Raw genomic sequence first — 72,089 nt, forward strand, 5'->3', positions numbered from 1 at the left:
GAGAAGTTGTTTATTGACAACCAGCGGTCCCTTCGTCGTGAAGTTGAACTTACGTTGTCTGGAGTCCAATATCCTTCGTTGTGAAGTTGAAATTGGCTCTGAAATTGCGAAGTTGTTTGTTGACAACCAGCGGTCCCTTCGTCGTGAAGTTGAACTTACGTTGTCTGGAGTCCAATATCTTTCGCTGTGAAGTTGAAATTGGCTCCGAAATTGGGAAATTGTTTGTTGACAACCAGCGGTCCCTTCGTCGTGAAGTTGAACTTGCGTTGTCTGGAGTCCAATATCCTTCGTTGTGAAGTTGAAATTGGCTCCGAAATTGGGAAATTGTTTGTTGACAACCAGCGATCCCTTCGTCGTGAAGTTGAACTTGCGTTGTCTGGAGTCCAATATCTTTCGATGTGAAGTTGAAATTGGCTCCGAAATTGGGAAATTGTTTGTTGACAACCAGCGGTCCCTTCGTCGTGAAGTTGAACTTGCGTTGTCTGGAGTCCAATATCCTTCGTTGTGAAGTTGAAATTGGCTCCGAAATTGGGAAATTGTTTGTTGACAGACAACTTTTCTTGACTTAAGCTGTGCTGTAAATTTCCTTTAAATGAATGATGGCCCTTTTCGCCAAATTTTGAGTCGGATATCTTCCGTCGTGGAATTGAAATCTGGCTTGAAAGTTTTAACTAGAAACATGATGCTCATGGATGAGTTTGAGTCGAACTGGATTTGTTTTGAACTGGTTCTCGAACCTATCTGAAATTGGTTCTGAGATATCAAGTCGGTTGAGGTGTAGCTTCCTACTGCCGAGTTAAGCAACCACCATCCTTCTTTGAAGGCGCTTGAGAATCGAGTATCCTTCATCCTGAAGTCAAAACTTGACTCTAAAAGCTGCAAAAACGTGTATGTTAAAATGATGAATGTGACGCACCTAAGTATGTCTAAGATGCATGCAACATGAATGAATTATGTGTTATCTCTTCGTGCTTTGTCTGCCAATCTGGTCCATGGAATCGATCGTGCCCCATTTGCTTCTCGAGCTTGGGCTTTACAGACATTTCATAGCTAAGACTGTTCTGCTTGAGAATGTTTTCTCTTTTTTCTTGTTTTAGGAGAGAGAAATGATAAAAATGTTGTAAAATATTGTTCGCAGTTCAAAAAAAATATCAAAGGAATCAAGAGCTCTTTTAATGCTTTCAGAGTTACAAATCTTTGACAAATGTTCAAATGGATGAGTTGGCTTTAGGTTGGCCTCTTTTATAAGGTTTTGGTAACCCAAAATGTCATTTTTTTTAAAATATCGAAATATGCTTTGGCATTTCATTTGGGTGCAGACAAAATGACGCGACTAGCATGATCAATTACTAGACCTTTTATTTCGGTCCTCTGGAATCTTCCATTTGTTCAAGTTTTGTAAGCACCTCTAACAAAGGTAGTGCAGAAATATCGGTCTAAAAATGAAATTCTTGAGTGCTCGTGTGAATTTGACTATAACAGGTGTTCCTTAACTCCCTTAGTCCATCATTACCGAAAGTTTCTTGCTCAGATAAATTTGATTTAATTTGTCGTTATCTGGCAAGCTGGATCCATAAAGCCGGTGCACTTAACATTATAATCAGTTTTATCAAGTTCACTGAAGGGTTCATTTCATCACAGAGTCTTCAGCCTGACAAGAGCAGTGGAGCAAACACCGAATTGCCAAGTGTCCGAGCAATGTCATGGTTTGAACGTAATCTACTCATAAGACCAGGGCTTTCAAGTTTCCTCTATAACTAATTGCCTTAGTGGAATAGCTCAGCTTTACGGTTTTAATTTCTTAAGATTGTCAAGAAGAACCTGTTATAGCCTAAGTGTTTGTTGAAAGTCAAAAATTTCATTTTTAGAGTTCAATTTTCAAGCAACTGACCTAAACTAGATTCACATACTCGACTCTTTCATTTGTAAAGATCATCATCGTCATTGAACATCTTAAATAAAAAACATAGTAATTGTCATATGCAAATGATGCCCCATGTTGTCCGTACCTTATGAAAGGAAAATGTTGTATTAGTTAATTGTAAGAGCAGGGTACGGTGTTTGAGGGTATATTTTGGGTAAGGTCAAGGTCCTTGTTTTAAAACATGTTACTTTGTCAAAGATCCGTAACTTTGAACCATTCACAGAGTTTCTTAATTCAAATGATATTCAAAGAATTGCAAGTTTGCAAATGTGATCCATTGCTTAACATCTTTAAAGTAACATAAATTTATTTAAAAGTCCTTATAAAAACTTGAGAGAAAAAAAAATTGAAAAAACAAATTCAAACAAAATGTCTCAAATGATGAAATGGTCTTCCTCACTTGGATGCCCCCAAGTTGTTGAAGTCGATCCGATTCTTGTTACGTATTTTCTGTATGATACTCTTGATTGTGGAGTAATTCTCGATAGTGTGCCCTGTGACTCCACTATGATTTTCGCAGTGAGCGTTCTCATCATACTACCTGGGGTACGGAGCTTCATGGATTTCTCTGGATATGGTGACACCACGTGTGCGTCAAACAACTGTTGGTAAAGCTCCTTATATGTCATAGGATCGAAGTGTTCTCATTTTTTTGATGAATCATGTGAAGATAGTTAATGTGAATGTAAAGAAATGAACAAAATGCAAAATGTTTAAATGCATGAAGCATGAAATGTCCGAGGCATTGATCCGAAAAATGTGCCTATTATTCTAAATAACCCTTATTGGGGACAAAAATGTTACGTCTGAAGAGACAAAAAACTTTTTGATGGTATAGATCCCGCACAGCCTCTGGCAAGTTGATTCGTCTTCCGCTTCTTCACCGGTTGAATATCCTGTCGAACCGTTCCAGCTCCTTTGGCTAAACTTGTGCGGGTGACGAGTTGCTTGCCCCAAAAAGATCTCGAACGACTGCATCTCCGGCCTCCACTCTATGCCGAGCTCGTTCCAAACGAAAGTGTTTTTGGAGCCTTCCATCCGAAGTTTGTCGACTTGTTTTTGGAATTCATCAATTAATGGTCTGCAGCTTAGCTGGGGTTCCGCCACTTGTTATCGTAGTTTTCAAAAGGAGTTTCTGAGTCAGCAACATTTTCCTCGTCTTGCCCCTGCAACCTTTGCCTCTGAGTATTTTTTGACCACGGCTGGACTTCTGAGCTTTTTATCTCTTTGTATTATAACCCCTTTGTCCATTAATACAAATTATTCATGTTTAACAAACACATTTTTTGTGGATCAATACCTTGTTTTAATGATGCGAATGATAAAAAAAATGCCAAAGAATAAAAATGAAAGGAGGAAAAGAAAAAAAAAAGTTAGTGAGATAATGATGATAATAATAAAAATGATGAAAATGAAAAGTCTTACCCCACATGATACCCGAACATGCTTAATATTCCTACACAGACATGATTTCTATCCCGCATGCTAATTTCAAACTAGTCCTAACCGTATACATTTCTAGTTCACATGCTTTGAACAAAAAGTAAAGCAGGAAATAAAATCAAAGCAACCTAGGGTTTGGAATGAGGTTTCGGGGTGGGCTCTAATTCTCCATAATCTCCCGGTTTAGGTTCTAAAAAGGTACTCGAGTTCTCCTTGCTGGTGCCCCCTTGGGCTTGTCAGACCCTTAGTCCTAAGCCCATTACAAGCTTGTGTGGACTAAGTTAAACTCGAGAGGAAACATTCCCTTATGCCCGCACGGTGAATAAATTCACACGAAGACATAAGGTATATGAATCCCGAAGGCTACTTGCTAGGCATATGCAGTGAATAAATTCACACGAATGCGTCGCTTTCACCCCCACTTAAAAGGGTTCGGAGCTCGGGTATAGAGCCAAAGATGAAAAATCTGAAATCATTGAACAAACGTTAGTACAACTATTTATTTGAAAAATAATCAAAGGTAAATAATTGGAATCGAATAAATAAATTAAAATTAAAATTTACAATTTTCGCATAAAAAGACAACGGAAAATTAATTCTGGCCTGACTCACTTACCTGTCCCCAGCGGAGTCGCCAAGCTGTCGGAACCGTCTTTCGGTTGGGCCTGGAATCGGGCTACGACTTAGGTAAATGGATTGGAGTCGCCACCGACCACTTTAAAACGAATTTAGGTGGGTCGGACACCATCTTACCTGATCTGCGTTGTACCAGAAACGTGTCGGGTTCGGGAGTCGATTACGGTCAAGGAAGGATTAGCACCCTTGAACCGTCCTTTCGGTACCAATTAATTTCCAGTTGTCTTTAATTGCGAAAAATTAAAATTTAAAAATTCGATTCGAGTTACTTACCTTTGATCGGTTGAAATTCTTCTAAAAGAAGAAACAAAAATGTTAGAAAAAAAATATTAAATGAATCGAAAAAATAATAACAAGTCAAAAGAAAGGGGAAAAAAATAAGTGAAAAATAAATAAGTCCAAGAGGATAGAAAAATATGATAGATAAAATTAAAATTAGTAAAAGGGAAAGAAATGGTAAAGTTTAAAAGTAATAAATAATAAGAAAATAAAGGAAAATACGAATAATAATAGCGATAAAATAAAATGAGACTTAGGGGGACCAAAAAAAATAAAAAAAATAAAAAAAAAATGGAATTGACGGGCTAAATTGGTATTAAAATGGACTGCAAAAAAAAAGAGTAAAAAGTTAGGAGCCAAATCACAAATAAAAAAACAGTGACCAAATTAATTGAATTGCAAATTCAGGGTCAAAATTACAAATGGTGTCCCATAATTGCACAATGGCCCCTCGTAAAACGGCGCCGTTTCATCTGGTGCCAAAACGGCACCGTTTTGGTTCTAGCACTTAAATCCAAACGAGGCCCACTTCCTTTACTCTCTTCATTTTCTTCTTCATTCCAGAAAGAAAAGAAAAAAGGGAGAGTTCAGAACTCTCTCCCCCCTCCTTCGTCGGAGAGAGGAAAAGGTGGCGGAGCCGCGACTGCAAGCGGCGGCGTACGGAGGCGCCGGTGACCGGAACTAACCCAAACACAACTGATAGCCTCCTCTCGACCCCCCGATGTAGAATCTGGCCTCGAAACAGTGAAAACGACGCTAGATCGGAGTAGATCTAGCCTTGAAGGCCTCAATCCTTACCCTTTGGGGCGAGAAATCGTCGCCTTCCTGGTGGTTCTTCGATTTGCTTTGCTTTGCTTTGCCTCAGTTCTTTTACTTGCTTAGATTTTCTGCTGGGGCTTCGGCCTTTGAGTTTATATATTTGATATTTGCTTTGTTTTCTGTCCGATGTTGGGTACTGTTGATATCTCTCTGTAGTTGTGGGTTCTCGGTTCGTAGTGTGATGGTTGATGTTTACTGTGTTCGTCGTGGGTCTTGATCCTCGGTTTTTTTTGGGACTTGATTTTGGTTTGCTTGTGGTTTGGTACTGGTTCGATCCCTGATGGGTTCTGTGTGTGCTGTTGATGATGTATTTTGGACCTCCCCCCTGCGGCGCAATGCTTGACCAAGTAAACCCTAACTTGTAGGGTTTGGGCTGGTTCAGGCCCCAAACATATTGGACCCGAACAGTGGACTTCTCTTAGACCCAATCTTTGGACCTGGACCATAAACAAAATAAATGAAATTAAATGAATAGAGTGAATAAAATGAAAAGAAATAATACTAATAATAATATAGACTATATAATATATATATCTCAAAAAAATATTTTTTAAACTATATATTATATTTAAAAATGTTTTCAAAACTATATACCATATAGTTTTCAAAAATGATTTTAAAAATATTATATGAGTTTTCCAAAATATTTTTAAAACTATATATTATATAAAATTTTCAAAAATGTTTTTATTTTAAACTATACATTATATTTTCAAAATGATTTCAAAAATATATGTTATATAATTTTCAAAATGTTTTTAAAACTTATATATTGTATATAAGTTTTCAAAAACGTTTTTTAAAAAAACTATATTATATATATTTTCAGAAACCATTTTTTGTAAACTATATGTTATATTTTTCAAAAACACTTTCAAAAATTATACTATATTATCGTATATATGCCTATAATAAATAAAAATAAAAAACTCAAATTCGGGTGAAAATGAGTGTCTACAGGAATAATATTATTAGAATGTAACATTATTTGATATATGACTGAAAATATTATATTACTGTGTTTGGTTTGTTTAGCAGGAATGTAAGATTACAATGTTTGGTTGAAGGAATAAGAGATTACTGGAACGTATATTTTACCAAATTATCTTTGTTCTATATGTTTTAACAAGTGGAATTCTAAATATTTAAATGAAAATATTTATATAAAAACCATTGAAAATATATTGTTTTATTATTTTAAATTTATATACTTTATAATAAAATTTATATATAATTTTTTTATAAAATTTAAAAGATAAATCAGTAGAATAAAAGAGTAAATATATCATGTATTATTTTAATTATAAATAATATTAATTTTTACATTATTTATCTAAAAATATATTAAAATTTTATATCAACATTGGATTGTTGTTGATTTTAAATTGGATAAAATTGTTGATTTTTTTAATCAACATGGGTAGAATAAAAGAGTAACCGGAATTCGATATTAAATTGGATAAAATGTTGATTTTTTTAATCTATTATCAAGATTTCTTTTGAAGTTGGTCCTTAAAGGATTGTCGTTGCCAACGAACTTGCATTAAATTCAAGGGTTTTACTCGCATCGCACGAGATGATGAAAAACTGGTTGAGCATATGCCACTCAACTAAAAACATGGAAGAGAAGTTACACAGACTAACTAAATAAAAAATTTATCGAATATTACATTTTATAAGTGACGACACAAAGCAGACCGGACCAACTAGATTATAAATTATTGAATCGAAGGTGATTACATGAACCAACTAAAAACTAAAATGATTTAACATTATCAATCAAAAGCCATGGGGTTTAGACACTTGATTTAGTCGAGTAATGCAAAGTCAATGAGGATCCAACTGTTCAATCACACCCTTAATTTTTCCAATATGCAATCTGCACCCAGCCACCGACTCTTTTTTCAGCATATGTTGTCTGTCATGAAGTTTTAGTATCGATTTTTTTCCAGCATAAGTTTAAGTCAACAGTTAATGTGTTGGCACTCAATACACAATAATCAAGTTCATGAGCAGGGAATGTGACTTGGGCCTTGGCAACCACACATTGCAATACTTCTGTAGCCAAAACAAGCAGCTTCTCTGGTCTGGACTCGAACTGGAGTTTTGTAATATTAAATACGAAAATAGTTCGATTCGGTCCAACGAGATGAAAAGTACTTACTTTGAAGCTCTATGGCAGCTTCTTGAGCACAACTTGACGATGTGGTTGGAGAGTGGTAAGATTGATAGCCATTTGAACAAGACAATGTAGTTCCCCGTTAACAATCTCATTATCTTCCTCACCTGCTCAACCAAATAAAATGGTGAATGGCGGTTAATAAGGCTCAACTTTATTCTTCAAAAGCCATCCACATTGAATTCTTCACTCAAGATGGAGTAAAAACAAAAGTCTCAATGTCTAATCTATAATTTTAGATTATTAGTTAGGGTATTTTTCTCCGCTTCTTTGGATTCCAATTGATCGCACTTTCAAACATGCATGTCTTTAACCATTAAAAAGTATGGGGTAGGGCCAAATGGGATAGTGCTTGAAAATTGTGGGGAAACCAATCACTTAAATTCAATTATAGAAAACAAAAAACGAAGAATAAAGTCTTTGATATTGCTTTCATAACCATATAAGAAAATGCTTGATTTCTTGATATTTTCTAACCACATTCTCTTTCATCCTCATGATAAATGTGGTGGTTCAGTATGAAAAGAAAAGCTTTTTTCACCTTTTCTCTTTCCATTTCATGCAGAAAAGTAGACTTTGTTGCTTTTAACTCTCTAGGCTAATCAAAAGTTGCAACTTGAGCTTAAGCTTTCAAGGGTCACGCGGTTTAGGTTAGAAAAATCATGGGGGCTTGAGATGATTAGGCCCATATCGTTACTATGAGGATTAGAGCATGTACCAGCATGATGCATTCTTCTGTACTATGAGATTGTCTAGAATTTGGGTAGTACAAATGCCATCATGCATCTGATATAAATGTATGTGAACTGGTTAAACCCATATAACAGTTCGGTCAATGGATACTGAAGATACTAAATTTTTTTTTACCCATTTTATTATTATTATTATTATTATTATTATTATTATTATTATTATTATTATTATTATTATTATATTTATTATATATATTATTATTATTAAAAAAATAATTACAAACAGGCCCATATTATCTGGCCTAATTATAAATGGCCCAACTAAACCCTAACAGATTAGGGTTTAATCTAACCCTAGCCGCCTCAACCATCTACCGTTGGATCTGATGAGATCCAACAGTCCACAGATGCGCCAGATGAAACCCTAGGGTTATGATACCCTAGGGACTACGCCAGTTGCCGCCGCTCCACGTCGCTCCAGCCGCTGCCACGCCCCAACCGAAGGCTCCAGAAGTTCCAACGCCAGCCGTCCACGTTATGGCCCTAGGGTGAGTCGCCACTATGGGTTCGATGACTCACCGAAGGGTACTCTTTTACCCGGTCCGATGGCCACACCGGTGATGGCTATAAAGCCATCACCCAATCTACAAAGAAAAAACCCCAACAGGCCACAGAGAGACAAAACCGAGAGCAAAGATACAAAAATAGAGACGAACTCACAACAACCAGCAACCAAAAACAAAAGAAAAGAAAGGAGAGAAGCTTACCGAGGAAGCCACGATCACCGGACCTCTTCGAACGTCACCAAAACCTTCGAAAATCGAAGGTACTTTCTTAGATTTGCTCCGATTGGGAGCTTTTTAAAAGAAAGGAACACCGGAACCGTCATTAGGACGGTCCGATCTACATAGTGGTTTAAAAATAAATTTTTCCGGCCACCGGATGCGGTGGCTGGCGGTGAGAATCACGGCGACAGACGGCTGCCGCCCGGTGACCGGCTTCCCTCCGATGAGGGAAGCTAGAGAGAAGGGAGAGCTTTTCATTCTCTCTCAGTTAGAGAGAGAATAAAAAAATGAAATGAGAGCTGGCCCGAAGGGCCAGCCGGTTTCGGGCTTAAATAGCCCTTCCCGAACGACGTCGTTTCGGGGAGGGCTATTTGTGTAATTTTTAAAGGTTAAATCTCGTCCGCAGTCATCCTAACTTGTAATCTTTACATTTTAGTCACTAAATCAATTTATAATCCTTTTAATTCGGTTCTTTAATTTTAATTTTTTTATTTTAGTCCTTTGTATTAAAATAATATATTTAGGGTAAATAATAGATTTAGTCCTTTAATTTTAATAATTAATATTTTAATCTGAATAGTATGTTTTAATTTATTTTAATCTGATATTCGAATTTTATATAATTTTAATTTAGTCACTAATTTTTAAAAATTTCATTTATTTTACTGCTTTTAAATATATAGTTCTAATTGTATTTTTATTGTTTTAATTTTACTTGTTTATATATTTAAATATTATTTTTATTATTATTATATAGTCATATAAATATATATATATAATAAATAATAATTTATATGTTTTTTTACATAAATTATTTTTATCATATTTTAATATTTATTTATTTATTTTTCAATATCGAAGAAAAGGGCAGTCTTAATATAACTGTATGTCCTATTCTGGTATTATAAAATTAAATATTATAAAAAATTATAATTTTATTTAAATTATTATATTAATATTTATTAATATCGAAGAAAAGAGCTGTCTTAAGGCACCTAGAAATCCTTTTCTGATATTTCTAAATAAATAAATATTTTATTTATAAATATATATAAATTATTTTTTTCTTTTTTTCTCATAATTATAATTTTGAAATAATAGGATTATAAATTAAATATATTTTGAATTTTTAAATTTCTAATAATAGAGACAATTTATAATTAAAAAGTATCAATTTTGGGCGTTGTAGGGGTGCTAATCCTTCCCTAAACGTAACCGACCACGAATCCCTTTTCATTATTAAAAAGAAAGAATTTTTGGTTATAAACGCAGATCAGTTCATCTTTTAACTGATGTTTTCTTAAAAAGTCTATTAAAAGATAATTTTTAGGTATTCGACCTACCTGACCCAAAAAGCCGATGGCGACTCCCAAATTATTTTCAAAACCATTTATTCACATCAATTTTCCCGTCAAGTAAAAATTCATGCCCGGACGAAAACCGGTTACGACAGCTTGGCGACTCCGCTGGGGACCTGGTCAAACTTTTAAAATCAATTATAAATTGTCTCTATTAATTATAAATTAAAAATTCATATATTTTATTTATAATTCTTTCTTTTCAAATTTTTTATATATTTATTTATTATTTTCATAGTATTTATATATTTTCTTATTAATATTTCATTTTATTTGCAAGTATTTTATTTCATTATTTATTTTTCTGTCAGAGGTTTGAACATTTCTCCTCACACACAACACTTGCATTGCATAACATAAAGCTCTATAATTGAGTTTGTCCCTTTTAAGTGGGAGTGAAAGCGACGTCTTCGTGAGAATTTATTCTCCGTGTCAGACCTAGCAAGTAACTTTCGGGGTTCATATGCTCTATGTCTTCGTGAGAATTTATTCTCCGTGTCAGGCATAGAGAAATGTGTCCTCTCGAATTGAACTCGATCCGTTTAAAATCTATAATGGACTAGGATTGAGGGTTTGATAGCCCAAGGGGGCATCAACAAGGACAGTTCGGGTACCTTTATTCTTAGATCTGAAACCTTGCATATAATAAATCCTAGAAACTCTTCCGATATTAAGCCATGCCAAAATTTTGTCCAAAATAGGTGTACACACAGGAGAAATGAATTCTAACTTTCCTTTTAATTTATTTATTTATTTTCTTACTGATTAAATTACATGTAAATTTAAATTATTTAAATTATGAAAAAGCATGTTTAAATAAAGATATTTAGATAGATATTATTATTAAATTATTTCTCCTTTATTATGTAAACTAATTCATTTCTTTTTGTGTGTTCTTTATTTCTTCTGTTTGCATAGCATCATACATGATAAAAGGCATTGATCCTCGTGTTAATTGTCTCATTGGAAAGCCTTCATTCATGGATAAAAAGTGTTCAAATCAAATAGTTCTAAACTCAGAAGTAAGACAGTGGGCTGAGGACTTACAAAGACAAGGAGGAGACAGTCTGCAAGATGACTATGTATCTGATTTGGCCAGTTATGCTCCAGTTTCGCTAAAAAGAAATGATATACAAGATTTGCGAAGCATTTGGGAAAGTTGGGACTCAAACAAAAAATTGCAGTTTTATCAGACTTACGGAGACATCCCATATTTGCTTTATGTCGAAGTTGATGATAATTTACTTCGAGCCCTAATTCAATTCTGGAATCCAGGGTACAATTGCTTCACTCTCAATAAGGAGGACTTGGTCCCTACTATTGAAGAGTACACAACTTTGCTACATATAGAAGGGGCTTTGGAAAATCGAATTTATTCAAAGTCAATTAAAACTCAACCCTTTCGAGTTAAATTAGCAAAGATTCCCGGAGTACGAGAAGAATGGGTGGCATCCCGTACAAAACAAAAAGGCGAAAGCGAAGGCATTTCTTGGACCAACATTAAAGAACTTATTCAGAGTCATCCAGACACTAAAGTACAATTCGATCTATTTGCTCTGGGTATGTATGGTATGGTCATCTTCCCAAAAGTATTGGGATATATTGAAGCTGCAGTAGTAGATTTGTTTGAGCAGCTACCAAAAAAGATTAATCCTGCTTCTGCAATTCTAGCAGAGACTTTCATATCGTTAAATGCTTGTAGAAAGCTAGGAGGTGGACGATTCTCAGGGTGTACCCAATTGTTATATGTTTGGATCCGTAGCCATTTCTGGAGGACAGAAAAGGTTTCATACAGGCGCTTTAATACGGATTACTCACCATTAAAAGAATTTCTGGAGCAAGAATGGCCGAAAGAAATTAAGAAAGATATGTGGATTAATGCCTTTCGAAATCTGCAAAGCAATGACATTGTTTGGCGAGCCCCATGGCAAATCCAAAGAGAATTCTTTTACAAATGTGGTGATTACAACTGGATAATGCTGCTCGGATTGTGGGGAGGAATTGGATATGCACCACTTCTGGTCATAAGACAGTATGAAGGTCGTCAATTTGTACCTGTCACCGCTGGATTACATTCATCTGAGTTTGCATTCCACAGCAAAAATTATAAAAGAAATATCATGGAAGCCGTTACAGCTTGGAAAACAACTTTTTGTATCCGAGCTAAAGCAGCAAAAGAAATGCTAACTCCTGATTATGAGGAATGGAGATCTATCAGGAAAAATGAAAATATTCCTCTACCAGATCAAAATGAGGATATCTCTATGGAAGATCGCATTAAGGTGGTTCCATCAGAGATTGAAATCCTGAGAGCTTAGTTTGAAGCAGAAAGAGAAGGCTGGTCGAGAGAATTAGAGCAAATGAGACGAGATAAAGCTATGTTGGGTGTTGACATTGACTTTCATTCATTACAATGTGCAATGTTGAGAGAAAACAAAGAAAAAGTTGATGGTAAATTTAGAGCATTAAAGAAAAATTACCAGGAGTTATATAAATCCCGGAAAGCATCAGGACCAAGCCAATCAACAGTACAGATGACTAGAGAATTGAACATCGAGAAAAGTCGAGTTGAAGATCTGAAAGGAAAGAATAGCCGTCTACTTAAAAGCCTTGAGAAAGGAAAGCAAAAATGGAAGATTTTGAGGTTGACATAAGAGAGCGAATTATAAAACACAAAGCTGAACACCGCGAGATCATGAATGAAATGCAAAGAGAAAGGGATCGAGCCAAATATTTAGAAGAAATGAAGAGTGATATTCTTGATAAATTTGAGGGTGAGAAAAATATCATGTTCAAGGGATTTGAATCTGAAATGAACCAGCTGATTGTCGAACTTGAAGTCAGGGGCCAAAGGATTGAAGAGTTCAATGTTGAAAAAGAAAAATGGGAGCTGGAAAGAAAGAATTTCAACACGAAACTTGAGGTAGAGCAAGAAATGGCTAGCAATTGGATGCAAAAATGCAGAAACAATAATGTTCAAATCCAGAAGCTTAATCAAAGAACGCAAGAAGCACGAACAAAACTTGAAGAAGATCTGGATCAGTCTAGAAACAAAAATACAGAGTTTAATGCTTACATTTTGCAACTTGAAGAGTCATTATTTCAAGAAAAAGTTCGTCTAGGACTTAATGATCTCAAAGAAAGTAATGAAGAAAGTGCTTCACTGCGAAGACGCATTAGAGATCTTGAAAAAACTCTGTACAATTGCCAAGTCAGAATCACTGAGTTAGAGCAAACTCTTGAAGGAACTAATGAAAAATGGAAAAAGTCAACTGATTTCTATGTAGAAAGAAGTGAAGAAAGAAGTAATATGGTATTCGAAGCCATGGTACAAATGAGCGAAGTTGCTAGATATGTTGGGGAACTAGCTGTTGAAGCTAAAATAATTGAGCATCACGTTGATCCAGTTTCTAAGTTCGGAAAGAAGGTGTCATGGCTAATGAAAGAAATTATAGAGCTTAATAGGAAAGCTACGCCTTATCTGTAGTTATAAACTATTATAAAGAAACTTTTGTATGCCGATGAAAGTTGTTCTATGACAGTTAACTTTTTGGGATCAATACCTTTTTGCATACATACATTTTGCATACATTCATTATTCATTGCATTATTTTCTTTATGTATAATTTTTATTATTAAGATAAAATTCATTAATTAAAATTTGGAAAAAATAATATCAAAAGATTTTTCAATCGCAGTTATTCTGGCCAAAAGAGAAATACAACATCACTACGGTACTAGACAAGCTACTAAGAGAATTATGGAGGATAAAATACAACGTATTGAGGAACAGCATAATAAAGATCAAGCAGAAATGAGAATGAAGCTAGAGAAAATTGAAGCCAGTATTGCAAATTCACAAGACAGCATGATGCAGAAAATAGAAGACATGTTTAAAAGACAGGCTATCATTGGAAAAATGCATGAAAATCCTGTATCTTTCGACCAATAACCTATGTATCCTTTAGGTTTTCCACCAGAACCAATTTATCATTCTGGTACTACACCTATACAAATCAATGCCCGCACATCAGCATTTCAAAAAGCCAAACCACATGAAAATTGACAAGTGGATCCTGCATCTTCAAGCAAAAATCCACTTATATCAGATGTGAAAATAGGGGATTTTAATACTGAACATTTAATCCCAAATTTGAATGAGCTGAATGAGAAAGAAAAAGTAAATGAAGAATTGACCAGACAGATCAAGAGCTTAGAAGAACGAATGGAATCCGTGGAAATAACTGAATCATTCTATGGATTTGACGCTAGTGAGTTGAGTTTAGTTCCAGACCTAATCCTCCCCATCAAGTTCAAAGCTCCCGAATTTGATAGATATGACGGTACCACATGCCCTTTATCCCACATTACTATGTTTTGTCGCAGAATGGCAGGATATGTGAAAGACGAGAAATTTTTAATTCATTGCTTTCAAGATAGTTTGACAGGACCAGCCTTAAAATGGTATACTCAATTGACCAAAGCTAACATTAGATCCTGGAAAGATCTGGCTAAAGCATTCTTAGAGCAGTACCGCCACGTAACAGACATGGTCCCTGATATATGGACTCTCCAAAATTTGGAGAAAAGAATAACAAAATATTCAGACAGTATGCTCAGAGATGGCGTGACACAGCAGCCCAAGTTCAACCACCTTTGTCAAAAAAAGAGGCCACAGTAATATTTGTCCATACATTGAAAGCTCCTTATTTAAATCATCTAATGGGGAATGCAACCAGAAATTTTACAGATTTGGTCATTTCTGGAGAACTCATTGAAAATGTCTTGAAAAGTGGCAAAATTGAATCAAATGAGGGGTCTAGTTCCAAAAGACCTATGTACCGGAAAAAAGAGAATGAAGTTAACAATGCAAACTCTTACAACAAGGATTCATCGAAAAGTGTTACAATAACCCAACCAAGGGTTAAAAAAGAGGAAACAAACACTAATCGAGCAGAGTCCAGAGAATCTCGAAAGGAAAATGAAAGGTTGTCTTTTACACCTTTACCAGTACCATATGCTGAGATCTATGATTCTCTGTTAAAAGCAGATGTCATACGGCCCTATCCTTTGGTTTCCATGCAACCACCATTCCCTCCATGGTATGATGTAAAGGCACACTGCGTTTACCATGAAGGAATTACGGGTCATTCTATTGAAAACTGTTTGGCATTCAAAAGGGTGGTTCAAAATTTGATCAACACTGGAAAGTTGGAATTCAATTCACCATCTACATCAAATCATCCATTGCCAAATCATGGAGATAAAAACGTGAATGCAATTCAGGAAGAGAACAGAAAGAAAGCAAAAACTGATATTTCTGAAATTAAATCTCCTTTTGTTTGGGTATTCCAACAACTCTCTTTATCCGGTATAATTCCACAACAATTCAGGCCAAAGCATAATGAAGGCAAGAATTATTGTGAATATCATCAAGAAAGGGGCATGAAATTCAATTATGTTCTGAGTTTAGGGATTTGATACAAAAATTGATGAATAGCAGAGAGATAGAATTCTTTGAAGAAGAACCAGGAAAAAAAGAAGATGATGTTTGCTCATCAGAGGATTCTAAACCTAGTCAAAGAACAAATGATCCTGTGATCATTAAAGTGAAATCATCTACGGTGATTCCTGCACCAATAAAGCCGAAAGTAGTTATCACCACTCCTCTACCATTTCAATATAAAGATACTCGCAGAGTACCTTGGAATTATACTACCAATGTTTCAATGGTAGGAGGATATGTTTCTCTAGAAAAAATAGAAGAGAAAATACAGAGTCTGGGATCGACGTCTGAAGCAGTGAGTGAAGTCGGATTCTTTACAAGAAGTGGGAGATGTTACTCTCCCGAAACATCCAATGCTTCAGAACAAGTGAAAACAAAAGGATGAATCCCCTCCAGTATTCAATGAGCCTGTAACAGAAAAACAAGCTCAAGAATTTTTGAAATTCCTGAAACATAGTGAGTATAGTGTGGTTGAACAATTACACAAACAACAAGCGAGAATTTCTATTCTTGATCTATTGATGAATTCAGAAGCACATAGAAATGCTTTGATGAGAATGCTTAATCAAACATTTATCCCTGAAGATATATCCCTCAATAAACTTGACAGAATTGTGGGACATATAGCCGCTGACAATTACATAACGTTCACGGATGATGAAATACCTGAGGGCGGAATGGGGTCAGTAAAAGCTTTGAATGTCACTACACATTGTCATGGTCATGTTTTGCCAGGAGTATTGATTGACAATGGATCTGCTCTCAACTTGATGCCTCTAGTTACACTTCAAAGAATGCCTATGGATAAATCACACATGAAGAGTTATCAGAATGTAGTACGAGCCTTTGATGGTACTCAAAAAGAGGTGCTTGGGAAAATGGAAATACCGTTGTTAATCGGACCAGTCGTGTACAATATTGACTTTGTGGTGATGGACATCCACCCTACATATAATTGTTTATTAGGGAGGCCATGGATTCATTCAGCAGGAGCCGTTCCTTCTTCATTACATCAGAAATTGAAATTTGTTGTTGATGGACAACTAATATGCGTTGGAGCTGAAGAAGAAATCATTGCGTCTGTAACAAGTGATGTTCCATATATTGAAACCAATGATGATGCTCTTGAATGCTCTTTCTGAGCTCTTGAATTTGTCAATGCAACCTTTATTGCAGAAGGAAGCAAAATTCCATATCCCAGATTATCTGATTGCACCAAGATGACGGTACGACAAACTTTAGGCATCGGAGCTAAAGCTGGGAAAGGTTTAGGAAAGAATCTTCAAGGGATTTCAGTTCCTGTAAGTATAAAGATGAAGAAAGATCGTTTTGGGCTTGGATTTAAGCCCAATTTTCAGCAAAAGAACAAAGAGATGAAAAGAAGATGTGAAGACAGAAAGGCAAGGTTGAAAGGAGAAGAAATCTTTTGGGAACACATGTTTTTCCCACAGTTGAAGACCACATTCAGATCAGGAGGAACAATTAATATAGAACAACAGCTTGTTGAAACCTTTAAAGAAAAAAAAAGTTGACGAAAGATTAAAGCATAGTTGAAGAAGCTATGAATGGATTATTTATCAACATGATCATGAATGACAACAAGACTGGCAAATACTTGGATAGGATTCGCCCATGTTTTCCTGGAGAAACACTTAACAATTGGACCACTGAAGACCTTCCTATAGTTTTTAATATTAACACATAGTAATATTCAGAACTAATCTTTATGTTTAGCTCAAAAGTATGAAAATTTTTTGTTATCTTGTAAAGGAAATTATGTTAACCTAATATTAAATATAAGAAATTTTCTTTAAAATTTTCAGATGACAATCATTCTTTACATTTTCTTACATTTTTACATTTATTTATTTCATAAATTTACTATATTCTTTCGGAAATATGTCCGACTTAAATTTGCAGGTGTCACCATGTTAATAGCATATTTATTCCTAAATTTAATCAAGAGATAAATTTAGAGCAGTCCATATGTCTGGAAGAAATCAATGGGTGTAAGGATGAACTGGAATGTGATGTTCCTACTGAATTATTAAGACTGGTAGAAAAAGTAGATAAACAAATTCTACCTCACAAAGAAGAGATTGAGACTATGAATCTGGGAACAGATGAAGAAATGAAAGAGGTAAAAATTGGTACTACTCTGACAATCCAGATAAAAAAAGAATTGATAAATCTTCTTCAAGAGTTTAAGGATATCTTCGCCTGGTCTTATCAAGATATGTCTGGTTTGAGCACAGATATAGTAATGCACAAGCTTCCAATCAATCCAGAATATAAACCGGTCCAACAAAAACTCAGGCGAATGAGGCCAGAAATGTTGTTGCAGATCAAAGAGGAAGTGATGAAACAGATCAATGCAGGTTTCCTACAGGCAGCCAAATACCCAGAATGGGTAGCCAACATTGTTCCCGTACCAAAGAAAAATGGGAAAGTTTGAATGTGTGTGGATTACAGAGATCTCAACAAAGCTAGTCCGAAAGATAGCTTTCCATTACCCCACATAGACACCTTGGTGGACAATACTGCAGGACACGCATGGTTTTCATTTATGGATGGCTTTTCAGGATACAATCAGATAAAAATGAATCCTGAAGACATGGAAAAAACAACATTTATAACCATGTGGGGCATATTCTGCTATAAAGTGATGCCATTTGGATTGAAAAATACAGGGGCAACGTATCAAAGAGCAATGGTAACTTTGTTTCATGACATGATGCACAAAGAGATTGAAGTATATGTAGATGACATGATTGCCAAATCCCGAACTGAAGAAGAGCATATTCAAAATCTGAGAAAGCTTTTCCAGAGATTGAGGAAGTATCAATTAAAGCTCAACCCCGCTAAATGCATTTTTGGGGTAACTTTCGGGAAACTTTTGGGATTTGTGGTCAGCAAAAAAGGAATCGAGATTGATCCAGATAAAGTAAAAGCAATTCAAGATCTTCCACCACCTAATACAAAAAAAGAAGTTCGAGGCTTTTAGGGAAGATTAAATTATATATCTCGATTCATTTCTCAATTAACTGACAAATGTGATCCAATGTTCAAATTACTTCGAAAGAACAATCCTGAAGTCTGGAATGATGAATGTCAAGAAACTTTGGATATTATTAAGAAATATTTATCCAATGCCCCCATTTTAGTATCACCAATACCTGATAGACCGTTAATTCTCTACTTGACGGTCTTCGAAAATTCGATGGGATGTGTACTAGGACAGCATGATGAATCTGGAAGAAAAGAAAAAGCTATTTATTATCTGAGCAAGAAATTTACTGATTGTGAAATTCGATATCCACCAATACAAAAATTATGTTGTGCCTTGGTGTGGGCTACTCGAAGACTCAGACAATATATGTTATACCATACTACTTGGTTGATATCCAAACTTGATCCTTTGAAATTCTTAATGGAATCACCAGCTTTGACAGGCAGAATGGCTAGATGGCAAATGTTATTATCTGAGTTTGATATTGTATATGTCAACCAAAAAGCAATAAAAGGAAGTGTCATAGCCGATTTTCTGGCCAGTCGTGTATCAAATGATTATCAGCCTTTGAGTTTCAATTTTCCAGATGAAGATTTGTTGTGCATATCCATGAATGAAGAAGTCAGAACAAATGATGCATCTGCATCTTGGAAGCTTTACTTTGATGGAGCATCCAACGCCTTGGGACGAGGAATCGGAGCAGTGTTAATTTCTCCAGAAAATATCTATTATCCCTTTACAAGTAGATTGGAGTTCTTTTGCACCAATAACATGGCTGAATATGAAGCTTGTGTTATGGGATTGAAAGCAGCTATAGAATGAAAAATCAAATGTCTCAAGATATATGGAGATTTATCATTAGTGGTGTATCAATTACGAGGTGAATAGGAAACAAAAGATCCCAAATTGTTGGAATATCGAAATTTTACCCTCGAATTAGTGAAAGAATTTGAGAGAGTCACCTTCAATTATCTTCCTCGAGAAGAAAATCAAATGGCAGATGCTTTGGCTACATTAGCTGCTATGTTTCAGGCAACTAAGAAAGTTGATATGATGACAATCAAAATGCAAGTATATGAAATTCCTGCACACTGTTATAGTGTGGAAGAAGAGGTAGATGGTAAACCATGGTATCATGATATCCTGCAATATATCAAAAATCAAAGTTATCCACAAAATGCATCTGAAATTGATAAAAGAACCTTGAGAAGAATGGCTGCTGGATATTTTCTTGATGGAGAGATTATGTATAGAAGAAGCAATGATCAAATGCTATTGAGATGTTTAAACACCAGCGAAGCCAGAAGCATCATTGAAGAAGTACACAGTGGAATAGTGGAACACATGCAAATGGTCTTTCCATGGCCAGAAAAATAATGAGATATGGATACTATTGGGCTACCATGCACACAGATTGCATTGATTATGCAAGGAAATGTCATAAATGCCAGATATATGCAGACAATATTCATGTACCCCCATCTCCTTTACATGTAATGACAGCACCCTGGCCGTTTTCTATGTGGGGAATAGATGTCATTGGTGCAATCACACCAAAAGCATCGAATGGACATTGCTTCATCCTTGTGGCAATTGATTATTTTACCAAATGGGTTGAAGCTGCTTCATATGCCAATATTAAGAGGTCCACAGTCTGCAAATTCATAAAGAAAGAGATAGTTTGCCGGTATGGCCTACCAGAAAGGATCATTACAGATAATGCTCTGAACCTGAACAATAAAATGATGACTGAACTTTGTGCACAGTTTAAGATCAAACATGTAAACTCAGTGGCATATCGTCCAAAGATGAATGGGGCAGTTGAAGCGGCAAATAAGAACATCAAGATAATCATTACAAAGACCACTGAAACTTACAAAGATTGGCACGAGAAGTTACCTTTTGCTTTATATGCATACCGAACTACTGTTCGAACATCTACTGGGGCAACACTTTTTTCTTTAGTCTACAGGATGGAAGCAGTCTTACCAATTGAAGTTGAGATTCCATCGCTTCGAATTTTGAGAGAAACAAAATTGGATGAATCCGAATGGACCCAAGCTAGATTTGATCAATTGAACCTTATTGAGGAGAAAAGATTGAAAACTATTTGCCATGGACAGATGTATCAAAAACGGATGATGAAGTCTCATGATAAGAAAATACATCCAAGAGAATTCCAAGAGGGTGATCTAGTACTAAAAAAGATATTTCCTATACATAAAGATTTCCGCGGGAAATGGATGCCTAATTGGGAAGGGCCATACGTTGTGAAAAAGGCCTTTTCCGGAGGAGCATTGATCTTGGCAGAAATGGATGGAAAAATTCAGAGAAATCCAATAAATTCGGATTCTGTCAAGAAATATTATGCTTGAAGAAAAAAAAAAGAAAAAAAGAAAAAAAAGAAAAAAGAAAAAGGGGGTCAAGATGAAAACCCGCAAAGGGCATCTTGTAACCAAAGGGAGGATTTGAGTTGAAAACCTGAAAGGGCGGCTCAAATGCATGTTGATATTAGGCATCTGGCAATTGACCTCTCTTAAGATTTTGACATTTTGGGAGAAACTTCACATCTACAAGCATTTTGACAACGTTTGAGATCTTCCAGACAAAAGCTTACATCATTACTCTAAATTGTGTCAATTTGATTAATTTAGAAATACTTATGCTAATAATTTGTTGAGTCATTTGAATTTTTATCATTCTTATGCTTGCCATAACTTTGAATACAATTCTATCTATTTCAAGTTCAATTTATTTGAGATTCAATTTATTTTCGAAAATTCAATTTATTCTTTTATGGATTAACATAATTTTGAAATAAGTTAAAGATTTCTGAATATCACTTTATGTTAATACTTTTAAAGGCATGGAATACAAAGTAAGCAAATCGTCACCATCATAAAGCCATGAACAAGTTATTATTTGCACTCTGGTTATATAGGGTAGCATTGGTTACAGTATTCCAAAAGTTGAAGATGACAAGTTTTACTGTCAACTAAACCGTTCCATGATTCGAAAAGAGTGGAATATATTGGAGCAGCATAAGAGACAGTTTGTTGTAGCAATCCTTGCAAGTAAATGCACCAACAAGAATCTTCAAGCCCATGGATGATGTTCATTTCTTCCAATAAGGTTGTTACACTGGATGCCACCGACAACAAGGTCGAGGCCGTTAAAACTACTCATCAATTGCTCCAACCGATCATCACTTAGTTCTTGCACATCTGTTTTCAAAAGTATGCCAAGACAATAAAAGATTATCTCTGCATCATTGATCCCAGAGAAAAGAGACAGGACTTTGATACCACCATGGAACATGTCTCTATACAGATCCTTGTATATGGTTTTTTAGGGAAACCTAGAAGCATTTCCACCTCATCAGATTCAAGTGGAACAAGTGTTGTGTGCTCATAGCATCTTCTGGAAGTGTTCTTTGAGTTATCTGATCTGGTTTGGTATGAACCCCGAAAAACCAATCATTGAATTTGAAAAATAAATGTGCTCATAGCATCTTCTGGAAGTGTTCTTTGAGTTATCTGATATGGTTTGGTATGAACCCCGGAAAACCAATCATTGGATTTGAAATAAAGAAACTCAATAGCATCTTCTGGAAGTGTTCTTTGAGTTATCTGATCTGGTTTGGTATGAACCACAAAAACCAATCATTGGATTTGAAAGATGAATGTGCTCATAGTAGAAATAAGAAGACCCAATAGCATCTTCTGGAAGTGTTCTTTGAGTTATCTGATCTGGTTTGGTAGGAACCACAGAACCAATCATTGGAATTAAAAGATGAACTGTATGATCGTCTTCATTAAGAAGCTTCTTTTCAAGCTTCTTCTACTTATTTCTTTCCCAAAAATCATAGCCCAAGTTTCGCCTTTTCTTGTAATTGGGATCATTGCATAATGGCTTCCTACCTTTTACCGGAAGAAGTGCGTCAGCAGCCTTAGCCATTTGAGCAGCACATATAAAATCTGTCAATTTTGTAATTGATGAATCTGAACCACATCTCTTCATGGCTATTGAAGCCTCAGCCTATGAGAATCCCATTTCTTTTCAAGTATAACAGTTTACTCTCCTCATCAGAATCAGAATTCAAGATTTTCTCGGTATCAAAAGAACTATCGATATCTGCGAAATCATCTTGAAAGATCACTTCATAATCAGATGAGTTGTTATCAGAATCAACATGTTGCATGAGTGTGAGCTTTTCAAGAGTCTATACTATTGAGTTTTATTCTCAAGAGATTTTGTGATAATTATATCTACATCTACATTTGTCAAAGATGATAGATTCTCTGATTTGAAGAAGAAAGATTTATTGGGTTTCTACAACTGAAGAAATACTAAGTTCACCAATCTGAAATCAAATAACTTAACATTCATGCATCGTATTTTGGCATTTGCAAAATATGAGCATTTTCATTCATTTTATCCATGTTGAATATTTGACAGGAATTTCAAAGATTTTAGCAAAGTTCAAATCCATCATTCGATAGATCAGCATTACCAGAGAAAGTTCATAATGAGAAGAACTCATCTGAAGAAGGAAGAAGAAGTTCATAATGAGAAAAACTTGTTCAACTTTTCGCTTGAATTCATCATTCGATGGATCAGCATTACCAGGTCGAGTTCATAATGAGAAGAACTCATCTGAAGAAGGAAGAAGAAGTTCATAATGAGAAGAACTTGTTCAACTTTTCGCTTGAATTAATCATTCGATGGATTAGCATTACCAGGTCGAGTTCATAATGAGAAGAACTCATCTGAAGAAGGAAGAAGAAGTTCATAATGAGAAGAATTTGTTCAACTTTCCGCTTGAATTCATCATTCGATGGATCAGCATTACCAGGTCGAGTTCATAATGAGAAGAACTCATCTAAAGAAGGAAGAAGAAGTTCATAATGAGAAGAACTTGTTCAACCTTTTGCTCAAATCCATCACTTGATGGATCAGCTTTTCCAGAGAAAGTTCATAATGAGAAGAACTCATCTAAAGAAGGAAGAAGAAGTTCATAATGAGAAGAACTTGTTCAACTTTTTGTTCAAATCCATCATTTGATGGATCAGCTTTTCCAGAGAAAGTTCATAATGAGAAGAACTCATCTGAAGAAGGAAGAAGAAGTTCATAATGAGAAGAACTTGTTCAACTTTTTGTTCAAATCCATCATTTGATGGATCAACATTTCCAGGTAAAGTTCATAATGAGAAGAATTCATCTGAAGAAGGAAGAAGAAGTTCATAATGAGAAGAATTTGTTCAACTTTTTGCTCAAATCCATCACTTGATGGATCAACCTTTCCAAAGAAAGTTCATAATGAGAAGAACTCATCTGAAAAAGAAAGAAGAAGTTCATAATGAGAAGAGCTTATTCAACCTTTTGAATGACTCTATCACATAAGGAAATAGGTCAACATCATCCCCAGCAGAAAGTTCATAATGAGAAGAACTCATCTGAAGAAAGAGAAGATTTTTATCATAATCAAGTGAAGCCAAATGGATAAAAAAAAATTTCTTTTCGTCTTTGCCCTATTCTTGTTAATACAAGAATGAGCAAAGAGGGGCAGCTGAAGATACTAAACTTTTTTTACCCATTTTATTATTATTAATTATTATTATAATTATTATTATTATAATTATTATATATATTATTATTATTAAAAAAAATAATTACAAACAGGCCCATATTATCTGGCCCAATTACAAATGGCCCAACTAAACCCTAACAGATTAGGTTTGATCTAACCCTAGCCGCCTCAACCATCCACCGTTGGATCTGATGAGATCCAACGGTCCACAGATGCGCCAGATGAAACCCTAGGGTTATGATACCCTAGGGACTACGCCAGTTGCCGCCGCTGCCACGCCCCAACCGAAGGCTCCAGAAGTTCCAATGCCAACCGTCCACGTTATGTCCCTAGGGTGAGTCGCCACTATGGGTTCGATGACTCACCGAAGGGTACTCTTTTACCCGGTCCGATGGCCACACCGGTGATGGCTATAAAGCCATCACCCAATCTGCAAAGAAAAAACCCCAACAGGCCACAGAGAGACAAAACCGAGAGCAAAGATACAAAAATAGAGACCAACTCACAACAACCAGCAACCAAAAACAAAAGAAAAGAAAGGAGAGAAGCTTACCGAGGAAGCCACGATCACCGGACCTCTTCGAACGTCATAAAAACCTTCGAAAATCGAAGGTACTTTCTTAGATTTGCTCCGATTGGGAGCTTTTTAAAAGAAAGGAACACCGGAACCGTCATTAGGACGGTCCGATCTACATAGTGGTTTAAAAATAAATTTTTCCGGCCACCGGATGCGGTGGCCGGCGGTGAGAATCACGGCGGCAGACGGCTGCCGCCCGGTGACCGGCTTCCCTCCGATGAGGGAAGCTAGAGAGAAGGGAGAGCTTTTCATTCTCTCTCAGTTAGAGAGAGAATAAAAAAAAAGAAATGAGAGCTGGCCCGAAGGGCCAGCCGGTTTCGGGCTTAAATAGCCCTTCTCGAACCACGTCGTTTCGGGGAGGGCTATTTGTATAATTTTTAAAGGTTAAATCCCGTCCGCAGTCATCCTAACTTGTAATCTTTACATTTTAGTCACTAAATCAATTTATAATCCTTTTAATTCGGTTCTTTAATTTTAATTTTATTTATTTTAGTCCTTTGTATTAAAATAATATATTTAGGGTAAATAACAGATTTTGTCCTTTAATTTTAATAATTAATATTTTAATCTGAATAGTATGTTTTAATTTATTTTAATCTGATATTCGAATTTTATATAATTTTAATTTAGTCACTAATTTTAAAAAAATTCATTTATTTTACTGCTTTTAAATATATAGTTCTAATTGTATTTTTATTGTTTTAATTTTACTTGTTTATATATTTAAATATTATTTTTATTATTATTATATAGTCATATAAATATATATATATAATAAATAATAATTTATATGTTTTTTACATAAATTATTTTTATCATATTTTAATATTTATTTATTTATTTTTCAATATCGAAGAAAATGGCAGTCTTAATATAACTGGATGTCCTATTCTGGTATTTTAAAATTAAATATTATAAAAAATTATAATTTTATTTAAATTATTATATTAATATTTATTAATATCGAAGAAAAGAGATGTCTTAAGGCACCTAGAAGTCATTTTCTGATATTTCTAAATAAATAAATATTTTATTTATAAATATATATAAATTATTTTTTCTTTTTTTCTCATAATTATAATTTTGAAATAATAGGATTATAAATTAAATATATTTTGAATTTTTAAATTTCTAATAATAGAGACAATTTATAATTAAAAAGTACCAATTTTGGGCGTTGTAGGGGTGCTAATCCTTCCCTAAACGTAACCGACCACGAATCCCTTTTTATTATTAAAAAGAAAGAATTTTTGGTTATAAACGCAGATCAGTTCATCTTTTAACTGATGTTTTCTTAAAAACTCTATTAAAAGATAATTTTTAGGTATTCGACCTACCTGACCCAAAAGGCCGATGGCGAGTCCCAAATTATTTTCAAAACCATTTATTCACATCAATTTTCCCGTCAAGTAAAAATTCATGCCCGGGCGAAAACCGATTACGACAGATACTACCAGATTGAACTTAAACTAACAATGGCCACTTGGTTCATAACCACAAAGAAAATAGGATATGTTCATAGCCTAAACAACCAACATGATAAGACTAATTTATAATAACCTATGGAGATAAACACCAAACAATTTCACAAAATGAGAATTACATAAACTAAATGCCAGAGATAAAATCTAATTTCGAAAGATAACTAATTAAAAGGTAAGGACCCCAACAACCTATAGCTTCATCATTCTTGCCATCTGTATATACCCACCGTGTTCCCTACTCTCATGCCCTAACAACCATAAACATCCTGCTTGCTCGTAACTTTAGATTATAAACTATTGAGAATCTTAAATATTGGTATGATATTTCTTTTTTTTTTTGCTGACCAACTGTAGTTTCCCATTTCCCTTTAAATCTCTCATCTCTGTATTTCCTATCCTTCTTCAACATTACTCCAAACAGTATAGAACTCAAAATGAAGCAAAACAAGCACATAACGTAGCTGGAAAACTATTTTGGATGAAAGCCAATCCCCAAGACTGATGTGGCAGTTCAGAAAGGCCAAGTGTGTGGAATGTGCAGCAACATTATCAAGAAGTTCAAAAAGAGAACCAAGTAAATTTTAGTTTGATAAGTTTAGTAAAATTAAATTTAAGTAGATGTAAATCATAGGCTGCTAGCAAAGAAGAAGGAAAAAGGGGTAGATATAATAAATTCAAAGAGAAAGGACATGGTTGCTTCTTGCATCAAGGAAAAGTATATGGAAATGTGGATAACAAAACATGTAAAACATAGTGGAGATTCACACTCTATCCAGAAGCATATGTAAGAACTTGCAACCTTAAATTTTGAATTAGAAAAGGGCAGGTTTTACCTTCAGATTCCATCATATTCTATTCGTAGAAGTTCAGAAAAAGAACATATTTATGTTAAGTAATTACATTGAAGCATATCAACTAAATTTTTGTGTTTATGCCTTATCAATAACTTATTATTCGCAATCGCATAGACGATTCAAGTTAGACCCAACCTCAATGTAAAAGATTTCCAGTCTCGTAACTTTAACAGTTGATTACTTGGATTATTTGCGCAAAAAAGGAAAAAGAATATGCATTCTAAGCTAAACACTGAAACGTTCCAAATGCCTAAACAACATACGAAAAACAACAAGCTCAACTGAGAAAGTATGTACTTTGTGGATAGGAAAATGAATAAAGCAATGTAACATTATGAAGCAAAGTCAGAGAAAGTAAGAGTGTAACACCCCCACCCGTATCCAACCCGGATACGAGTCAGAGATATTACATTGACTTTTAAAACACAACTCTTACAAATAATAGCAAAATACTTGAACTTATATTAAGAAAATACGATAATATACATATGGTAATATAAGTTTACCAAAATATTCAGAGCATACACAACTTAACTCTTTAGTTACATGCCAACATCCATTTTCATAACAAAATGACCTACTGAAAAGTTGCTTCTGATCTGATAGTTGCAGGAGTAATGTTGTCCAACTGATTAACCTCGATCGTCTACTTTATCGGATCTACGTGTGAAACACTCACACGCTAAGTCATCGACTTAGTGAGGCAATATAATAATATCAATAAATATAAAGTAATTGCCAAAATGAGATGGGTTGAAATGATAAGATGTATGTAAACAATTCAATAACCAGAACCATGTTTCTTACACATATACTTATCAAATTCACATTCATAAGTTCACATTATTAAGTTCATTAGCCCATGTTACCATACAGAGAACCTAAGGTATGTGAGTATTGTGAGGTTGTGCACTATGTTGTCACCACAGCTCGTATAATTGCACCGAAGTGCCACGTAGAATTGCACCGGAGTGCCACGTAGAATTGCACCGGAGTGCCATATAAAAATGTCCATAAGGACCATATATCATTCCTTAAGAATCATATACATATACTAGGGATCAAGCATGTGTCTCACAAGACTTCACACATGTTCCAAAGAATATATATATATCCCGAAGGACCGCGTAGACCCTCTACCCTTGGCATGCCAACTATACCTATAGTTCTCATCTACATAACATGGGCTTTCACAATTCACCTAATTTGTATCACGTAGACATATTATTTTCATACCTTTATCACATAACTCATATAACTTTTTCTTGCATATTCATGTCACATAATGCATATGGTATGAATTCATGTCATGTATCATAATATGAAATACGATCATGTATCAAAATATTGAATCTAGACTTATCACAAGTCTAGAACTGAATAGAATACATATTCATGCTATGCATATGCACTCACCTAGATTTCTTTGTCTTTCCCTCGATTGATCCTACTTGTCGATGGTTCCAGAACTCGTTTAGGCTCGATATCTACATAGTAATTCATTGATACTTATCAATATACTAATTAGTATATTCTAAGCTATCATTCTTAGGCTAAAAGAAAAGTCATTTTCATCTTTTAATGGAGGTATGCATCGATGCACTACACCATGCATCGATGCATAAATCCTATTCGATGTTTGTATTTAATGGGGATGCATCAATGTACTCCTTATGCATCGATGCATTAATTGCATTCGATGTTTGTATTTTAAAAGAGTGCATCGATGCACTTCATGTGCATCGGTACACCTTGAAAAATTTCTGGGATTTATCATCGATGCATCGGTGCACAATGAATGTGCATCGATGCACATTGCCCAGAATTGTTATTTTAGCACGAAAATCTATTCTTATTATACTTAACACTTTATATTTCCCCTCTTTATATATCCTTAACTTGCATGCTCTTAACTAATTATTATCTATTCCATACTTTTAAAACTTAGAAATCCAATTCTCCATGTAGAGTTTAAGAATCTAACCCAAATTCCAACATGTTATAATTTGAATTCTAGCACCTCATACTTCTTATTTAGCTTTATGACAAGTCAAAACCCACTTCTAATTCTTATTAGAAACTCTAATCCAAGATTTCACTTTTCTACTTCCTTTCTTTAATCCTTCATAACTCACCAATCTTTGAGTTTCTATAATATTTTCCATCTCCATAATCTTTCCTAAAGCTTCATAAATCAAACACATACTTTAATTTGAAGGATTAACCAAAAGAAATCAAACTTACCTTAGGTTTGGGTGCTTCACGTTGAAGAAGAAAATGAAGAAGAAAGAAGAATCAAGAGTTGTCTGGAAACTCTTGTTTCTTTCCCTTGGGTATTATAATACCCAATATCTAATATTTAATTATTACTTTTGCTTAATGACCCTTTTACCCTTTTAATTCTCATTCACTTATTAATTCATCCTACACCAAATATTTCAATCAATTCCTTCAACTTTCAATTTATCAACTTTGATCACTAAATTATAAAATTTCACAAATTAATCACTAACCCAGTATGGAAGATGTTACAAAGAGTTTCATGTGGTTTCTGGATCCTCACGACGAAACTACTACTCATAGTAAGCTCAAATCAAAAGCATGGAGGTTGAATTCAGTTGAAGTTTCTGAAACTAGACTATCAGGAAAAGAATCAAGAGCAGGGGAAATTAATCAAATGCAAAATAGGAGGTCGAAAAAAGTAATAAATAGGAATCAAACGCAGCATCGATGTGCATTCAAGAGGTTTTTGTTAACAGAAACAAAAGCACAAAATATGGAAACCAAGTAATATTACTGGGAAAATAAAAGAAAGGGAGTGGAGGAGAAATCTTACTAGGAAAAATTCTCAGCAAAGGAAACTGGACAGAAGCGAGGTCACGAGGAGAAGAAGAGAATAAGAGTATTTTAGCCCAAATGACCCGGGAATAAAAAAAACCTATTTGATATGTGGGAATGATATTCCCAGTAAAAAAGTAAAAAAATTTACTGTTGGCAATGAGATAATATCCTAAAGTGGGAATGTTTCCCATCCAAACGTGGGTATAAGAATCTGGGAAAAAAATTCCTACCAATAAACAAGAATTTCATGATCCAAACACCCCTTAGAGTGATACACAATGTTTAGTTTATTTTTAAATTGCAATAAAGATGACCACCTTTTTAGTTAAAAAAATTAGTTGTTTCTTGAAATATTCTTTTGTCTTTTCAAATTTAAATCGTTACCTTATTTATTTTAACCATTAATTTTATTAAAAATAAAAATAAATTATATATTTAAAAAGTTGATAAAAATATTTAAAATATTTAACATTATAAATTATTATATAAAATTTAAAAAATGCATCCCATGTCGTTTTTGAAACCAACCCCTTAAATATTCAAACTTGAAGTATATTTGCTTCAAATCAAAATTTTCCCCGGATCTACAGCGTCATTTACCTCCTTTGCCTCTTCACACAATTTCAATTTCTTGTCCAAATTCAAAGGCCAGGCCAGACCAAACCAAACCAAGCCATGTTGTTATCTCGCAATTATGGAGCTTGCCTTCTCCTGTTCCTCCTTTCTTCCACCTTGTTTGATCCTTCCACGTCTCAGCTTGATTTCCCTTGGGCAGCTAAGAAGAGACATATGAGAGAGAAAGTTAGAAAGATGTAAGCCCAAATTCCGATTTTAATTATAGGATATTTCATGTTTTTGTGTTTGGTTAATGGGTATTGGTCAATCTGGAGTTATGTTTTTCGTTGATTGTTTCTGTTTGGTTCCTGAGGAAATGTAGAAGGAAAATGGAATTTTACATATTTATTCATTTTTATTGAAATCGATACAATAAACGGCATGCTTGTTTCCTTCAACTTGAGAACTTTGCATCCTGGAAAACAATTTATTCAGTGATCAAAGGAAGATGAAACTCTGGTTGAATTTGTCCAATTACCTGACTTGTGTGCTTCTGGGTTTTATTTTTTTAAAATCATTGTTGGGCCTATTGTTTTTCTCTGCAGGTTCTATCATGCATATGAAAACTACATGAAACATGCGTTCCCGGTCAGTTAATCTTTTTATTTTGATGAGGCAGAATTTTTCATTTGATGTTGAATTATATTTAATTCTTTACAGCATGATGAGTTGAAGCCTCTTACCAAAAGCTTCACAGATTCTCTTAGCGAGCTTGGAAATTTAAAGGTAACATAATATTACTTGAGAATTAAAATACTGAACTGAATGGAATAATAACAATCTTTTCTTTCGTTTGCAGCTCGAACACTTACCGGAAAACTATAATGGATCTGCCCTTTCACTTATTGAATCATTGTCCAGGTATATAACCTGCTACCTAAAACAAATTTGTAAGCAATATATTTTCTCTCGTGTATCTGTGAATTTTGCTGTGTCTTATGCCAAGTCCTTGTTCTGATACATTTCCTTTCTGCCCTTCTCAGCCTTGTTATCATGGGCAATAACACAGAATTTTATCTCTTTTTTGAGATTTCCCTGAGCTCACATGATCTTCTTAATCCGAAATGTACCGTTTAATTTCTTGGAAGTATGAATATGCTCTGTTGATTATGTTTGTTAAGAGGATATATGACTCCACATCAATGCAAAATTCTGTGGGCAGTATGGAGTAATGGAGAATGAGATTACTGAAACAAGCACGTCAGGGTGTGTTAAGACTTCTATTAGAATGATGTAAGAACTAAAATGTGTACATCATAAAATATGTTATCCTTAAATAGTCAGTTTTTCCATTTTTGTTTAGGTTCTTTGATTCTTGAAATGGGAGCATTGTCACGATTAGCGGGTGACCCCAGATACGAATCTGCAGCTTTACGTGCTCTACGTAAATTATGGAGCATGCGCAGTTCATTAAATCTATTAGGAACAACACTGGATGTAACTACTGGAGAATGGATTGAATATTCATCTGGCATTGGTGCTGGTATGTACTATCTGTGCTCTGATGTCTAGCAAGATCTATCCTTCAGTATAGAGAGTTGCTAAAACATAGTGGCATTGTTTGGTCATATGGATGGCATTTATGATTTGCATCATTAAACCTTTATGTCATAATCATGAAGTTCTGATGTTAGCTTTTGTGTGGCTTTTCTTAGGAGTCGATTCATTCTATGAGTACCTATTGAAAGCTTACATTCTTTTTGGAAAGGAGGACTATTGGAGAATGTTTCAATCTGCTTATCTTGCAGTGCAGAAATATTTCAGACACGGTCCTTGGTACTGTATTGATGACACTTCTTCAGTTTAGTTGAATGTTTTGATATGTTGTTTCATGTTGAATTTTATATAAATCCATTGATGCTAAGCTCCCATACACCTAATCCCCAATTAAATTGGTCATTTGTTGATGCAGAAGTATCCTAAAACTCTACTTTTCTTGATGCATCCATGGCCATCATGTAACCAACAGATGTCATATAAGGAGAAATTTCAAAAAAGAAAAAGAAAAAAAAGAAAAAGTAAACTATATCTGATTGAGTTTGAGCCACAGACTCCCATAACCATTCTATTTCTGATTATTTGCAGTGTCAGTTTCACATTCTTTATGCACAAAATATTATTAAATATTTATATCATTTCCATTTCATCCGAGTAGATTGCATTCTTCTTAGTAATATTCAACCAAAGTAATAATCGCATGCTGAATATGTGAACAAAATATTTCTTTGCTTAATTCCATTAACTTGTCTAAACTGTAGGTCTGGGCTCAAGTTTAAACCGGAAAACAAGTTTATGTTGTAGGATCATATTATTTACTCACCATTTATATTAGTAATGACATGCAAAATCAGATAATTGGTTGAAATCCTTAAGAGCAAAGCTTTTAGGATTTTTCCTTAAGAGACCAAGGTATCTAGGCTTAGTAATTTCATTACTCTCTTCAATGTTTTTTTTCTCTTTTCTTTAGATCTTATTGACTTGTTCCATCGCCATTTTTCATATGACTATTGGTAATTTGAATTCTAGAAAGTTTCTAATTTATTTATTATTTAATGTAAAAGACACTTTTCAAGCTCTTAACAGTATAGTAAAGAAGGCACCTTTTGATTGCTGGCTATTGCAATAACTTGAGAGCTTTGCAAATTAGCACTGACTGGTTATAAGAATATGATTGTTATAAAGGTACCATGAAGTGGATATGAGGACAGGAAAAGCAACATATTGGCAACTTACAAGTCTGCAAGCATTTTGGCCCGGTTTACAGGCAAGTAACTGAAGCCCTGGACATAGATTCCCAGTTTATTTGCATTGAAAGGGTCCTCTAATTCGATTATTGAATTCTTGTATTAGGTTCTTGTGGGGGATATTGCAGCTGCTAATTCATCACACCGTGAGTTTGTTCATGTGTGGAAGAAATTTGGAGTTATACCAGAAAGGTATTTGACCTTTCCAAATTTTATGAGCTTATGGTTATTGGGTATGGCTATCGGCATGTTGATTAGTTTCATCATTTTCCTTTTTCATCCGAATAATCGTTACCTGAAATATAAATGCCCTAGGTACTTACTGGACCATCAGATGTTACATCCTACCGAAAAGTATTATCCCCTGCAGCCGGAGTTGGCAGAGTCCACATTCTACCTCTATCAAGCTACCAAAGGTCGGCAAATCTTCTTTATCGGTTGTATCTTCTTAGTTTTTCTTGTCCTTTATGTTGAATTTTATGATAGCTCGAAAAACACTCTCCAAATGTAGACCCTTGGTACATACAAGTTGGTGAATCAATTGTCAATTCTCTTAACTCATACACCAAAGTAGAAGGAGGTTTTGCAAGTGTAAGAGATGTGACGACCATGCAATTGGAAGATCATCAACATAGCTTCTTTCTTGCTGAAACGTGAGAGTACTTTTTATATCTATTTCTTCCCTTCTTCGGCCTTTCTACTATAGCAATACAAAAATGCATCCTTCAAATCTGCCGTCTTTCTTGATCTGTCCTCCATTTTCTTTAGGTGCAAGTATTTGTATCTTCTTTTCGATGATTCTTTTTTGGTCGATCGGAATTATATCTTCACAACCTAGGGTCATCCTCTTCCGATATTAAGTTCTTGGCATGAGAGGCTTCCTGAGACATACATCCCTACGAATTGGACTTATGCAAAGGTCTTCCTTCTGCTGTTCTCTTGATCATTCATTTATAAAAATAACATAGTTTTACCATCCTAACTGATGATATAACAAGAACACGCAGTAGTAAATGTGTGTGAGCGTTAATGGTGCAGAATGAACAGCAGACAAGACGTGCAAGTGCGATGTCTCTACGAGAGTGTCCTGCAATGGCTTTGAGGTCGGGATACAGTGTCCAACAGATCGAGAGTGCATGCCACATCCCTGATACTCGTGCCGATCATAGGTGTTTCGATGATGAGGAATGTGGAGTTGACTCGACTACATGCAGAAGAAGATCATGCAGCATGGCCTGTTACTGCGGACTGTGGATCCTATGATAACTGACAACATAATCAGGTATTCTTTCTAGCGAAACATAAATTTAATGAAGATTACAAAAAGGTTGATGGGTCCTTAGTTTGTAAACTACCTATGAAAGATGAAACAGAAAAAAGGAAAGCTTAGAAACTTGTAGTACTGGCAAGATATAATATAGATGTGCATTATCACGTATTTTTGCCGTGGAGTACTTTTTGAAGTGAAATTACATTTTTACATTCATTTATTTAATTTTAATTGGTTGTTGAGCTAATGTACATGTATAATATAGTTTAATATTCATATTGATTGTTAGATAATAGAACTTTGATTTTTTTTATATATAATCATCTAAAGATTTTTATTGAATATAAAATAATGTATTTTTATAATATTTCTGTGGATTATATAATTATTTTATTTTCAATTTATTATGAACATATAATGGTTGTGTATGCATATATTATAATATCTAAAATATACTTTATATATTCAAATTAAATTTTATAAACAATTTAGACTTAAATTAAAAATAATAACTAATTTATAATGAGGAAAACAAGTATTGATAACTATATTTTATACCTTTTTACAACCATTATAATTTAAATTGTTTTGTTTCATATATCATATTATTAATGAGTTTGGATATTATAAACATTAATTTATTTTTAATTTATAATACCATGTCTAAAATAAAAATTTGATCTTTTCAAAAATACCTTTTATCAATAATATTAAACATTAAAATTTTAAATAAACTTTTAAAACATACTTTCTGATTACACTTTTTAAAAATAATATCAAATTCACCTTAATCTTTGTACTATGAAGATGGATTATTATTTGATACACAATTATGTGAAACTTATTTTACACAATTTATCTATTTTAATCTTAAATTTTATTCATAAAACATGAATTTTAAAACTTTATACCTAAACTCTAAGGTTTAAATCTTGAATTTTGAATAAAACATGTGACATTAAATTAGTTTACACAATCCAAAGTGTTTCAAGAAAAAAAAAATAAGGAATTAAAGTGATTATTTTATTAAATATTAAGAATGAGTTTTGGAATTATGCCTAAAAACAACACTTAAGGGACTGAAACATTATCATTCTAAAATTAGTGGCTCGATTGAAAGGATTTTTAGTGACCAAAACGTTAAAAGTCTAAAAATTAAATGACCATTTAGTGAATTTGTACCATATATGAATTTCATGAGACTACTAATTTGACAAGCTGGATACGATCATCACAGATCTTGAAACCCAGCTGGCGTGGAGGCGGCGATGGTGAAAATTGAAGACGACAAAAAGTGGGTGTTGTCAGTGTTCAATCGAGTTAAAATTTAAATTATTCAAATTAAAAATATTATTTTATAACTTAACGAGTAAAGTATATAAATGGTCACTCAACTTTTTAGATACTTGCATTTAGGTCCCTCAATTTTTAAAACTTGCAATACAATCACCAAACATTTAGTTCGTTTGTAATATGGTCTTTGACGTAACAACCGTTTCACTGCCATCAAGATAAATTATATAAATGGTCACTAAATTTTTTAGGCACTTGCATTTTAGTTCCCAACTTTTAAACTTGCAACACAATCATCAATTACATTCTAAATCCAAAATGCTTCAATTACATTTTTAAACCTCAAATTCCAAAATACTTCAATTATATGCCAACCCCAAATTCATAATCCCTTCTCAAAATCTACCATAACAAACTAAACTTGAAGCAACAACTCTAAACCTTAAAAACATAACCGTTTCGAAAAAATTTAACCAACAATAAGTGAACAATAAGTGATTATGTTGGGTTTAGGGTTGTGTTGGACTTAAATGCTCAATTCAGTTTATAAAATAGTTGACTCGAAATTTTTTTATTTGAGTTTATAAATTTAAATCAAGTCGAATTGAATTGAATTTCGAGTTATCATTTTATAATATTATTTGATTCTAATTCAGTTCAGTTTATAAAATAGTTTACTCGAATTTTTTTCGATTTGAGTTTATAAAATTTAAATCAAGTCGAATTGAATTGAATTTTTGAGTTTCTGTTTAAATTTAATTATAAATATTTATAATACTATAATATTATTTGATTATAATTTAAATAGTTTTTTAACCATATACAATACATATATTTCTTCATTTTTCCATATGTTATATACATATATCATACAGAGTCAATGGACTTGACTCAAACTTAAAAATTAATCTACTAATTACTAAAAATTTTGAGTAATTCGAGTTGTATTTTACAACTCGATTTTAACTTCAAATTTTTTTAAGTTTAGTTTATAAATTACAACTCAAAATCAATTTGTATCAATTTTTTTTGAATCAATTCAAGTCGGAAAATATTTTTTTCTAATCGAATTGAGTATAGTTGGTTAAATCTAACTTTTAAATCCTAAACCCAACATAATGTAACGCCAATTTCTCATATACGTTTTCCGTACATAAGTCACAGGTGTCACATTACTTTTTAAAACATTTCCTTATTTGTAGCCTGCAAAATTTTTGTTTCTAAATTAAAACAAAACATTTTTATATAGTGATATTTAAAACGTTCATCGACTTTCCATAGTTAAAATAATCTTAGTGTTATAACATATTACAAAAACTATAAGTCAAAATACAATTCCAAAGCATTTTCATAAGTTATAATACATGACATCTAGTTATCAAAAGTATACATAATTGTCCTACAATTACTGACGAGGCAACCTTGATTGATGATATCCTATGCACTCCTTACTCCGAAAGTCTTTTGTTATTTCCTACATGTGAAATCAACACGTGCTAAGTATTTACTTAGTGAGACATATTAATACAAAATGAATTGTACTTAAACATAAGCATATCATAAAATATCAAAATATGAATGACAATCGTATAAATCATATTAACACATAAAGTGGCTTGGCTAACCAATACTCATTCATATAGCCTAATAAACTATATTTAGTATGCCCATCATACATATCAATCAACATTTTTCAATTTATCCTTTCTTAGCCTAATGTATGCCAAATGAGAATACAAGGTACATGCATTGCACCGAAGTGTCGAAATGGAAATTTACAAACTTATTATGAATTTCATGGATGCACATATAGTGCCAAAAGTACACACATTACTGATACGAAAATGCACCGTTATGCATTAAACAAAATCGATCGATAACTTATATATATATATATATATATGGTGATTCAAAAACTCATTATGAATACCATGATTGCACATTTAGTGTCGAAAGTACACATATTATTGATACGAAAATGCACCGTCATGCATTAAACAAAATCGATTGATAACCACTACATACAATGTATGTCGCAATGCACCTATGACTCTAAATACACATACAATGGACTTTTAAGTCAAATTCACAGACTTGACATTCATTTGAACAACATAAAAAATCATCTATCCCTTTTAGAGCAGTTCATACTCTAAACTTTATTAGTAATATCATTTCCATAAACATTATGAAAATATATCGAAATACTGTAAAACATACTTTTATCAAAACATTTGAGGTGAACTCATCACAAGTCATCCTCATCTCATATAAGTACAATAAATGAACTCACCTGGTATGCCTCACTATTATGCCTTACTGATGCCCGACTATTCGACAACCTTATCCTTGCCCTTTTGCTTGTTAGATTCAGGAGCTTGCTTACGATCTACACAAGCATCCATATTCACACACATAAAATATAAATGTTAGTATATTACTAACATTTATACAAAATAATAATACTCAAAGTACCATTAATCTTGAATTCTAATAAAGTTTATCCTAACTTAAATTTTCAGGCTGAATAATATCGGTACCCATCCTATGGTATCGATACTTTACTATGGCACCGATACTCCCTTCAGTATCGATACCATTTTCACATTCTGGAATCTATTTTTCAATAATGATATTGATACATTCATCTTGGTATCGATATCCCACTTCAGTATCGATACTACTTGCATCAGTATCGATACTGTTTATCGTGTTCACCCTTACTCCTCAAATTTAAACCTATAATATTAGTACTCCTTATTAGATCTGGTCGTAACACATAGGTTGGGTCTAGAATGTTACATTTAGTTGGTATCAAAGCTTTTGGTTTTTAAACCTCGGTCTGTTGATGGGTCCCAAATAAAAATACGGTTTTAAAATGTTTTACAAAATAAGTCACGAAGGTCATGTCACCAAGTTTTTATGAGTTTAGCTCTGTGAGGGCTTCAAATGACAATAAAATATTAGGCTTTTTCTTTCTGTAGTGAACCTCGAGATCCACCAAGATGAGTGTTAGACTTGGTCGTCGACCTGGCCGAGGACGAGGTTGAGCGACTAGGTTTGTGGACCCCATAGACGAGATGCGTCTAGATCCCCCGCATTCGGTAGATAATATTGCCCTTATAACCCTGATTAGTCTACCCCTACCCCTGGTATAGGGTTGACTACTCAGGTTAGAGGAGCGATTGATTCTGAGTCTGAGCCTGTGAGGGTAGTATTAGATGAGAAAGTAGGTAGATAATTTTTGCAGTTGATTCATAGAGCGGTTTGAGTTGTTGGCGTTACACCCGAAGTTCTTATTTCTTAGACTCTGATTGTTAATGGAGTTATGACCTTTGGAGGTCCTACTGGTGGAGCTCCGACTAAGGCTGAAGAATGGCTTTGTGATACCGAGCGACGTATGGATGTAATAGGTTTAGATCCGCAGTGGCGTTATTTGAGAGTCGTCTCTATGTTCAACGAAAATGCCCACACCTGGTGGGAGTCTGTTATGAGCAGTGTTCCATTCGATCGCTTGACTTGGGATTTCTTCAGGGAGTATTTTAGGAGTCGTTTTCTGGGAGAGCGATATTAGGCTCAGAGACGACAACAGTTTCAGGACCTGGTTCAAGGAGATATGATAGTTCCTGAGTAAGAGATCGAGTTTTTGAAGTTGCTGAGGTATGATTCTAGTTTGGTACCTACCGAGAGGGATATGTGCCAAAAATTTTCTCAATGACTCAGATACGAGCTGCGTTGTCAGGTGGTTACTCATCAGGATGAAGTGTTCAATGTTGTAGTAGGGAGCACCAAAGTCGCTGAATAAGTCGAGGCTTCTGCTCCTAATAGAGATAGGGTAGATCGAGAGCGATATAGGAGACCTTTTGGTCAGTTTGAGCCTTATACACGCCCTGATGAGATGACTCATACTGCTGCTTATCAGGGGAGTCATAATGGTTCAAGACATGCATCATCTTCACCTCTATTATATAGTTGAGGCAATTCTTCAGGATTCACTCGGATACCAAGTTGCGAGCATTGTGTAAATCTACACGGGGGAGAGTGTCTTAAGAATATGGGTACATGTTATCGTTGTAGCTCTAGCGAGCACTTTCTGAGGAATTATCCTCATTCAGCCTCTATCGATCGGACACCCACTCAGACTCCTGCACGTACTCATGCTTCAGTTCAGACCCCAGTTAGGAGTCATAGTTAGAACTTCCAGATCTATTTCTTGGGCCGATAGTAGATCTTGAACACAGAGTAGAGGACCAAATGCTTCTGATGCTCGACAACCTACTCTTGTCTACGCTACCCAACGTTCTGGTTATCGAGTTGAGCCTGGGACTTCTACAAGTATAGTTGTTGTTATTTCTGTTACTCACCATGCATTTCTAAAAATGCCATTTCTATACTTGAGTTTCCTATATTGAGACCCTCAGATTTTCGATTTAAGGCACAGTTCACCGTTTTCATTCTGAATCTAGCGAGTTTTTTCATTATCGTCAACAGAGTAATTAGCCTTTGTTTAAAGACCTAGTTTTCGTTTTTCGTTCGACTCGAATGAATTTCGAGGATAAAATTATTTTAAGGGGAGGAGAATTGTCACACCCTTAATTTTTAGAATAAAAATTATAAATTTAATTTAATTTAATTAGGGACCAAATTGCAAGATTTCAGAACTTATAGTCTGTTTTAGAATCTATAGGAAGTTTAGGGACCTAATTCTGAATTTTCCCATTTTTCTGGTCAGTGGAAAAATAAAAAAATGGAATTTGGTAACTGTGCTAGTTTGATCCCATGACCTAGAGCATGGCTGATGATCACTCTACCAACAAGGTCATGTCGCTATTTATAATTAATTTAACTAAAAATATCTTATAGTGTTTCATACTTGATTTTAATACCCAAAAACTCATTCACTCCCAGCTCGTGAAACCCGAACCCATCCAAAAAAATCCTCAATTTTCCCCTAAAACTGACATTGGCCTCTACGTTTCGCCTGTTCTGTCTGTCGTTGCCGTGCTCCATCACCACCAGTCGAACTGACGCCTTCCCGTGCCCCGTACCCAGTCGTCAATGACCCCAATTCGATCATCGAAAGTCGCTAATCGAGGGAGGAAAATCCTTGCATCGCGCCAACCACCGTTGAACTCCTTGTCGCCAGCCACCGTTCAACTCCGATAAATAATTCCACATGCTGGTTTAGCACCGATCAAGCTGATAATTCCTTATGGACCTAAGACGACCCTTGGGTGGGATCTTATGCCCAATAGGCCTAGTGGTAAGACCTTATAGACCCTAAAATACTCCCTTAAGGTGACACCTATGCTATGTGCATTGAGTAAGTCCTTATGGGCTTGAGGGCACACCCTTCAGGTGGGCACCTACGCTTCGACTACGATAAAACCTTATGGACCCAAGGTGCTCCCTTAGGTTGGCACTTATGCCCTTTGGGCCTAGGGTAAGGCCTTATGGATTCAGTTATGGGGAATTGCATATGGTGTTCGGTTGGAGGACGATTATGTATTTTAAGCCAAAAACACTACTGACGTTTCATAACTTGGAACTGAACTGATTTAGAAGTTTAACTGTATGTTTTATTTCTACACTGTTGGAACACACTGAGCTTTCTAGCTCACTCCCCCTAACTTTTCTCTTTTAGATACTTTTTAATAAGTGACTCGGACCGTCCACTTGGAGGATCGAAATATTTGTACATAACATTTTGTTGTAATGTTTTTATCTTTCGATTTGCCTTTATTTTTGGGTGACATGCCCTTATTATTTTGAAATACTTGTCTTGCGATGTATATTGCTTTTGTGATTGATGTTAGAATTTCATCGATACTGATTTGTGAAAGATGTGGTTTTCCTTAATCATTTATGGTTTTATATATACTCGAATTAGAACTTATTATTAATAACTATGTTTTTAAAATATGGTTATTCATAATATGAATTTAAATTATCGAAGAATTTTTTTGGAAAATTTTACTGTAACTCACTAGATCTAGTCGTAATGCATAGGTCTGGTCTAGAGGGTTAAAAAGAAATAGCATGCTAGTTACCTGGTCGATGATGCTAGGCGAAAGTGAGAAACCGGCAGTGGCAATGAAGAGGCTGCCTATGATCCAATTGTTCGGTGTTGTTGTTAACATGGTAGAAGGAGATAGCTCTGAATGTTGTTGAAATGGTGGGGAAATTATTGGAGGACCCTTGTAAAGGGTATGAGTGCTCCAGAAATGGATACCAAGGTGCCCAAGATTTTGATCCGACTCTTTGTGCTTCTCCATCCTAGAAAGTTAAAAGGAATAGCTGATATATATCAGACATCAAGTTAAACTTTTATCTAACACTTCCCGGTATCCGATAAACCACATTAGGCTTCGACTACATCTTGAGTCGAGTTGAGTCAGACCCCAAAATTAGGTCAACCTCTAGACCAAGTGGCTCCGGTTATATCTTGAGTCGAGTCGGATCAGACCCCAAAATAGGGTCAACCTCTCCCAGTGCTGGTTTTTTCCCCTCCACAAGATGTAAACTCCTTAAGGGTGAGCTCCTAACCACTCGACTCAATAGACATTAGAAGATCAAAGTTAAACGTTGACTCTTGTTGAGTCGTTTCTATACATTATCGGATGCATCAACTCAAAAAAAAAACAGCTGTTTAGACTTCAAAATTAGTACATACAACAAGAAACAAGTGACATTAATGCTCTTACAATTAGGTTTCAATCCCAGTTTAAGACTGTGCAAGATTAAGAGAGGAACCTGAAGATGACAGAAAGCAAGAAAGTGAAAGATGGGATTAAATTAGCAAGAGCAGAACCAAGGATCGGAGAACTGTAACTTACACCAGTGAACACACAGTTCTGCATCAAAGTAATCCTGCAAAACCCAGTTTCATAACCCAATTCTTTCACCAAAAAAGCAATCAAAATCCACTTTTTAAGTTGAAGAAAACAGAATTGTGTTAGATCTAATTGCATACCCGGCAATACTTAACAAGAAAAACTTGCAGAGCAAAGGTAAAGTAATCGGTGGTCGCTTTTCCTGCATAACAGGAAACCCCAACAGAAATTAATACTACTAATAGCTCAACAATGGAGCCACTTGACTGATAGATAAGAACCTTGTGAAGAAAGCAGCTGGAAGAAGAACGATGGAAGCCAGAGCATTTGAGTAGACGACGAAGACAAAGTGGCTCATTCCTTTGGAAATGGCAGCTTTGCTAAGGGTAGTTAAGCCTACAATCAGGAACTCCACAGCTACCATGGCTGCAAATGGCGCCGATTCAACTAAGAACGACTTTACTTCCATCTCTCTTAACTATCCTTCTTCTCTGTTTTCATTCATATTGCTGGGAACTGGCTGGCTTAATTAGATGCTGTTATAATATAATTTTCTGTTTTTCTTTTCTGGAATTTTAAAACTGGGATTGGATTGGACTTTGTAGCATACAAGTGGAAAAGAATCTGTACAAAATTAAGAGAGGAAAACGAAATCTTGATCACGTGTTGCATTACATTCCCACACCGCGAAGAAAGGAGAAAAAACGAGAGAGATTAATTTGATCACACCTAAAACTCATCAATCACCATCACCATTGTAGAGTATATTAAAGCTTATTAAATTATATTAAGGGTAAAGTATAGTAATGGTCACTGAACTTTTCTAAAGATTTAATTTAGGTCCCCAACTTTTAAAACTTGCAATACAGTCCCTCAACATTTAGTCCGTTTGCAATATGGTCCCCCAACAGTTATGTCAGGGACTATATTGAAAAAGGACTAAATGTTGAGGGACCATATTGCAAACGGACTAAATGTGGGAGATTATATTACAAGTTTTAAAAGTTGAGGAACCTAAATGAAAGATTTAAAAAGTTTAGTGACCATTACTATACTTTACCCTAATATATAATTTACATAAAGATATAAATTCTTAATTTAAAATTCAAACACTACCTTTTTTTTTTAATTTTGTTTGTGTAAAACATGAATAAAAAGGGTCACTTTCTGTAGATTTTCTTCGAGTGTTTATTTGACTATAAATACAAGCATATATGGTGGTGCAAAGTACCATCCACCACGATCCAAATTCCAGGTGCCAATCTCCAGTCTTCTTTGTTGTCTTTGATTCCTTGTGTACTTCTCTCCTAGTTTTAGCTAATGGAAGAAGTATTTAAGAGCCTACAGGGCATGACTTATATCTCCGACCCAAATGCCAGTGACTCCATCACTAACTATACAAAGAAGAGCGCCGCCGCCTCAACAGATACCGCTGTTCCCACCGCCTTCACAGCGGCGAACAAGAGGTCTCTCAAAGGAAATGGTGGCTCCGGTGGAACAATGAGGTACCGTGGTGTTCGCTGCAGGCCGTGGGGGCGTTATCTGCTGAGATACGAGACCCCCAGTCCAAGGAACGGCGTTGGCTCGGGACTTTTGACACCGCCAAGGAGGCTGCATGCGCCTACGACTGTGCAGCTCGATCTATGAGTGGGATCAAGGCTCGAACCAATTTCGTCTACCCGGCGACGGAGCCTCACTCGACGAGCGATCATTTCCTTCCACCTTTTACCTTCTCGAAGCAGTCACAGTCATCCAGCAGGGACATTAACTGCATCCGTCATCAGTTTGGCCAATCTTCTAACTAGTCATCGCTGGCAAACCAACATTCCGGTGACTTCTCCGTTGGGTCTTCTGCTCAAAGAAACGCTTCTCCGAACATGGTTTTATTCCGCAACCTCTTGAATTCATCTAATTCATCTCTCCACGCGCCGCCTCCTCAGTCTCTGGCGGACTATATTCCATTAATCCACGGAAATGCTTCCTCTTCTTCGTTTTCTTTCACTTTTCCAGCTAATTCAAGCATTTTGCCCTGTGCATCTTTGTTGAAATCCTTTACCAACAACATTACTCGAAGCGCAACCGATAGCGTATCCGATTCTTTCACTGGCACAACCATGACGCACACTCCCAAGGAAACCATCGATGATATGGAATTCTTCCGCAGAAGCCTTCAGATTCCGGCTTGTTCCAGGAAATAATTCAAGGGTTCTTACCGAAGAAATCAGGTGAACTTAAAGTTACCACGAACTGCACTCAACATTCAATAGCTGTTCCTGTAATCGAGTTGAAGAATGAACATTTAGGTTTTTATAATGCCGATTACAATCAAGGATTCCCTCAATAGGTGGAGAGTTTCAGTGGAGTCACTGGCTCAGAATCGGTGCCCTATGCTAATGAAGTACCAACGAAATACCTGCAGGTAGGTCAAGACTTCTTGTTAGATGATATCTTTCAGTACCCAGATTTCATGGGTGCCTTAGCAGCTAGGGTTCAAAATGCTTGAGCACATCAATATGTTTAGGGTTTCAAGCTTTTCGTTACTTAGATGGGAGATTAAAATCATCATGTTTTTATGTTGTAATCTTTATAACATGTAATGGTAATTCCTTGACGAAATCGAAATCTTGTAGGAATGTTATTTATTTTTTCTGAGTTTACGTACAGTATTCAAATTACTTGTTCATTTAAGCATGGGAAATGAAAAAAAGGGTAAATTATAGTAATGGTCACTGTATTTTCTATATCTTTCATTTAGGTCCCCTAACTTTTAAAACTTACAATATAATCACCTAATATTTAGTTCGTTTGCAATATGGTCCCTCAACATTTAGTCCGTTTGCAATATGGTCCCTGACGTAACAGTTGGGGACCATATTGCAAACGGAATAAATATTGGGAGACTGTATTACAAGTTTTAAAAGTTAGGGGACCGAAATGAAAGATTTAGAATAGTTCAGTGACCATTACTATATTTTACCCTTATATTAAAATGATATTCTTAGGAGTGTTTTTATTTTAATATTTTTCAATTTGATCCCTTAATTATATATGATTTTTTGTTTATTTAATTATTCTTTTATTTTAAATATTTTATTAAATTTGAATCGCATACTTCTACACTACTTTATAATACTTATGTAACATTAATTTGTCTTTTTGATAATAATTTTTCTTTTTTGCAATTTAATCTTTTAACTTGTGTTTTATTCAATTTGATCTTCGGAATATAACTCTTTACAAATTTTTTATTCACATCAATTCCTTGTCTCCTTTATATTCCACCAATACATTAACCTCATAATACTTTCTTTGAAATATAAAATTACTTATATAATTTTATATGATATTTAATTTATGAAATAGCATTATTAATTGGGATTATGAAGGGGCTTACTTGCATTAGTTCTGAAAAAAATAAATGAACTTAAAAATTAAATTTAGAAAGAAAACTATTGTTTGACATGAATTTTTTTTTAATGAAATAGTTATTATTTTTTATATATAAGTTATATAAAGTTATATAATCTAGCTATTTTAATCTCAAATCTTATAATATGAAATTTTAAGTTTAAATACTAAATTATTATCAACTATAAATCTTAAATCTTAAACCCTAAATAAAATATATGTTATGAAAATAAATAAACTTTTATAAATTAAAATTTATACAATTTATATATCAAATCATTTTATTTGTAAAATTTTGTAGTATAATATTCATACATCTTAACATAAATAAATCAATATTACATTACATTACATATAAATAATTCTATCATTTGAATCCATGAACACCCATGATTAATAGGTCACTGAACCAGGGTATTGGAGTGGTTCACTGATAGAAGCTTGATTTATCTTCTTCATCTTTCAACGCGTTGATCACAAGAGCAACTTGATTTATGTCTGGCCTTTCATAAGGGTTAGGGTTTACGCACTTCAATGCTATCTGCAAAAGGATCATCAACCTCTCTTCACTTGCACCATCCAAAATCAACCCTCTCTCAAACACTTCAACGGTCCATTCCTCTCTAACCACTGAGTTCACCCACTGAACCAACTCGAACCCATTGTTGGTGACCAGCTTTCCTGTCACAAGTTCAAGAAGAATCACCCCGAAGCCATAGATATCTGCTTTAAAGCTTCTGAAAACCTGTGCAGGATCCGAGTCGTTATTTTCGAAGCTGTTGGATTGGGAATTATTAGATGATGGATCTTTACTATCCAAAACCATTAGGCCATATTCAGTGATGCATGGATCCATGTTGTTGTTGAACAGTATGTTTGTTGATTTCAAGTTACCATGAGCAATCCCATCTTCTCTGAGCTCCTCGTGCATATATGCTAAAGCCTCTGCAAGTGTAGCTGCAACGTTTAATCTGCTTCCCCATTCGAATGCCTCGACGTTTTCGGGTCCTGAATCGACAAGGAATCGTAGTTGTGATTGTTATTTAATACGCATAAGATGATAATACGGTAGAATCGGTGAAATTTTACCTTGGATTAGCCTGGAAAGACTTCCGTTTGGTTGATATTCGTACACGACGAGCTTCTCCTGATTGGAACTATAATAAGCAACTGATGGCAATATGTTCGGATGCCTTGCCCGGTGCAGCCTCTGCATTCTCCTCTTGAAGTCTCGACTCGTAACACGCCAGTCTTTGATTCTCTTCACTGCCAAGGTCGTCGCTCCGTTATCGAGTGTTACCTTGTAAAGGCTTCCGTGTTTCCCCTTTCCAAGTAATTCAGCTGGAGCTCGAAGCAGGTCCTCAAACCTTAAAGCAAGTGCCGTCGGACTTCTAAGAACTACGAGCGGTGACATGGTGACTCTACTCTCGTCAGAACTTGCTGAATACTCTGACTTATGCACGGTGATCTTGGACTCGTCGTAAATGCTGCTAGCGTATGCGTAAACTCCCTTTCCAGCAACATCCGTCTTGTCTTCTCTCGGCTTCCTTTCACCCACTAATATGAAGGCAACGACTAGCAGAATAATAAGACCAAGAACAGCATAACCGGAGTAGATAAGAAACAGCTTCCTCGATGAATCGTTGGATCTCGGTGTTGATGGTGATGATGGTGATGTTGATGGACATGCCTTTGAGATTGATTCTCCACATAGTTGTGGATTACCTGACCAACTTTCGGCAGAGAACCGGCCTTTTACATCAGGAAGTGGACCACTGAAGTTGTTGTTAGAGACATTGAACTGCATTAGATTGGAGAAATCAAGCTTTGGTATCTCTCCACTAAGTTGATTATTCTGAACAAGGAAAGTAAGCAGGCCCGAAATTCGGGACAAATCGGGAACCTTGCCGGAGAAGTTATTGTTGGATATATCAAATCTTTTCAAGCTACTCAACTGTGTTAGAGAATCTGGAAGGTGACCAGATAATTTGTTACCATTTAAATACAGATGAGTCAAACGTTTGCAATTCCCAATCTCTCCTGATATCAACCCAACGACATCGTTCTTAACAAGGCTAAACACGAAAAGGGAACTTGCCTTGCAGATTGAACCGATATCGAGAACTCCGGTCAGATTTAACTCATCGAGAACAACTTTCTTGACGGACTGCAACCGCAGATCACACGATACGCCTTTCCATTTGTCTTTGCAGGGGTCTGATGTCATGTTCCAACCCCAACTTTGATCTCTCTTTACATTTTCAGCCGCAAGTTGGTCCATGAATCTTACCAGGGATTGCTTCACTTCCTCATTTTCGGAATTCGAGACATGGAAGAGTAGAAACATCAAAAGAGGCAGTACCCTGATGAGGACTCTGTTCATCTTCGACGAAAAGAGAAATGTTTAGCAGAAAAATGGTTTTACCAACTTCATGAAAAGGGTTTGCTTGATCATGGATTGTTGTAGAACAAACAGAAAATAAAATGGTCTACTTGTTCTGTCAACTTTTGCTTGCCAAATGGCTGAATTTGCCTGGTTTGTTATGTTAAGGAAAACACTGTTAATAATCATTCCAAATTGACATTTTCTAATTCGATTGCCGGCAAAGTGAAATAGTCAAAAGAATCTTCGTAATGCAGTGTCAATGCCGTCTAACTCACATGCCAGTTCTTACGTTGCTTCTCTATTGTCAATTCTCAATTTATTATAGCTTCTGAAAAAACGTTATCGCTGATTGAATTCTTTAAAGATCGATATCCTCCAACCATTTATAATTTTGTAATTATCGGATAATTTTTTCCACTAATTAAAGTCTTTAAAAATCCATATCCTCCAACTAGATACAATCCTTTAATAAAAATGCCTTTGAAAATCCGTATCCTCCAACTAAATATAATCCTTTAGTAAAAATACTGACAGATCATGTGATTTATCAAAACTAAATTTACTGTCGGACAATCTATTGATTAATTCTACCATTTAGTTCATTAAAAATCAATATATAAACCTCTTAGGCAAGTCTAATAGAGAGATCTGAATTAAATATCAATATATAAATCTTTTTGACAAGTCTAAGAGATAGTTCATTAAAAATCTGTAGACACATGTTTTCGTCCGAGGATTTTTGCTATTATATTATAATTTTATTTTGGTTGTGTTATGTTATTTTATGTTATTTGTTGATAATTATATAGTAATGTAGCATGACAAATAGATAATAAAATATGGTATGGTGTCAGTTTTGAACTTTTTAAATATATATATTATATTATTATTAAGTTTAGTGTTACTTATTTTTTTTTACATATTATATGATTGTAGGCCTAACAGAATGTTGATCCAACGGTCTGGATTTGCACGCATAAGATGCACGCCTGAAAAACTGCATGGATGTACCTGCAATAAACGGAAAAGAAAAGAAAGAAGTTCTCTCAGCCACGCATGGTTACATGGAAGTTATCAGGAGTTAACCAAAATAACCGTGAGCCTCGTTATCATGCACAGAACCGAAAAAACGAGGGGAAACCATTCGGAAAGGGGAGTGATAAAAACTGAATAAAACAACTTGTTAGGGGGGCATTCATGATGAAAAAACCAGGGAAGAAAAATAGTGTAAAAAAACAAGGTTTTTTCTCTCTCATTTCCTTCCAAGTTGACTGTCAACTTCGTCCTTCCTTATGCTTCTGAGTTGGCCATGAAAGAGGAATACATTGATCATTCATCTACTTTGTTCAAGTTTTGTGTTCTAGTTTGAAATGTATACCTACTGCCCCTGCAAACTCCGAAGGTTCTGGTGATCATGTCGTTGTGGATGTAAACTACCTGCCATCATTCAAAGAAGTTCCTGACGATGTGGATGTTCATGCATTTTGGGATGCTATTAAAAAAAAGGCGGATTCGAAAACGGTGAAACCATGAAGTTCTCCTCTTCCCGTGGAGTCTCAAGAAAAATGCAAAGCGGGTTCAGGTCCTTTCAAAACAAAAACAAAGCTAGTTTCTATCCTGTCAGAACAAAAGCAATGTGAGTTCGGATTTTAACTTTGTTGAAAATAAGAAGTACATGGTTTATTTATCGAGTCAATCTATGTTGTAGGGTTTGGAAGTAATATAACATGAAAGTTTTGAACTAAGGATGCACTGTTTCTATCGTAACCTGAGTTTAGAAAGTTTTCTTAGTTTGGTAACTTTTTTTAATTGATATATGAACTCAAATTGATACATGTGTTGAGGTATGGTGTTATTTATGTTCCACTTTTGTCGGTTTCGGTGTGGTTTTGGCAGGGAGATGATGGGTTGTTCCATGAAACATTATTATAATGCCTAAGTTTAACCATTTTAAAATATTGAGAATCCATTAGCATGTTTATAAGATATATATGTATATTTATATTAGTATTAACATGTGCATGTATTCTTTTAAATGCTTTTTTTAGGTTCAAACATTTATTCGAATATGTGATTTTATTTTTTAATTAATTTTGGTATGACATACTTTTTTTCATAAAATTGTATGATGACCTCATTTGCATAACTCAACCTATTACATAATCGGATTAAGGGTAATACACTTTTAATTTAAAATTGTATTAAGTGGGCAGTCATAACTGATTTGAGGTCCGCTTTTAATGATTTTAAAATAAAAGTGTATCCCGAAAGTGAAACAAAAAAAATTGATTCGTCACCTAAAATTTGGGAATGAAAAAAAAATGTTCGTTTATTTAAATATATCGAGAAAAGGTTGTTATATCTTTAAGATCTGGTCTCGATATTTGTAAATAATCGAACATTTTTTATCTTTCTAAAATGACTTGGTAATTTTAATTTAATTCGTTTGAGTGTTCTTGAATGTTTTAAATTTACATTTTTGTTTTATGGGATCAAAAATCAAATTAACTTCGAATTTGTAAAGTTCATTGCAAAAACATTAATTAATCGATTAGGTACCGATTTAGGGCGTTGTGGGGGTGCTAATCCTTCCCCACACGTAACCGACTCCCGAACTCGGATTTTGGTAACGCAGACCTCAATTTGTTGTTTTAATTAAAATTAATTTTTATTTAAAATGACAAAGCATTTTTGGGTGCCCAATCACACCCTAATCAAAGATTGGTGGCGACTCTTTTGAACTGTATTTTTTCGATCATAAAGGAAATCTGAATTTTTTTCGAAACGAAAGGTTTTTTAAATCGCATTTGTTTTTAAATTAAAAATCAATTGAAAGAGATAAATTAAAAATTAATGTGGTTTTTTAAAATCTCACCTTTTTAAGGAAAAAATCGTTTCGACAGCTTGGCGACTCTGCTGGGGACTTTTTTTTTTTAGAGTCAAGCCGATAGTCGATTAATTAATTGTCTTTGCAATTGAAAATTACAAATTCGTTTTAATTTGATTTTTGATCCATTGTTTGGTTTTTAATATTTTTTGTTTGTTTGTATGTTGATTTCTTTAATTTAATTCGATTGACAATTAAATAGTTGTACTAATCTGTTTGCTAATGGTTTCAGAATAATTGTTTGTTTTAGGAATTGATTTTGAGTGTTTTTATTGTTTGTTTTTTCGCTTTTCCTCACACACTGCACAGCTGCATTATCATAACATGAACTAAAACCTCGCTCCGTCCTATTTAAGTAGGAGTGAGAGACTATGCCCTCGTGTGGTTTTCACCTCCGCATAGGATAGTGGATCGCTCCTGGAGCTCACGCCTTATGGTCCTCGTGATGGTAATCACCTCCGCATGGACATAAGGAGGTGTGTTCCCTCGAAATTGAACTCGATCCACTAAAGCCTGTGATGGGTCAGTATTGAGGGTTCGACAGCCCAAGGGGGCACCGGCAAGGACAATTCGAGAACCTATTACTTTAGATACTAACCCGACATATAGTGAACGTAGAGCCTGGACTTAGGTTGATCCAAACCTGAACCTTAAGAATCCCGTGAGGAGGGTACACAAGGAAAATCTTTTTTGAGTCATTTATTTTCGTTTTTCGAATAAATGCATGCGAACTAGATATCATGCGGTTAGGTTTATTTTTTGAATAAGCATGCGAATTAGATACCATGCAGTTAAGATTTCTTTTTGTGAATAACAAAGCATGGGGGTAGATAACATGTTGGGTAGGATTTGATAAAGCATAATCGGGTAGCCAGCATGTGGGTATGATTCTTTAACAAATTATTATCCCGACTTAATTGCTTTATGTTTACTAACTGATCTGTTGTTGTCTTTGCTTTATTTCTTTTTCTGTTTTGCATTGCAATGTCCATTACATGGTGTTGATTTGGGATCGATGTCCATATAGAAGGCCAGTAATATGGAACGAACGGTTTAAAAAGAGGTTGAGGACAATGCGGATGTTCTGAGGTGGTCAGAACAGTCCCAACTGACCAACGGGGACAGTGTGATGTCTGGATATGTGTCGAAGTTATTTGGTTATACTCATATCAACATACGTCAGAATGATCTGAGTGAACTAAGAGAGATATGGGGAAGATGGGAAGCAGCCGATAAGGAGATGTTTTATCAATTGTACGGCGATATTCCTTGTCTTCTGGATGTTCCTATTGACCGAAATCTGTTTAGAGCATTGGCGCAGTTCTGGAATCCGGCTTATAGCTGTTTCACATTTGGTAGGGTGGACCTGACACCAACAATAGAGGAGTATCAAGCTTTGGTCCGTTGTCCGAGGTCTCAAATGGATAGAATATATACCAAGCTGCCAGTCACTCCTTCATTTAAGAAGAAATTACTATTGATGACCGGAATGAGTGAAGATTGGGTAGTCAGAAACATTAAGAAGAAAGGAGACAGTGAGTGCATCTCTTGGGCTGCTCTGAAAGAAGTAATTGCTCATCATCCTGATAAAAGAAAGAAGCTTGACTTGTTTGCTTTGGGGATTTATGGGCTTGTTATTTTTCCAAAAGTGCTAGGATATGTAGACGTATCAGTTGTTGACCTGTTTGAAAGATTAGACAAGCACGTGGATCCTGTTCCAGCTATTCTAGCTGAGACGTTTCGGTCTTTGAGTTCTTGTAGGCGCGAGGGAGAAGGACGCTTTATAGGATGTGCGCCTTTGCTGCTAGTGTGGATTCTGAATCATTTTAAACATGTTGAAAGAGCACCAGGACGAGTGTTTCTAGAGGGGTTTTCGCCTTTGAAAGATTTTCTTTCTAAAGAGTGGCCTGGGGGTTTTACTGAAGAAAAATGGATGGTCATCTTCAAGGATATCAGAGATGGAGATATTTTGTGGCGAGCTTCGTGGAATACCTCTTCGGATATACTTTACCGATGTGGAGAGCGAGATTGGGTTCCTTTGTCAGGTATATGGGGTTCTGTTGGGTATGCACCGCTACTAGTTTCCAGACAGTATGGATCGAGGCAGTTCATCCCAGCCACGTGGGACTTGGTAGGATCGGATTTTGCATTCAAAGGAGATCAGTATAAGGTTAAAGTTAAAGGGGTTGCTGATGCTTGGAAGCAAACTCGTCGTGTGAATCTGTTCACTTATGATCTCGAGTTATCTCAAGAGTACGAGCAGTGGAGAAGCGGTCGAGTAAATGACAATATCCCGATGGTGAATCCTGAAAATATTCAGCCGGTGGAGGAACAGTTGAGAGTGGTGCCATCTCCATTAGAGTTAGCCAAGCGCGATTTCGAAGCAGAACGGAGACAATGGAGAATGACTTTGCAGAAGCTAGAAGATGAAGTGTATCAAAAAGGATTGGAGATTGACATTCAGAAGAGTAGAGCAGATCGAATTGAAAAAGTAGAGAAGCAACTTCGGCTAGATTTTGACGATCTTCGGTCAACTTATCAGCGAATGGTAAAAGCTCAGACAGGTTCTAGCTCGAGTAAGTCTGTTGAATTAAGGCAAGAGGTGGCGAGCCTCAAAAGGGTAGCCGGAGAGAGTCAAGAAGAGCTCAAGCAAAGCAGGCACCAAGTTAAGATTTTATCGAAAGAAAATGATTCTTTAGAGCAGCGGTTACAAGAGAGTCAAGCCCAGAATGAGAAGTTGAAGGGGAAAATTTCAAGTTTAGAGACTGCATTACGACGATACCGAAATAAGGAAGGTAGCTCGAGCCAAGGAGAGGTTGAAAGTCTGAAAAGACAAGTGAGCGAGCTTGAAGCCATGGTTCAAGATTTTCAGAGGCAAGCAAGTGAGCTATCGATAGTTCCTTATGAGGGGGATATACAGTGGCGTTTTCGGTGGGAGCGAGCTCAGGCGAGAGTTAAGCAAATAGAGGACTTTATTGCTTGTTACCTAGACCACGCGCGGGGGATAGCTCAATATTTGGTCATTCTATCTGAGGAAGCTGCTGATGTGACTGAAGAACTGGATCCTGAGGCTGAAGAAAACCAGAAGATTGTAGAGTTACTAGCACATGTACAACAAATAGGAGAGATGGTGCAGATTTATTTGTGATGTGTTTCAACTTTGTACTTGAACGTCGTTCTAATATAAAGAGTTGTTCTAAGGAGTCGTTCCGGGATCAACACCCTGCATCCTGCATATGCATTTTTAATGCATTTAATTTTTGCATCGCATTTTATTCATTCATAATCATATGTTTCATATTCATTAATAAATATCAGCGATAACAAAATGACTCTGTGACAGAGTAATACTGGAAAATCCCAAGCATATCTACAGAACTAGGAAGAAAGTTATGGAAGACAAACTTGCCCAAATTGAGAAGGCTCAGTCGGAGTTACAAGATAATATCAAGAAAATGCAAGAAGATATGATGAATGCCCAAAAGGAGATGTTTGCCAAGTTTGCGAGTATGTTGGATGGAAGAAATCCAGAACATGGGAAAAGCCCTATGCCAGAAGGTGTAACTGAAGACCCACTTCATCACCCAGGGTTAACCCCAGAACAATCTCAGAATGTTCAAGTGACCCCTGTTCATGTCGGGAAGGTACACATTAATCCAGTCGGTGCTTCTGTTAACGTACAGCCTGGATCTAGTTCGTATCAGGAAGAACATCAATATCATCAAGTTCCGGACCTTGATGAAGAAGCCAAGAAGGACCAAAACAATCTGTTGGAAGAGAAATTGAAGCAGTTAGAAAGAGAGGTCAGAGCCATGAAGGAAGATACCAATGTCTATGGATTCGACGCAAAGGAGTTAAGTCTAGTTCCTGATCTGGTCTTGCCTCCAAAGTTTAAAGTTCCTGACTTTGAAAAGTTTGATGGTACCAGGTGCCCCTCTGCACATATCACAATGTTTTGTAGGAAGATGACCGGATACATAGGGGACGATCAATTGTTGATACACTGCTTTCAGGAAAGCTTAACTGGCTCGGCAATCCGATAGTATAACCAGCTGAGTAGAGCTAATATTAAATCGTGGAAAGACTTGGCTAAGTCCTTTCTTGAGCAATACAAACATGTGAAAGATGTTAGGCCCAACAGGATGATGTTGCAAGGAATGGAAAAGAAGTCTAACGAGAGTTTTAGACAATATGCTCAAAGATGGAGAGATGTAGCAGTGCAAGTCCACCCGCCATTGGAAGAGGAAGAAACAAATATGCTTTTTGTCAACACCTTAAAGGCTCCTTTTTTCTCGCATCTTATCGGTAATCCTTATCGAAGTTTTGCTGATGTAGTTACGGCGGGAGAAATTATTGAAATGGCTGTTAAGAGTGGGAAGCTCGAGGGAGGAGAGTCTAGTAAGAGGCCACCAACGAGGAAAAAAGAAAACGAAGTCAGTAATGTGAGGCAGTACGATTCTAATAACATCACTGTTTCCCGTCCTCAAGGAGCAGGGTCATCGACACAAAATGACAATAGACAAGGGGCAAGGGACCAGAGGAGAGAGAGGCCTCAATTTGACCCCATCCCGATGACTTATAAGGAATTATTTCAGATTTTGTATGATCGGCATGTGGTTTTGCCGTATCACGTGACACCAATGCAACCTCCTTTTCCCAAATGGTATGATGCTAGTGCTCAGTGTGAGTACCATGCAGGGAACCCTGGGCATTCCATTGAGAATTGTACTGCTTTTAAGAAGGTTGTCCAAGCTTTGAGAACGAGGAATGTCATCAACTTTGGTGACAGTGAGCAGCCAAATATAGCTCAGAATCCGTTGCCAAGCCATGCAGGGGCAGGAATTAACGCAATTACTGAAGAGAAAGGAAAGAGAATTGTAAAGAATGTTAGTGAGGTGGTATCACCCATGAGTTGGGTGTGGTGCCAGATGGTCAAGGTAGGATTGTTGAAGCCCCGTTTGATGGGTGAACAGTTTAACAGTGGAGAGGTGTGTCAGTATCATAACAGTGAAGGACACAGTATTCAGCAATGTCCTGATTTCCTATCTTTGGTACAAGACATGATGGACAATAAAGAAATTGAGTTCTTTAGAGAGATTGCTGAAGAAGAGGAAGCGGAAGTTTGCGCTTCAGAAGGATCGTCTAAAGGGTATACAATGCCAGTTGTCCCTAATTATTACTCCCAAAAATCGAGTTGCTGAGAAGGTAGCCCCGAAAGTGGTTATTACACCTCCATCTCCATTCCCATATCGGGATAATAAACAAGTGCCTTGGAGATATGATTGCCAGATGGGAGATGTAACAAAAGAGAATGAGGAAATAGATGAGGTGGGACGCTTTACTAGAAGTGGTAGGTGTTATTCTCTTAATCCACCTAAAGAGTCTGAGAAGAAGGTTGTAGTTGATAAGGGGAAAAAAGTTGATGTGCAGATAGAAGAGGATAAGCATGTTATCAATGAACCAGTAACCGAAACTGAAGCGGTAGAATTTTTGAAGTTTCTGAAACACAGTGAATACAGTGTTGTGGAACAGTTACACAAGTTGCCTGCCCGTATTTCTGTTTTATCATTACTTTTGAGTTCAGAGGCCCATAGGAATGCTCTGTTAAAGGTTTTGAACCAGACTTTTGTTCCGAAAGAGTTGCCCATTGAAAAGTTGGATCGGTTAGTTTCCAATATACAAGCTGATAATTTTTTATCTTTTTCTGAGGATGAGATCCCTTCTGGGATGATTGGTAGTCAGAAGGCTTTGCACATTACAGTTAAATGTAAAGGGCATGTGTTGTCCCGGGTCTTAGTTGATAATGGTTCAGCTTTGAATGTGATGCCTTTAGTGACTCTAAAGAAGCTTCCATTAGATAGTACACTTATGAGAACCTGTCAAAGTGTGGTTCGAGCTTTCGATGGGACTAAAAGAGAAGTGTTGGGCAAGATTGATGTTCCTCTGAATATTGGTCCAGCAACTTATGAAGTGGAATTTCTCGTAATGGACATTATGCCTACGTACAATTGTTTGTTGGGAAGGCCTTGGATTCATCAGGCCGGTGCAGTTCCGTCCACATTACACCAGAGACTGAAATTTGTGATTGATGGAAGGTTGGTATGTATTCATGCTGAAGAGGACATTATTGCTTCTGTTTCTACTACTGCTCCGTATATTGAAGTTGATGAGCAAGCCGTCGAGTGTTCTTTCAGATCGTTGGAGTTTGTCAATGCTACGTTTGTGGCCGAAGGCAAGAAGATACCAAAGCCTCGATTGTCAAACTGTACCAAGATGGGCTTAAATTGACTCTTGGAAGAGGAGCAAAAGTTGGAAAGGGTTTAGGCCGACAGTTGCAAGGACCGGTGAATCCCATATGCCCTATTACTAAAAAAGATCGATTTGGTTTGGGATATCAGCCAACTTCGAGAGATAAGATGAGGGGAATTAAGAAGGGCCAAGAAATCAGAAAGGCCAGATTGGCTGGTGAAGACCTTAGCTGGGAACCCATGACCTTCCCGCCGTTGAGTAGCATTTTCATGTCTGGGGGGCATATGTTTCAAGGGAATTCAAGGAACACCGAGGTGATAGTTGAGGATACCTTGGGAGATTTAGGCATTAATGTTATAACTGATGATGAATCCGAGGAAATGAGAGCTATGGGCATTTATCCTGCACCACCGGGCTTCGTGTTGAACAATTGGACCGCGGAAGAACTGCCTGTAGTTTACAAATCTGTTACAGAGTAATGCACTGGAACTTTCTCCCTATTGTTCATACCCTGGGGCAATAGGTGATTTTATGTAAAGGGTTAAGCTGTTTGTTTTTTCTTGCTTTCAATAAAAGATGCATTCTGTTAGTTCCAAATGGCAAACATTTTCCCATTCATTTCATTCATTCATTCTTTGTTGTATATATGTATGTATTTATTTCTTTCTATTTATTTATATGGGAAAAGATCCTCCCATATGTATATGTATATATCTTCTCTTTCATTATTTTTTCAGGAGCTCAGATATCAATAATATGAATGCCAATGACTCTGACCCAGAGATTGATTTCGAGAAGCCTATATGTCAAGGGGAAATCAAAGATTGTGATGATGATGAGGGATATGAATTACCTTCTGAATTGCTGAAAATGGTGGAGAATGAAGATAAGCAGATTTTGCCTCATAAAGAGTCTACTGAGATTTTGAATTTGGGGACAGATGAGGATAAGAGGGAAATAAAGATTGGTACCACTCTGTCAGTTGGAGGTCGACAAGATTTGATAGAATTGCTTCAAGAATACAAGAATGTGTTTGCTTGGTCATACGAAGATATGTCGGGTTTAGATACAGAGTTGGTTGTTCACAAACTGCCAATAAAGCCTGAATGTAAACCGGTACAGCAAAAACTGAGAAGAATGAGACCTGAGATGCTGCTCAAGATTAAAGAGGAAGTGAAGAAACAATTTGATGCCGGGTTTCTTAAAGTGGCCAAATATCCTGAATGGGTAGCTAATATTGTCCCAGTACCGAAGAAGGATGGGAAAGTTCGAATGTGTGTTGACTAAAGGGATCTCAACCGAGCTAGTCCAAAAGATAATTTTCCTTTGCCACATATAGACACTCTAGTGGATAATACTGCTGTAAATTCTTTGTTCTCTTTTATGGATGGTTTCTCTGGCTATAATCAAATTAAGATGAACCCTGAAGATATGGAAAAAACAACATTCGTTACCATGTGGGGAACGTTTTGTTATAAAGTAATGCCGTTTGGATTGAAGAACGCCGGGGCAACATATCAAAGGGCCATGGTGACGTTATTTCATGACATGATGCATAAAGAGATAGAAGTTTATGTCGATGATATGATAGTCAAAGCCAAGACAGAGGAAGAACATATTGGGAATTTGAGAAAGCTTTTTAAAAGACTAAGAAGATGCCAACTAAAACTCAACCCAAATAAATGTACTTTTGGGGTGACATCTGGGAAGTTGTTGGGATTCATAGTAAGCCAAAAAGGAATTGAAATAGACCCAGATAAAGTAAAGGCTATTCAAGACTTGCCAGCCCCACGAACACAAAAAGAAGTCAGAGGATTTTTGGGGAGATTGAATTATATAGCTCGGTTTATTTCACAGCTGACGGAAAAGTGTGATCCCATATTCCGCCTTCTTCGCAAGAATAACTCAGGGGAATGGAGTGAGGATTGTCAAAGAGCTTTTGAAGCAGTGAAAAGATATTTGTCGAGCACTCCAATCTTGGCGCCACCAATCTCAGGCAAACCATTGATTCTGTATTTATCGGTTTATGAAAATTCAATGGGGTGTGTGTTGGGGCAACGTGACCAAAATGAGAAGAAAGAAAGGGCTATCTATTATCTCAGTAAGAAGTTCACTGAATGTGAGACAAGATACTCACCCATTGAAAAGTTGTCTTGCGCTTTAGTATGGGTTACCCGAAGGCTTAGACAATATATGTTGTATCATACTACTTGGCTTATATCGAAGTTTGATCCCTTGAAATATCTAATGGGTGTGCCTGCATTATCTGGAAGATTAGCTCGTTGGCAGATCTTATTGTCCGAATTTGACATCCAGTATGTAAACCAGACGGCAATTAAAGGAAGTGCTATAGCGAAATTCATTGCAAGCAGGGCTTCGGAAGAATATGAGTCGTTGAGCTTTGATTTCCCAGATGAAGATTTAATGGCTATTTCGGTAGAAGAAGCAGTGGCATCCACTAGTAAATATTGGAAGTTGAACTTCGATGGTGCTTCAAATGCCATGGGGACATGGAATCGGGGCAATTTTGGTCTCACCAGAAGGAGAACATTATCCTTTTACCAATCGGCTTAATTTTGATTGTACTAACAATATGACCGAGTATGAAGCTTGTGTTCTGGGTCTTAGAGCTGCTGTTGAACGCAAGTAAAAATGCTTAAAGTATATGGGGATTCAGCTTTGGTAATATACCAGCTCAGAGGAGAATGAGAGACAAAAGATCCTAAGCTTGTAGAATACCGTAAGTTAGTTATGGAACTTGTTGAAGAATTTGATGAAGTAACTTTCAATTACCTCCCCAGAGAAGAGAATCAAATGGCAGATGCCTTAGCCACACTGGCAGCAGCATTTAAGATGAGCGAATATTCAAATATGATGCCCATTGAAATGAAGGCTTATGAGTATCCAGCCCATTGTTTTAATATTGAAGAGGAAGAAGATGGAAACCCCTGGTATTATGATATCTTGCAATATATAAGGTATTAGAGTTATCCAGAACAGGCCACTGAGAATGATAAGAGAACCATTAGAAGAATGGCATCAGGGTATGTACTTGATGGTGAGACCCTATACAAGAAAAGTCTGGATCAGGTTTTTGTTAAGATGTGTGGACGTGAAAGAAGCCAAATTGATTCTTGAAGAAGTGCATGAGGGAATATGTGGTACCCATGCTAATGGGCATGTTATGGCTAGGTAGATTATGAGATTTGGGTATTATTGGTCAACTATGGAAACAGACTGTATCAATTATGCCCGAAAATGTCACAAGTGTCAGATTTATGGAGATAGGATACATACTCCTCCTCATCCGTTGCACGTAATGACATCTCCGTGGCCATTCTCAATGTGGGGCATAGATGTTATTGGATAAATTTCGCCCAAAGCTTCAAATGGTCATCGCTTCATTCTGGTAGCCATAGATTATTTCACCAAGCGGGTAGAAGCAGCTTCTTACGCAAATGTTACCCAGTCTACAATATGCAAATTTTTGAAGAAGGAGATCATTTGTAGATATGGTTTGCCCGAGAGGATTATCTCCGATAATGCGTTGAATTTAAATAATAAGATGATGGACTCGGTCTGTAAACAATTCAAAATAAAGCATCATAATTCCACCACTTATCGCCCAAAGATGAATGGGGCAGTAGAGGCGGCCAATAAGAACATCAAAAGGCTCATAGAGAAAATGACTGAGACCTATAAGGATTGGCATGAGAAGTTGCCCTTTGCTCTGTTTGCTTATCAAACTTCAGTACGGACTTCAACTGGGGCAACTCCGTTTTCTTTGGTTTATGGGATGGAAGCTGTCTTACCTATTGAGGTGGAAATTCCCTCACTTCGGATTTTGTCAGAGGTAAAGCTTGATGAGGCAGAATGGGTCCAAGCTAGGTATGACCAGTTGAATTTGATTGAAGAAAATAGATTGAAAGCTATTTGTCATGGTCAGATGTACCAAAAACGTATGATACGGGCACATGGTAAGAAAGTTCGCCTTCGAGAATTCCATGAGGGAGATTTGGTGCTTAAAAGGATTTTACCTGTTCAGAAGGATTTCCGAGGAAAATGGATGCCCAATTGGGAAGGACCTTATGTTATCAAGAAAGCCTTTTCTGGGGGAGCTCTAGTCCTAACTGAAATGGACGGATCAGAATTACCCTATCCAGTGAATTCCGACGCTGTTAAGAGATATTTTGCTTGAAGAAGAAATAAAAGAGAAAAAAATGAGAAAATGAGAAAAAGAAAAATGATGGAAAAAACGAAAAAAAAGAAGAAAAAATGGAAAAGGGAAGAAAAAATGAAAAATAAAAAAATGAAAAATGAAAAAAGAGAAATAAAAGGAGGGTTCAAGATGAAAACCCGAAAAGGGCGTCTTGGAACCAAAGGAGGTCTCAAGTTGAAAACCCGCAAAGGGCGACTTGAGTTGAATTTGAAATTCAGAATTCGTCCATGGTGGAGGTTCTAAATCAATTTTGGAAGTGGAAAGAGCTCCTGATATGGATAGTAACAATGGCAGTTGGTGATCAGGGATGAGACTAAAGATTAATGAGTCTCGATTGAAATAACCAAGAGAAATTAAATGCACATGAGATTCAATACTGGTTTAGGGCATCCAATAATAGAGATCTGGGAGTTTAGAAGCAGCTCCATACTCTTAAGTATCACAATTTTGGAGATCTTTTTGACAGAAGCTACACTCGAGACATTCTAACGGCGTGCCAGTTCAAAAGCATTTGCATTATTGATATTTGAAGACGCCTACTCTTTTGTTCGTTTGCTGTTTCCAGTTAAAAGTTTTCCATGTAGTTACCTGAAAATTCTCTGTATTTATATAAATAAAGAGATGTCTTTTCTTGTTAATTCCCCTTTTGCAAGCATCTTATTTTGAAAAGTTAAAACATATAGCTTAACTTGAAATACATGAGATCATTTTGTATTATTGTGCAAAAGGTTTTGGAAGATGCAGGTATTCTGAAGCTGACAATGGTTTAAACATGTAAGCTTGTGTGGTTATGGGAGGTTAAAACTTCGGAATTCAAAGAAAATCTCAGCCATTAAAAGATGACCCAAGGAGGTTATCATTGATCAAGAAGTTGGTCATGGGTACTGACGGGTTTCAAGAAAGAAATAAGTCAAGGTACTGTTAAGCCGAGAGATATGGAATTGAGATTGTTAATTGGGGTGAACTGGTCAAATGTTCTATACCCAAGATGAAACCGAGTTCTATCGAGATCAAAAGGAGATAGAGTTCCTTCAAAGAAGAAAACACATTGAATTACATAATTGCATACATTTTAGGCATGAGTAGAATCATGGCATTCATAATCGCATGATGGCTTAAATATCTACAGGTTTCCCAAGGATAGTTGAAGATTGAAGATATGAAAACATCAAGATGAGGATAACTAGTTTTGAAATCTTGAAAAGAATGATGTTTAAATGACAATTGAGCCAAAGTAGATTCAAATATCCAATGGCTTTCATACAAGTTTTTATGATAGAGATGAATTTTTAGAAATTTTCTCAAATTCTAAATTTTTGAATATAATATTTCTAAAGCATATGTTCATGATTGATAATGTTTGATTTTCAGGTTTGACCTTAAAATAAGTAAATTTAAGCCTTCACGAAAGAGCAGTGAAGCAATTAAATCTATAAGCCTTCACGAAAGAGTAGTGAAGCAAATTCGTTTGTTGAAGATTGAGTCCTATACTCTCTGAAGGAATAGGGAGCGGACAAGTTCGTTGAAGATTGAGTCCTATACTCTCTGAAGGAATAGGGAGCGGACAAGTTCGTTGAAGATTGAGTCCTATACTCTCTGAAGGAATAGGGAGCGGACAAGTTCGTTGAAGATTGAGTCCTATACTCTCTGAAGGAATAGGGAGCGGACAAGTTCGTTGAAGATTGAGTCCTTACTCTCTGAAGGAATAGAGAGCGGACACGTTTATTGAAGATCGAGTCTTATACTCTCTGAAGGAATAGGGAACGGACCCGTTTTTTGAAGATTGTTCGAGTCTTATACTCCCTGAACGAATAGGGAGCAGACACGTTTACTAAAGATTATTCGAGTCTTATACTCCCTGAATGAATAGGGAGCAGACACGTTTACTGAAGATTGTTCGAGTCTTATACTCCATGAATAATAGGGAGCAGACACGTTTTCTGAAGATTTTTCAAGTCTCACTTATCATGAAGTTGCAGTGGAATGGATTTCCCATGGAAACTGGTTGCCTTGGGACGAAAACTGGTGTCTTTAGTCTTTGTCTTACTGTTGTGGTATAACAGTAGACAAAGAGGGGCAGCTGTAGACACATGTTTTCGTCCGAGGATTTTTGCTATTATATTATAATTTTATTTTGGTTGTGTTATGTTATTTTATGTTATTTGTTGATAATTATATAGTAATGTAGCATGACAAATAGATAATAAAATATGGTATGGTGTCAGTTTTGAACTTTTTAAATATATATATTATATTATTATTAAGTTTAGTGTTACTTATTTTTTTTACATATTATATGATTGTAGGCCTAACAGAATGTTGATCCAACGGTCTGGATTTGCACGCATAAGATGCACGCCTGAAAAACTGCATGGATGTACCTGCAATAAACGGAAAAGAAAAGAAAGAAGTTCTCTCAGCCACGCATGGTTACATGGAAGTTATCAGGAGTTAACCAAAATAACCGTGAGCCTCGTTATCATGCACAGAACCGAAAAAACGAGGGGAAACCATTCGGAAAGGGGAGTGATAAAAACTGAATAAAACAGCTTGTTAGGGGGGCATTCATGATGAAAAAACCAGGGAAGAAAAATAGTGTAAAAAAAAACAAGGTTTTTTCTCTCTCATTCCTTCCAAGTTGACTGTCAACTTCGTCCTTCCTTATGCTTCTGATTGGCCATGAAAGAGGAATACATTGATCATTCATCCACTTTGTTCAAGTTTTGTGTTCTAGTTTGAAATGTATACCTACTGCCCCTGCAAACTCCGAAGGTTCTGGTGATCATGTCGTTGTGGATGTAAACTACCTGCCATCATTCAAAGAAGTTCCTGACGATGTGGATGTTCATGCATTTTGGGATGCTATTAAAAAAAGGCGGATTCGAAAACGGTGAAACCATGAAGTTCTCCTCTTCCCGTGGAGTCTCAAGAAAATGCAAAGCGGGTTCAGGTCCTTTCAAAACAAAAACAAAGCTAGTTTCTATCCTGTCAGAACAAAAGCAATGTGAGTTCGGATTTTAACTTTGTTGAAAATAAGAAGTACATGGTTTATTTATCGAGTCAATCTATGTTGTAGGTTTGGAAGTAATATACATGAAAGTTTTGAACTAAGGATGTACTGTTTCTATCGTAACCTGAGTTTAGAAAGTTTTCTTAGTTTGGTAACTTTTTTAATTGATATATGAACTCAAATTGATACATGTTGAGGTATGGTGTTATTTATGTTCCACTTTTGTCGGTTTCGGTGTGGTTTTGGCAGGAGATGATGGGTTGTTCCATGAAACATTATTATAATGCCTAAGTTTAACCATTTTAAAATATTGAGAATCCATTAGCATGTTTATAAGATATATATGTATATTTATATTAGTATTAACATGTGCATGTATTCTTTTAAATGCTTTTTTTAGGTTCAAACATTTATTCGAATATGTGATTTTATTTTTTAATTAATTTTGGTATGACATACTTTTTTTCATAAATTGTATGATGACCTCATTTGCATAACTCAACCTATTACATAATCGGATTAAGGGTAATACACTTTTATTTTAAAATTGTATTAAGTGGGCAGTCATAACTGATTTGAGGTCCGCTTTTAATGATTTTAAAATAAAAGTGTATCCCGAAAGTGAAACAAAAAAAAAATTGATTCGTCACCTAAAATTTGGGAATGAAAAAAAAAGAAATGTTCGTTTATTTAAATATATCGAGAAAAGGTTGTTATATCTTTAAGATCTGTCTCGATATTTGTAAATAATCGAACATTTTTATCTTTCTAAAATGACTTGGTAATTTTAATTTAATTCGTTTGAGTGTTCTTGAATGTTTTAAATTTACATTTTTGTTTTATGGGATCAAAAATCAAATTAACTTCGAATTTGTAAAGTTCATTGCAAAAACGTTAATTAATCGATTAGGTGCCGATTTAGGGCGTTGTGGGGATGCTAATCCTTCCCCACACGTAACCGACTCCCGAACTCGGATTTTGGTAACGCAGACCTCAATTTGTTGTTTTAATTAAAATTAATTTTTATTTAAAATGACAAAGCATTTTTGGGTGCCCAATCACACCCTAATCAAAGATTGGCGGCGACTCTTTGAACTGTATTTTTTCGATCATAAAGGAAATCTGAATTTTTTTCGAAACGAAAGGTTTTTTAAATCGCATTTGTTTTTAAATTAAAAATCAATTGAAAGAGATAAATTAAAAATTAATGTGGTTTTTTAAAATCTCACCTTTTTAAGGAAAAAATCGTTTTGACAAAATCAATATATAAACCTCTTAGGCAAGTCTAATAGAGAGATCTGAATTAAAAATCAATATATAAATCTTTAAACAAGTCTAAGAGAGACCTGAATTCTCTGGGAAGTGGGAACCACGCATCACTCATCGTTCTTAATTCATTACTCTTCATAAAACTACCGACTACAACTCTCCGCCTAAGCAAAAGGAGTAAACCACTTGTAACCGTCTACCATCAACACAAGTAAAAGAGTAACCTTTCCATCGATCAAAACCCAGAAATCAAATGAACGAAAACAGCATAACATGGGATTTCTCAACTAAAACAGCGAAGTTTTAGCAAGCTTCGTCTTCGACTGACATCATGGATATGCATATGCTTACGCATGTTCAGCTGTAAGTATCCCTTGATCAAAATAGGAATTCAATAAATAAATGTTCATTTCGGCTTAAAGTTAAAACAAATGTAATCAAATACTAGCATATACAAATACAATTACAAGACAATGTATTCACCTAGCACAGAATCTATAGGGAAAGAAGATACAAGCTGGTGTTTAGTAAGAATATTTGATTTTTAATGTATCAATAGTTACTGCCATTTTTTCCTGTTGGGTCCTAGCATGTTGAAGTCACCAACTTTACTCGTCACTTCTATTATTATCTATGAAACGAATGTGTTCATCACTGTTTTATCAGATGTTTAATTCATAGAAGCCATATATCTTATGAGGTAACCTATGGATCTGCATGTCCAGCAATTTCATCATCACTCGATCCGGCTTCTTCATCAGTTATGTCGTCATCGTCAGTCTCGTTGTCAGCTGTGGATTTTGTGGTGTCTTCTTTCTTCGCGTATCGCTCACAGTATTCTGCTTCCACACACAAAAAGACAGTAGTTACATCTAGGGATGGCAACTCAACCCGAATCCGACGGGTCCGACCCGACCCGATCGGGTCGGATTTTTTTAAAAAAAATTCGGGTTCGGGTCGGGTTTTTTTAAATGCACTGTTCGGGTCGGGTTTAAGGTAAAAAAATCCGACCCGACCCGACCCGAAAAATATATATAATTTTATCTTATATATTTAGGGATAATTACAATAATATCCCTCCATATATAATTTTTTTCAATTAAAGTCACTGTTTTCATTGAATTAAATTTTTTTTTATTATTATTTCGGGTCGGGTCCGGGTCGGGTTTCTAAGTCATATATTCGGGTCGGGTCAGGTCGGGTGAAACATTACTTTTGTCGGGTCGGGTCGGGTCACGGGTGGAGAACCCTTTCTTCTCGAGTCGGGTCGGGTGGCCCAAAAACCCGACCCGACCCGACCCATTGCCATCCCTAGTTACATCACTCGGCATAAAAAAGAGTACTTAACAACCACCCTCCATTTCTTACACACTCATTAAACCAATTCAATGTAATCACCTTTTACTTTTTGATCGTATTGCTTTCGATCCTTCATCATCAACGATGCTGCATCCCCGTTTAGGGGGTCTGAAGGGTTTGGATAAAGCAAGAGTTGTGGAAGGAAAACTTCAAAAATATTCAAGAGATCTGCAGCAACAGGAAAAAGAAATTGTATATAGCTCAGGTTCCTTTACAAATGCCAGGAAATTTTTTTTACTAATTTGTGGGAGAAGAAAGGGTAACAGTGCAAAAAATGTACAGGGACAGTGTAAATCTGTCAATCAAGAAAAACATGTTCTCCAGCTTATTAGTAAGCAATGGCAGTAATCCGGTGCTTACCAAACATTGGACTCCATGATTGGTTAATAACATCCAAGCATACAGAACCGGACCTGCAAATTATTTGAATATAGGGGAAAAAATCAGATTCAGTCACAACTTGAAACAAGAACCCGTGTGGTAAAAATCAGAAACACATGAAATCCATTAACAATTAATACAAGAGCATCTTAAGTGTTTTTTCTTAGCAAAACCGTTCCAAATTGTATATGGCTGACAATGTAAGCTCAAAGAAACCACTTTTGAAGATATTTAACGAATGAAAAAAAAAAACATCAGCAAAGAAACTGCAGTTTGTAAGAGTCAACTCTGAAACTGTAAATTCCTCACAGTTCATCAACATTTGGATGGAATATCTTGTTCACAAATCCAATAGAAGGAGACTTGAATGGATAAGCATCTGGAAGCTCAACCCGGATTTTCCAAACCCCACCTTCATAGAGACCTGTAAGCATTGAAATTGATACTATTGGAGGAAAAGTGGAAGGATAAAAGATGAAGAGAACTCCCCAAACAGAACAAAGTTTCAAAATCAAATCCCTTCCATAAAACAAAAGAAAAAGAGAGGTGTTGAGACAGATAAAGCTCTCTTTAGCATATATTATATTTAATCAAATTAACAATATATTTTCCGATTTATAAGCATATATAACACTATGGAGCAGTTCCCTGAAGGTCCTTAGTATTATATGGATGCAAATTTTGGGAATTTGATCACAAGTGTTTTGGTTGAATTTGTAAAGATAGATATTGTATCCTCTCTCTTAATAATAATAAAACCAGAGACTACCTGAAGTGCTTAAACATATGAATACTACGCGAGATGGATCATATCAAACACACAATCATAGAACACAAATTGAACAGATTAGTATAAGCATACTTTCTTTGGGACCATGAAACTTGACGTTGAATTCGTTGAGCCCATCATTTATTGTTTCCACATTGTAATCACTCATCATCCTAGATAAAATGAAAACGTAAGGAAGAAGAAAAGAAACGAAAAAAACCTAAGCAGCAACTGGACTAAAATCCAAATTTAGCAGCTGTTTCTAAATTCAGTAAAGCTTTCACGTAGTGGAAATGGAAAGAGTTCATTTGAATAAAGTAGTACCAAGAATTGAAATAATAAGAGATTTCTATCACCAGGCTTGTTAAAGTGGGAGGGAAGCTCTATCAAAATGCAATAAACTTGCCACTAAGTAAAGGTGAAATCTGAAAACCATTAACATATTTGTTGTTCACGGATTGCTTAATTGCGGAAAAGAAACAAAGCAGTAGCACAGACAGTTCAACTTCATGAGTATTTAATGAATACGGCCATTCAAGTTAACAATCCCATTCAAATTATAATCTTATTCTGCCCTGCACAGTCCATTTATCAGAGTATAAATGTTCCCATTCAACAAATTCAATTCCAGTTACCATCTTCACGGCAAATAGGATTGCCCAAAAAGACCATGGAAATATTATTTCAGCAAATGCATTACAATTGCAAACTATTCTCAACATCAAAATCCGGAAGAGAGAGAAATTGGATCATGTGAGCATAACACACTGCAAATATGAATATGTAAAATGTGTAAGAGAACTTACAACTTCATTACATCCATTTCTCTCCTCTTACTTGGGGAAGACATTTTCAGCCAATATTATGAATAACCAACTACCTGCAGAATATCAACAATAAAATTACTTCTTGCATTTTCTGCAAAACTAAAATTTATAAAATGAACGGGACATTTTCACGCTTCCTCTTCATAAAAAACATTTTAGAAGAACTAGTCTGATATGGGAGAAAAGGCACATATTAACTTGGAGAAACCTAAATGCTTCATTCTAAGAACCCTCAGATTTTATGTCGTGCACCAAAAATGCACATTGATGCAGATTTTATGGCCATACAATGCTTAGTTTTCCTTGTAAAAGATTCATACATGTTAAAGTCATAAGTAACAGAGGCAGATGACTGAAAGCGGTATGAATGTCTTACAGCATATTTGACAGAAAGAACATAAAATAGAAGAAAAATAATGCTAGCTTTTCAACTGATTTCAAATTCTCAAACAAGGATTATTGTCTTCTCTCAATCACTTAACAATAAAATTTACTGCTGGTTCACCATTAAAATGTAAACATTTAATGGTTTTTAATAACAAAAAGATCTAAAGATACGCGTAAATATCTGTAATTAGGAAAACAACTTCAAAGATATTTAGATCATAAGCTGATTGGATTGGTATATGACCCCGAACCAAAGAGGCAAGGTTGTGGAAATTTAGACAAGTTAGTTCATACACAGACTGACCAAATGAAAAGATCCAAACTTAGAATCTTCATATCCTTCTGATCCAAATCCATATGCGAAATATGTAAAGATAGAAGATTCAAGTCTACACTTCATTTCCCAGTAATCCACAGATATTCATACTGCTGCAAATCTAGCATATAAAATTCTTAGTTTGGAACACTGGAAATAAAAAGGGCAAAAACTTCAAATGCTGCTTTTAAGTGTCACAAACCCTCTAACCATAAAACAAATTGAACTCATCTCATGTATCAACAATTTTCCTATTTTTCTAGCATTGATTTTGATCCATAAATCAATATACAATCCTACAATGCAATATTCCAGTCTCGAAGTTGAAATCTAACGGTGCTGAAAGCAAGAATTTTGTGATCATTACCACAAACGGATAATAATGCCTCAACTTCTTTCCAACATTTCACTTTACAATACACATTTAAAGCATCAATCCTTAGATTTCACATTTACATTAGAATACTACGTATACAAATCTCGCTTATCCTTCATAAAAACTACCCATCATCCTGAGAATACAGCCCAATCGAAAAAGAGAAAAAGTACTAGAATCAGATATAAGACAGTTTTGAAAGGGAGAAATAAGGCATCTGAAACACACGCGCGCGCACACATATATATTATAAATAAACGAATTCATCATATTTTCATTCACATAACTTAAAATCTCAATAGAATGTAATAGATTTAATATCCATGGCCGAAAGCTGAAAGGGTATCCAAAAATTACAAAAAAAAAAACGATCGAGAAAAATGCTCCCTGATTGATCAGTTAAAGATAAAAAGGAGAAGAAAACCACGAATGAAAACAACGATGGTATCTTGCGTTTCAGCAAAGGGTAATTTACCTAAAATAAATTCAGGGAGAGGATTTCGACTGAAATCCTATAAACAGAGATTTCCAGAAAACCGAAAATGGAGAGGAAGATAAAGATGTAGGAGAAAGAAAGAAAGAAAACAGAAATAGAGAAAAGGGAAGAAAAGGAAGATGTTATATTCCGTATCGAAAATGTCGTCATATCTTCATGCCCACGTGCTGCATTCAAGTTTCTGTTACGTGGCAATGCATGGTTTCATTCACCACAACAATTTTATGCAGCCATGTAATATTCATATTTATTTTTTAGCTGAAAATATATTCTAATAATATTTTTATTAATATGGGTGAACACAAATTAATATTTATTTTAAAAAATATTATTCTTTAACATTAAATAATCATTATTTCTGACTTAATTTTTAAATTTGAGACCTTAAAAAATAATAAAAATAATCTCTTAACTATTAAAATAAATTAATTTGTATTATTTTAATAATTTAAATTAAAATTGTATATAATATACATTTATTATCATTATAAATAATTTTAAATCTTCTTAAATAATTTTTATTTTTCTCAAATAAATTTATATAACTTTTTTAAAAATTTTAACCCGTATAATATAAATAAAAAACATTTTTTTTACGTAATGTGACTTTATTTTATTTGATAAAAAATGTCAATTTAAAAATGAAAATTTGACGGAAGATGTTCAAATTAAGTGATTTTAGTGGTTAAGAGAATAATAATTATTTTTTGAGGTCTTAAGTTCAAATACGATGTCTGCAGACAATTGATTATCCCGTTTAAATTCAAACATCAAATATGCCCTTAGTAGAACCCTAAATCCCTCAACCCCTATACTCAATCGACCATATACCTTATCTATACATTCAATCTCATCTAAAAAAAATAACGAACATAACCCCTAAACACCTCTATATAAACCCAATGAGTTTAACATTTTTTTAAAAAGTTATATTTTTTTTTCTTTTAAAGATGTCGCTCGTAATAAACGTTACTTCCCAGTGAATTGATTATTTGTATTTTTTCATGACATTAAATGT

At 35.4% G+C, this 72,089-nt stretch overlaps 4 protein-coding genes and 1 pseudogene across 5 annotated transcripts; 2 read left to right on the forward strand and 3 right to left on the reverse strand.

Moving 5' to 3' along the window:
- The first annotated feature begins 30,637 nt into the window (after positions 1 to 30,637).
- On the forward strand, positions 30,638 to 34,781 carry LOC120204646 (annotated as a pseudogene).
- An 8,077-nt stretch (positions 34,782 to 42,858) lies between these two features.
- LOC120204523 (WAT1-related protein At1g70260-like) lies at positions 42,859 to 43,227 on the reverse strand. The gene is made up of 2 exons (XM_039204580.1): positions 43,014 to 43,227; positions 42,859 to 42,934 (listed from the first exon to the last, which is right to left on the reverse strand). Exons 1-2 carry the CDS (start codon positions 43,199 to 43,201, stop codon positions 42,883 to 42,885), a joined length of 240 nt encoding a protein of 79 aa, XP_039060511.1. The 5' UTR covers positions 43,202 to 43,227; the 3' UTR covers positions 42,859 to 42,882.
- Positions 43,228 to 44,052: 825 nt separating this feature from the next.
- On the forward strand, positions 44,053 to 44,930 carry LOC120204647 (ethylene-responsive transcription factor ESR2-like). The gene is made up of 2 exons (XM_039204707.1): positions 44,053 to 44,361; positions 44,538 to 44,930. Exons 1-2 carry the CDS (start codon positions 44,053 to 44,055, stop codon positions 44,928 to 44,930), a joined length of 702 nt encoding a protein of 233 aa, XP_039060638.1.
- A 1,629-nt stretch (positions 44,931 to 46,559) lies between these two features.
- LOC120204563 (probable inactive receptor kinase At2g26730) lies at positions 46,560 to 48,807 on the reverse strand. The gene is made up of 2 exons (XM_039204623.1): positions 47,230 to 48,807; positions 46,560 to 47,148 (listed from the first exon to the last, which is right to left on the reverse strand). The coding sequence occupies exons 1-2, from the start codon at positions 48,521 to 48,523 to the stop codon at positions 46,568 to 46,570; spliced, it is 1,875 nt and encodes a 624-aa protein (XP_039060554.1). The 5' UTR covers positions 48,524 to 48,807; the 3' UTR covers positions 46,560 to 46,567.
- Positions 48,808 to 66,534: 17,727 nt separating this feature from the next.
- Positions 66,535 to 71,146, reverse strand: LOC120204565 (ubiquitin-conjugating enzyme E2-23 kDa-like). Of its 2 annotated transcripts, XM_039204624.1 has the most exons (7): positions 71,051 to 71,146; positions 69,476 to 69,549; positions 68,763 to 68,842; positions 68,210 to 68,324; positions 67,880 to 67,932; positions 67,559 to 67,687; positions 66,535 to 66,999 (listed from the first exon to the last, which is right to left on the reverse strand). In XM_039204624.1, exons 2-7 carry the CDS (start codon positions 69,517 to 69,519, stop codon positions 66,866 to 66,868), a joined length of 555 nt encoding a protein of 184 aa, XP_039060555.1. In that variant the 5' UTR covers positions 69,520 to 69,549; positions 71,051 to 71,146; the 3' UTR covers positions 66,535 to 66,865. The 2 variants fall into 2 exon arrangements, with proteins under 2 accessions (XP_039060555.1, XP_039060556.1); XM_039204625.1 differs by lacking the exons at positions 69,476 to 69,549; positions 71,051 to 71,146 and adding an exon at positions 69,262 to 69,446.
- Between the last annotated feature and the right edge of the window lie 943 nt (positions 71,147 to 72,089).

The sequence above is a fragment of the Hibiscus syriacus genome, unplaced genomic scaffold, assembly GCF_006381635.1.
Source record: "Hibiscus syriacus cultivar Baekdansim isolate YM2019G1 unplaced genomic scaffold, ASM638163v2 tig00011079_pilon, whole genome shotgun sequence".
NCBI lineage: Eukaryota > Viridiplantae > Streptophyta > Magnoliopsida > Malvales > Malvaceae > Hibiscus > Hibiscus syriacus.

Coding starts and splice junctions, on each gene's coding strand:
- LOC120204523 (XM_039204580.1), bottom strand. CDS start 43,201: ATGGAAGTAAAGTCGTTCTTAGTTGAATCGGCGCCATTTGCAGCCATG. Junction 42,935..43,013: donor CCAGCTGCTTTCTTCACAAG/GTTCTTATCTAT, acceptor CCTGTTATGCAG/GAAAAGCGACCACCGATTAC.
- LOC120204647 (XM_039204707.1), top strand. CDS start 44,053: ATGGAAGAAGTATTTAAGAGCCTACAGGGCATGACTTATATCTCCGAC. Junction 44,362..44,537: donor GGCTGCATGCGCCTACGACT/GTGCAGCTCGAT, acceptor TCTTCTAACTAG/TCATCGCTGGCAAACCAACA.
- LOC120204563 (XM_039204623.1), bottom strand. CDS start 48,523: ATGAACAGAGTCCTCATCAGGGTACTGCCTCTTTTGATGTTTCTACTC. Junction 47,149..47,229: donor TCTTTCCAGGCTAATCCAAG/GTAAAATTTCAC, acceptor TTGTCGATTCAG/GACCCGAAAACGTCGAGGCA.
- LOC120204565 (XM_039204624.1), bottom strand. CDS start 69,519: ATGTCTTCCCCAAGTAAGAGGAGAGAAATGGATGTAATGAAGTT. Junction 68,325..68,762: donor GTTTCATGGTCCCAAAGAAA/GTATGCTTATAC, acceptor CAATGCTTACAG/GTCTCTATGAAGGTGGGGTT. Junction 67,933..68,209: donor CATCCAAATGTTGATGAACT/GTGAGGAATTTA, acceptor AATAATTTGCAG/GTCCGGTTCTGTATGCTTGG.